The sequence below is a fragment of the Myotis nattereri genome (assembly GCF_964212035.1).
Source record: "Myotis nattereri genome assembly, chromosome: 7".
Classification (NCBI taxonomy): domain Eukaryota; kingdom Metazoa; phylum Chordata; class Mammalia; order Chiroptera; family Vespertilionidae; genus Myotis; species Myotis nattereri.
This window is the reverse complement of record NC_138082.1, coordinates 94,575,283-94,647,371: the sequence shown is the minus strand read 5'-3', so window position 1 is coordinate 94,647,371 and position 72,089 is coordinate 94,575,283.

Sequence of the window (72,089 nt, the reverse complement as noted above, 5' to 3'; positions counted from 1 at the left end):
GAATTCCTAATATTTGAAAGCAAATTCAAGTGAAAACGCTCGCTAAAGTGCCCGGAGTTGTAAATGTTACCAGTTTGCTGGTCATTTCACGGCTTTCCACTGGTAATGTCTGTGATTACAAACGGCAGGAAATGTAGGAAGAATCTATTTACTTTAATTTCAAGGGGTTCTTCCAACTTTTCAATCATTTCTGGAAACTCTAATTGCGTATTTTAAGAGTTTTACCACAACTAGAGAGTTTTCTTACAAATATGTACTGGAACTGTCAGGATTTTAACAGAGTCATACAAAAGTCGCCAGAGTAATGCGGCCTCAATTGTAAACATAAGCAGTACAGTCCTCACTTACAGGCTTTCTACACAAATTTTGAGCTGTATAAACAAGAATTCCTAATATTTGAAAGCAAATTCAAGTGAAAACGCTCCCTAAAGTGCCTGGAGTTGTAAATGTTATCAGTTTGCTGGTCATTTCATGGTTTTCCACTGGTAATGTCTGTGATTACAAACGGCAGGAAATGTAGGAAGAATCTATTTACTTTAATTTCAAGGGGTTCTTCCAAGTTTTTAATCATTTCTGGAAACTCTAATTACGTATTTTAAGAGTTTTACCACAACTAGAGAGTTTTCTTACAAAAATGTACTGGAACCGTCAGGATTTTAACAGAGTCATACAAAAGTCGCCAGAGTAATACGGCCTACATTGTAAACATAAGCAGTACAGTCCTCACTTACAGGCTTTCTACACAAATTTTGAGATGTATAAACAAGAATTCCTAATATTTGAAAGCAAATTCAAGTGAAAACGCTCCCTAAAGTGCCCCGAGTTGTAAATATTATCAGTTTGCTGGTCATTTCACGGCTTTCCACTGGTAATGTCTGTGATTACAAACGGCAGGAAATGTAGGAAGAATCTATTTACTTTAATTTCAAGGGGTTCTTCCAAGTTTTTAATCATTTCTGGAAACTCTAATTGCGTATTTTAAGAGTTTCACCACAACTAGAGAGTTTTCTTACAAATATGTACTGGAACCGTCAGGATTTTAACAGAGTCATACAAAAGTCGCCAGAGTAATGCGGCCTCAATTGTAAACATAAGCAGTACAGTCCTCACTTACAGGCTTTCTACACAAATTTTGAGCTGTATAAACAAGAATTCCTAATATTTGAAAGCAAATTCAAGTGAAAACGCTCGCTAAAGTGCCCGGAGTTGTAAATGTTATCAGTTTGCTGGTCATTTCACGGCTTTCCACTGGTAATGTCTGTGATTACAAACGGCAGGAAATGTAGGAAGAATCAATTTACTTTAATTTCAAGGGGTTCTTCCAAGTTTTTAATCATTTCTGGAAACTCTAATTGCGTATTTTAAGAGTTTTACCACAACTAGAGAGTTTTCTTACAAAAATGTACTGGAACCGTCAGGATTTTAACAGAGTCATACAAAAGTCGCGAGAGTAATGCGGCCTCAATTGTAAACATAAGCAGTACAGTCCTCACTTACAGGCTTTCTACACAAATTTTGAGCTGTATAAACAAGAATTCCTAATATTTGAAAGCAAATTCAAGTGAAAACGCTCGCTAAAGTGCCCGGAGTTGTAAATGTTATCAGTTTGCTGGTCATTTCAGGGCTTTCCACTGGTAATGTCTGTGATTACAAACGGCAGGAAATGTAGGAAGAATCAATTTACTTTAATTTCAAGGGGTTCTTCCAAGTTTTTAATCATTTCTGGGAACTCTAATTGCGTATTTTAAGAGTTTTACCACAACTAGATAGTTTTCTTACAAATATGTACTGGAACCGTCACGGTTTTAACAGAGTCATACAAAAGTCGCCAGAGTAATGCGGCCTCAATTGTAAACATAAGCAGTACAGTCCTCACTTACAGGCTTTCTACACAAATTTTGAGATGTATAAACAAGAATTCCTAATATTTGAAAGCAAATTCAAGTGAAAACGCTCCCTAAAGTGCCCGGAGTTGTAAATATTATCAGTTTGCTGGTCATTTCACGGCTTTCCACTGGTAATGTCTGTGATTACAAACGGCAGGAAATGTAGGAAGAATCAATTTACTTTAATTTCAAGGGGTTCTTCCAAGTTTTTAATCATTTCTGGAAACTCTAATTGCGTATTTTAAGAGTTTTACCACAACCAGAGAGTTTTCTTACAAATATGTACTGGAACCGTCAGGATTTTAACAGAGTCATACAAAAGTCGCCAGAGTAATGCGGCCTCAATTGTAAACATAAGCAGTACAGTCCTCACTTACAGGCTTTCTACACAAATTTTGAGCTGTATAAACAAGAATTCCTAATATTTGAAAGCAAATTCAAGTGAAAACGCTCCCTAAAGTGCCCCGAGTTGTAAATATTATCAGTTTGCTGGTCATTTCACGGCTTTCCACTGGTAATGTCTGTGATTACAAACGGCAGGAAATGTAGGAAGAATCAATTTACTTTAATTTCAAGGGGTTCTTCCAAGTTTTTAATCATTTCTGGAAACTCTAATTGCGTATTTTAAGAGTTTTACCACAACCAGAGAGTATTCTTACAAATATGTACCTGAACCGTCAGGATTTTAACAGAGTCATACAAAAGTCGCCAGAGTAATGCGGCCTCAATTGTAAACATAAGCAGTACAGTCCTCACTTACAGGCTTTCTACACAAATTTTGAGCTGTATAAACAAGAATTCCTAATATTTGAAAGCAAATTCAAGTGAAAACGCTCGCTAAAGTGCCCGGAGTTGTAATTGTTATCAGTTTGCTGGTCATTTCACGGCTTTCCACTGGTAATGTCTGTGATTACAAACGGCAGGAAATGTAGGAAGAATCTATTTACTTTAATTTCAAGGGGTTCTTCCAACTTTTCAATCATTTCTGGAAACTCTAATTGCGTATTTTAAGAGTTTTACCACAACTAGAGAGTTTTCTTACAAATATGTACTGGAACTGTCAGGATTTTAACAGAGTCATACAAAAGTCGCCAGAGTAATGCGGCCTCAATTGTAAACATAAGCAGTACAGTCCTCACTTACAGGCTTTCTACACAAATTTTGAGCTGTATAAACAAGAATTCCTAATATTTGAAAGCAAATTCAAGTGAAAACGCTCCCTAAAGTGCCCGGAGTTGTAAATGTTATCAGTTTGCTGGTCATTTCACGGCTTTTCACTGGTAATGTCTGTGATTACAAACGGCAGGAAATGTACGAAGAATCTATTTACTTTAATTTCAAGGGGTTCTTCCAAGTGTTTAATCATTTCTGGAAACTCTAATTGCGTATTTTAAGAGTTTCACCACAACTAGAGAGTTTTCTTACAAATATGTACTGGAACCGTCAGGATTTTAACAGAGTCATACAAAAGTCGCCAGAGTAATGCGGCCTCAATTGTAAACATAAGCAGTACAGTCCTCACTTACAGGCTTTCTACACAAATTTTGAGCTGTATAAACAAGAATTCCTAATATTTGAAAGCAAATTCAAGTGAAAACGCTCGCTAAAGTGCCCGGAGTTGTAAATGTTATCAGTTTGCTGGTCATTTCACGGCTTTCCACTGGTAATGTCTGTGATTACAAACGGCAGGAAATGTAGGAAGAATCAATTTACTTTAATTTCAAGGGGTTCTTCCAAGTTTTTAATCATTTCTGGAAACTCTAATTGCGTATTTTAAGAGTTTTACCACAACTAGAGAGTTTTCTTACAAAAATGTACTGGAACCGTCAGGATTTTAACAGAGTCATACAAAAGTCGCGAGAGTAATGCGGCCTCAATTGTAAACATAAGCAGTACAGTCCTCACTTACAGGCTTTCTACACAAATTTTGAGCTGTATAAACAAGAATTCCTAATATTTGAAAGCAAATTCAAGTGAAAACGCTCGCTAAAGTGCCCGGAGTTGTAAATGTTATCAGTTTGCTGGTCATTTCACGGCTTTCCACTGGTAATGTCTGTGATTACAAACGGCAGGAAATGTAGGAAGAATCAATTTACTTTAATTTCAAGGGGTTCTTCCAAGTTTTTAATCATTTCTGGGAACTCTAATTGCGTATTTTAAGAGTTTTACCACAACTAGATAGTTTTCTTACAAATATGTACTGGAACCGTCACGGTTTTAACAGAGTCATACAAAAGTCGCCAGAGTAATGCGGCCTCAATTGTAAACATAAGCAGTACAGTCCTCACTTACAGGCTTTCTACACAAATTTTGAGATGTATAAACAAGAATTCCTAATATTTGAAAGCAAATTCAAGTGAAAACGCTCCCTAGGGTGCCCGGAGTTGTAAATATTATCAGTTTGCTGGTCATTTCACGGCTTTCCACTGGTAATGTCTGTGATTACAAACGGCAGGAAATGTAGGAAGAATCAATTTACTTTAATTTCAAAGGGTTCTTCCAAGTTTTTAATCATTTCTGGAAACTCTAATTGCGTATTTTAAGAGTTTTACCACAACCAGAGAGTTTTCTTACAAATATGTACTGGAACCGTCAGGATTTAACAGAGTCATACAAAAGTCGCCAGAGTAATGCGGCCTCAATTGTAAACATAAGCAGTACAGTCCTCACTTACAGGCTTTCTACACAAATTTTGAGATGTATAAACAAGAATTCCTAATATTTGAAAGCAAATTCAAGTGAAAACGCTCCCTAAAGTGCCCCGAGTTGTAAATATTATCAGTTTGCTGGTCATTTCACGGCTTTCCACTGGTAATGTCTGTGATTACAAACGGCAGGAAATGTAGGAAGAATCAATTTACTTTAATTTCAAGGGGTTCTTCCAAGTTTTTAATCATTTCTGGAAACTCTAATTGCGTATTTTAAGAGTTTTACCACAACCAGAGAGTATTCTTACAAATATGTACCTGAACCGTCAGGATTTTAACAGAGTCATACAAAAGTCGCCAGAGTAATGCGGCCTCAATTGTAAACATAAGCAGTACAGTCCTCACTTACAGGCTTTCTACACAAATTTTGAGCTGTATAAACAAGAATTCCTAATATTTGAAAGCAAATTCAAGTGAAAACGCTCGCTAAAGTGCCCGGAGTTGTAAATGTTATCAGTTTGCTGGTCATTTCACGGCTTTCCACTGGTAATGTCTGTGATTACAAACGGCAGGAAATGTACGAAGAATCTATTTACTTTAATTTCAAGGGGTTCTTCCAAGTTTTTAATCATTTCTGGAAACTCTAATTACGTATTTTAAGAGTTTTACCACAACTAGAGAGTTTTCTTACAAAAATGTACTGGAACCGTCAGGATTTTAACAGAGTCATACAAAAGTCGCCAGAGTAATACGGCCTCAATTGTAAACATAAGCAGTACAGTCCTCACTTACAGGCTTTCTACACAAATTTTGAGATGTATAAACAAGAATTCCTAATATTTGAAAGCAAATTCAAGTGAAAACGCTCCCTAAAGTGCCCCGAGTTGTAAATATTATCAGTTTGCTGGTCATTTCACGGCTTTCCACTGGTAATGTCTGTGATTACAAACGGCAGGAAATGTAGGAAGAATCAATTTACTTTAATTTCAAGGGGTTCTTCCAAGTGTTTAATCATTTCTGGAAACTCTAATTGCGTATTTTAAGAGTTTCACCACAACTAGAGAGTTTTCTTACAAATATGTACTGGAACCGTCAGGATTTTAACAGAGTCATACAAAAGTCGCCAGAGTAATGCGGCCTCAATTGTAAACATAAGCAGTACAGTCCTCACTTACAGGCTTTCTACACAAATTTTGAGATGTATAAACAAGAATTCCTAATATTTGAAAGCAAATTCAAGTGAAAACGCTCCCTAAAGTGCCCGGAGTTGTAAATGTTATCAGTTTGCTGGTCATTTCACGGCTTTCCACTGGTAATGTCTGTGATTACAAACGGCAGGAAATGTAGGAAGAATCAATTTACTTTAATTTCAAGGGGTTCTTCCAAGTTTTTAATCATTTCTGGAAACTCTAATTGCGTATTTTAAGAGTTTTACCACAACTAGAGAGTTTTCTTACAAAAATGTACTGGAACCGTCAGGATTTTAACAGAGTCATACAAAAGTCGCGAGAGTAATGCGGCCTCAATTGTAAACATAAGCAGTACAGTCCTCACTTACAGGCTTTCTACACAAATTTTGAGCTGTATAAACAAGAATTCCTAATATTTGAAAGCAAATTCAAGTGAAAACGCTCGCTAAAGTGCCCGGAGTTGTAAATGTTATCAGTTTGCTGGTCATTTCACGGCTTTCCACTGGTAATGTCTGTGATTACAAACGGCAGGAAATGTAGGAAGAATCAATTTACTTTAATTTCAAGGGGTTCTTCCAAGTTTTTAATCATTTCTGGGAACTCTAATTGCGTATTTTAAGAGTTTTACCACAACTAGATAGTTTTCTTACAAATATGTACTGGAACCGTCACGGTTTTAACAGAGTCATACAAAAGTCGCCAGAGTAATGCGGCCTCAATTGTAAACATAAGCAGTACAGTCCTCACTTACAGGCTTTCTACACAAATTTTGAGATGTATAAACAAGAATTCCTAATATTTGAAAGCAAATTCAAGTGAAAACGCTCCCTAAAGTGCCCCGAGTTGTAAATGTTATCAGTTTGCTGGTCATTTCAGGGCTTTCCACTGGTAATGTCTGTGATTACAAACGGCAGGAAATGTAGGAAGAATCAATTTACTTTAATTTCAAGGGGTTCTTCCAAGTGTTTAATCATTTCTGGAAACTCTAATTGCGTATTTTAAGAGTTTCACCACAACTAGAGAGTTTTCTTACAAATATGTACTGGAACCGTCAGGATTTTAACAGAGTCATACAAAAGTCGCCAGAGTAATGCGGCCTCAATTGTAAACATAAGCAGTACAGTCCTCACTTACAGGCTTTCTACACAAATTTTGAGCTGTATAAACAAGAATTTCTAATATTTGAAAGCAAATTCAAGTGAAAACGCGCGCTAAAGTGCCCGGAGTTGTAAATGTTATCAGTTTGCTGGTCATTTCACGGCTTTCCACTGGTAATGTCTGTGATTACAAACGGCAGGAAATGTAGGACGAATCAATTTACTTTAATTTCAAGGGGTTCTTCCAAGTCTTTAATCATTTCTGGAAACTCTAATTGCGTATTTTAAGAGTTTTACCACAACCAGAGAGTATTCTTACAAATATGTACTGGAACCGTCAGGATTTTAACAGAGTCATACAAAAGTCGCCAGAGTAATGCGGCCTCAATTGTAAACATAAGCAGTACAGTCCTCACTTACAGGCTTTCTACACAAATTTTGAGCTGTATAAACAAGAATTCCTAATATTTGAAAGCAAATTCAAGTGAAAACGCTCGCTAAAGTGCCCGGAGTTGTAAATGTTATCAGTTTGCTGGTCATTTCACGGCTTTCCACTGGTAATGTCTGTGATTACAAACGGCAGGAAATGTAGGAAGAATCTATTTACTTTAATTTCAAGGGGTTCTTCCAAGTTTTTAATCATTTCTGGAAACTCTAATTGCGTATTTTAAGAGTTTTACCACAACTAGAGAGTTTTCTTACAAAAATGTACTGGAACCGTCAGGATTTTAACAGAGTCATACAAAAGTCGCCAGAGTAATACGGCCTTAATTGTAAACATAAGCAGTACAGTCCTCACTTACAGGCTTTCTACACAAATTTTGAGCTGTATAAACAAGAATTCCTAATATGTGAAAGCAAATTCAAGTGAAAACGCTCGCTAAAGTGCCCGGAGTTGTAAATGTTATCAGTTTGCTGGTCATTTCACGGCTTTCCACTGGTAATGTCTGTGATTACAAACGGCAGGAAATGTAGGAAGAATCAATTTACTTTAATTTCAAGGGGTTCTTCCAAGTTTTTAATCATTTCTGGAAACTCTAATTGCGTATTTTAAGAGTTTTACCACAACTAGAGAGTTTTCTTACTAATATGTACTGGAACCGTCAGGATTTTAACAGAGTCATACAAAAGTCGCCAGAGTAATACGGCCTCAATTGTAAACATAAGCAGTACAGTCCTCACTTACAGGCTTTCTACACAAATTTTGAGCTGTATAAACAAGAATTCCTAATATTTGAAAGCAAATTCAAGTGAAAACGCTCGCTAAAGTGCCCGGAGTTGTAAATGTTATCAGTTTGCTGGTCATTTCACGGCTTTCCACTGGTAATGTCTGTGATTACAAACGGCAGGAAATGTAGGAAGAATCAATTTACTTTAATTTCAAGGGGTTCTTCCAAGTTTTTAATCATTTCTGGAAACTCTAATTGCGTATTTTAAGAGTTTTACCACAACTAGAGAGTTTTCTTACAAAAATGTACTGGAACCGTCAGGATTTTAACAGAGTCATACAAAAGTCGCCAGAGTAATACGGCCTCAATTGTAAACATAAGCAGTACAGTCCTCACTTACAGGCTTTCTACACAAATTTTGAGCTGTATAAACAAGAATTCCTAATATTTGAAAGCAAATTCAAGTGAAAACGCTCGCTAAAGTGCCCGGAGTTGTAAATGTTATCAGTTTGCTGGTCATTTCACGGCTTTCCACTGGTAATGTCTGTGATTACAAACGGCAGGAAATGTAGGAAGAATCAATTTACTTTAATTTCAAGGGGTTCTTCCAACTTTTTAATCATTTCTGGGAACTCTAATTGCGTATTTTAAGAGTTTTACCACAACTAGAGAGTTTTCTTACAAATATGTACTGGAACCGTCAGGATTTTAACAGAGTCATACAAAAGTCGCCAGAGTAATGCGGCCTCAATTGTAAACATAAGCAGTACAGTCCTCACTTACATGCTTTCTACACAAATTTTGAGCTGTATAAACAAGAATTCCTAATATTTGAAAGCAAATTCAAGTGAAAACGCTCCCTAAAGTGCCCGGAGTTGTAAATGTTATCAGTTTGCTGGTCATTTCACGGCTTTCCACTGGTAATGTCTGTGATTACAAACGGCAGGAAATGTAGGAAGAATCAATTTACTTTAATTTCAAGGGGTTCTTCCAACTTTTTAATCATTTCTGGAAACTCTAATTGCGTATTTTAAGAGTTTTACCACAACTAGAGAGTTTTGTTACAAATATGTACTGGAACCGTCAGGATTTTAACAGAGTCATACAAAAGTCGCCAGAGTAATGCGGCCTCAATTGTAAACATAAGGAGTACAGTCCTCACTTACAGGCTTTCTACACAAATTTTGAGCTTTATAAACAAGAATTCCTAATATTTGAAAGCAAATTCAAGTGAAAACGCTCGCTAAAGTGCCCGGAGTTGTAAATGTTATCAGTTTGCTGGTCATTTCACGGCTTTCCACTGGTAATGTCTGTGATTACAAACGGCAGGAAATGTAGGAAGAATCTATTTACTTTAATTTCAAGGGGTTCTTCCAAGTTTTTAATCATTTCTGGGAACTCTAATTGCGTATTTTAAGAGTTTTACCACAACTAGATAGTTTTCTTACAAATATGTACTGGAACCGTCACGGTTTTAACAGAGTCATACAAAAGTCGCCAGAGTAATGCGGCCTCAATTGTAAACATAAGCAGTACAGTCCTCACTTACAGGCTTTCTACACAAATTTTGAGCTGTATAAACAAGAATTCCTAATATTTGAAAGCAAATTCAAGTGAAAACGCTCCCTAAAGTGCCCGGAGTTGTAAATGTTATCAGTTTGCTGGTCATTTCACGGCTTTCCACTGGTAATGTCTGTGATTACAAACGGCAGGAAATGTAGGAAGAATCAATTTACTTTAATTTCAAGGGGTTCTTCCAAGTTTTTAATCATTTCTGGAAACTCTAATTGCGTATTTTAAGAGTTTTACCACAACCAGAGAGTTTTCTTACAAATATGTACTGGAACCGTCAGGATTTTAACAGAGTCATACAAAAGTCGCCAGAGTAATGCGGCCTCAATTGTAAACATAAGCAGTACAGTCCTCACTTACAGGCTTTCTACACAAATTTTGAGCTGTATAAACAAGAATTCCTAATATTTGAAAGCAAATTCAAGTGAAAACGCTCCCTAAAGTGCCCGGAGTTGTAAATGTTATCAGTTTGCTGGTCATTTCACGGCTTTCCACTGGTAATGTCTGTGATTACAAACGGCAGGAAATGTAGGAAGAATCTATTTACTTTAATTTCAAGGGGTTCTTCCAACTTTTCAATCATTTCTGGAAACTCTAATTGCGTATTTTAAGAGTTTTACCACAACTAGAGAGTTTTCTTACAAATATGTACTGGAACTGTCAGGATTTTAACAGAGTCATACAAAAGTCGCCAGAGTAATACGGCCTCAATTGTAAACATAAGCAGTACAGTCCTCACTTACAGGCTTTCTACACAAATTTTGAGCTGTATAAACAAGAATTCCTAATATTTGAAAGCAAATTCAAGTGAAAACGCTCCCTAAAGTGCCCGGAGTTTTAAATGTTATCAGTTTGCTGGTCATTTCACGGTTTTCCACTGGTAATGTCTGTGATTACAAACAGCAGGAAATGTAGGAAGAATCTATTTACTTTAATTTCAAGGGGTTCTTCCAAGTTTTTAATCATTTCTGGAAACTCTGATTACGTATTTTAAGAGTTTTACCACAACTAGAGAGTTTTCTTACAAAAATGTACTGGAACCGTCAGGATTTTAACAGAGTCATACAAAAGTCGCCAGAGTAATGCGGCCTCAATTGTAAACATAAGCAGTACAGTCCTCACTTACAGGCTTTCTACACAAATTTTGAGCTGTATAAACAAGAATTCCTAATATTTGAAAGCAAATTCAAGTGAAAACGCTCGCAAAAGTGCCCGGAGTTGTAAATGTTATCAGTTTGCTGGTCATTTCACGACTTTCCACTGGTAATGTCTGTGATTACAAACGGCAGGAAATGTAGGAAGAATCAATTTACTTTAATTTCAAGGGGTTCTTCCTACTTTTTAATCATTTCTGGAAACTCTAATTAAGTATTTTAAGAGTTTTACCACAACTAGAGAGTTTTCTTACAAAAATGTACTGGAACCGTCAGGATTTTAACAGAGTCATACAAAAGTCGCCAGAGTAATACGGCCTCAATTGTAAACATAAGCAGTACAGTCCTCACTTACAGGCTTTCTACACAAATTTTGAGCTGTATAAACAAGAATTCCTAATATTTGAAAGCAAATTCAAGTGAAAACGCTCCCTAAAGTGCCCGGAGTTGTATATATTATCAGTTTGCTGGTCATTTCACGGCTTTCCACTGGTAATGTCTGTGATTACAAACGGCAGGAAATGTAGGAAGAATCAATTTACTTTAATTTCAAGGGGTTCTTCCAACTTTTTAATCATTTCTGGAAACTCTAATTGCGTATTTTAAGAGTTTTACCACAACTAGAGAGTTTTGTTACAAATATGTACTGGAACCGTCAGGATTTTAACAGAGTCATACAAAAGTCGCCAGAGTAATGCGGCCTCAATTGTAAACATAAGCAGTACAGTCCTCACTTACAGGCTTTCTACACAAATTTTGAGCTGTATAAACAAGAATTACTAATATTTGAAAGCAAATTCAAGTGAAAACGCTTGCTAAAGTACCCGGAGTTGTAAATGTTATCAGTTTGCTGGTCATTTCACGGCTTTCCACTGGTAATGTCTGTGATTACAAACGGCAGGAAATGTAGGAAGAATCAATTTACTTTAATTTCAAGGGGTTCTTCCAAGTTTATAATCATTTCTGGGAACTCTAATTGCGTATTTTAAGAGTTTTACCACAACTAGAGAGTTTTCTTACAAAAATGTACTGGAACCGTCAGGATTTTAACAGAGTCATACAAAAGTCGCCAGAGTAATACGGCCTCAATTGTAAACATAAGCAGTACAGTCCTCACTTACAGGCTTTCTACACAAATTTTGAGATGTATAAACAAGAATTCCTAATATTTGAAAGCAAATTCAAGTGAAAACGCTCCCTAAAGTGCCCCGAGTTGTAAATATTATCAGTTTGCTGGTCATTTCACGGCTTTCCACTGGTAATGTCTGTGATTACAAACGGCAGGAAATGTAGGAAGAATCAATTTACTTTAATTTCAAGGGGTTCTTCCAAGTGTTTAATCATTTCTGGAAACTCTAATTGCGTATTTTAAGAGTTTCACCACAACTAGAGAGTTTTCTTACAAATATGTACTGGAACCGTCAGGATTTTAACAGAGTCATACAAAAGTCGCCAGAGTAATGCGGCCTCAATTGTAAACATAAGCAGTACAGTCCTCACTTACAGGCTTTCTACACAAATTTTGAGCTGTATAAACAAGAATTCCTAATATTTGAAAGCAAATTCAAGTGAAAACGCTCCCTAAAGTGCCCCGAGTTGTAAATATTATCAGTTTGCTGGTCATTTCACGGCTTTCCACTGGTAATGTGTGTGATTACAAACGGCAGGAAATGTAGGAAGAATCTATTTACTTTTATTTCAAGGGGTTCTTCCAAGTTTTTAATCATTTCTGGGAACTCTAATTGCGTATTTTAAGAGTTTTACCACAACTAGAGAGCTTTCTTACAAATATGTACTGGAACCGTCAGGGTTTTAACAGAGTCATACAAAAGTCGCCAGAGTAATGCGGCCTCAATTGTAAACATAAGCAGTTCAGTCCTCACTTACAGGCTTTCTACACAAATTTTGAGCTGTATAAACAAGAATTCCTAATATTTGAAAGCAAATTCAAGTGAAAACGCTCCCTAACGTGCCCGGAGTTGTAAATATTATCAGTTTGCTGGTCATTTCACGGCTTTCCACTGGTAATGTCTGTGATTACAAACGGCAGGAAATGTAGGAAGAATCAATTTACTTTAATTTCAAGGGGTTCTTCCAACTTTTTAATCATTTCTGGAAACTCTAATTACGTATTTTAAGAGTTTTACCACAACTAGAGAATTTTCTTACAAAAATGTACTGGAACCGTAAGGATTTTAACAGAGTCATACAAAAGTCGCCAGAGTAATACGGTCTCAATTGTAAACATAAGCAGTACTTCTCACTTACAGGCTTTCTACACAAATTTTGAGCTGTATAAACAAGAATTCCTAATATTTGAAAGCAAATTCAAGTGAAAACGCTCCCTAAAGTGCCCCGAGTTGTAAATATTATCAGTTTGCTGGTCATTTCACGGCTTTCCACTGGTAATGTCTATGATTACAAACGGCAGGAAATGTAGGAAGAATCAATTTACTTTAATTTCAAGGGGTTCTTCCAAGTTTTTAATCATTTCTGGAAACTCTAATTGCGTATTTTAAGAGTTTTACCACAACTAGAGAGTTTTCTTACAGATATGTACTGGAACCGTCAGGATTTTAACAGAGTCATACAAAAGTCGCCAGAGTAATAAGGCCTCAATTGTAAACATAAGCAGTACAGTCCTCACTTACAGGCTTTCTACACAAATTTTGAGCTGTATAAACAAGAATTCCTAATATTTGAAAGCAAATTCAAGTGAAAACGCTCGCTAAAGTGCCCGGAGTTGTAAATGTTATCAGTTTGCTGGTCATTTCACGGCTTTCCACTGGTAATGTCTGTGATTACAAACGGCAGGAAATGTAGGAAGAATGAATTTACTTTAATTTCAAGGGGTTCTTCCAACTTTTTAATCATTTCTGGAAACTCTAATTGCATATTTTAAGAGTTTTACCACAACTAGAGAGTTTTCTTACAAATATGTACTGGAACCGTCAGGATTTTAACAGAGTCATACAAAAGTCGCCAGAGTAATGCGGCCTCAATTGTAAACATAAGCAGTACAGTCCTCACTTACAGGCTTTCTACACAAATTTTGAGCTGTATAAACAAGAATTCCTAATATTTGAAAGCAAATTCAAGTGAAAACGCTCGCTAAAGTGCCCGGAGTTGTAAATATTATCAGTTTGCTGGTCATTTCACGGCTTTCCACTGGTAATGTCTGTGATTACAAACGGCAGGAAATGTAGGAAGAATCAATTTACTTTAATTTCAAGGGGTTCTTCCAAGTTTTTAATCATTTCTGGAAACTCTAATTGCGTATTTTAAGAGTTTTACCACAACTAGAGAGTTTTCTTACAAAAATGTACTGGAACCGTCAGGATTTTAACAGAGTCATACAAAAGTCGCCAGAGTAATGCGGCCTCAATTGTAAACATAAGCAGTACAGTCCTCACTTACAGGCTTTCTACACAAATTTTGAGCTGTATAAACAAGAATTCCTAATATTTGAAAGCAAATTCAAGTGAAAACGCTCCCTAAAGTGCCCGGAGTTGTAAATGTTACAGTTTGCTGGTCATTTCACGGCTTTCCACTGGTAATGTCTGTGATTACAAACGGCAGGAAATGTAGGAAGAATCAATTTACTTTAATTTCAAGGGGTTCTTCCAACTTTTTAATCATTTCTGGAAACTCTAATTACGTATTTTAAGAGTTTTACCACAACTAGAGAGTTTTCTTACAAAAATGTACTGGAACCGTCAGGATTTTAGCAGAGTCATACAAAAGTCGAAAGAGTAATGCGTCCTCAATTGTAAACATAAGCAGTACAGTCCTCACTTACAGGCTTTCTACACAAATTTTGAGCTGTATAAACAAGAATTCCTAATATTTGAAAGCAAATTCAAGTGAAAACGCTCCCTAAAGTGCCCCGAGTTGTAAATATTATCAGTTTGCTGGTCATTTCACGGCTTTCCACTGGTAATGTCTGTGATTACAAACGGCAGGTAATGTAGGAAGAATCAATTTACTTTAATTTCAAGGAGTTCTTCCAAGTTTTTAATCAGTTCTGGAAACTCTAATTGCGTATTTTAAGAGTTTTACCTCAACTAGAGAGTTTTCTTACAAAAATGTACTGGAACCGTCAGGATTTTAACAGAGTCATACAAAAGTCGCCAGAGTAATGCGGCCTCAATTGTAAACATAAGCAGTACAGTCCTCACTTACAGGCTTTCTACACAAATTATGAGCTGTATAAACAAGAATTCGTAATCATAAGCAGTACAGTCCTCACTTACAGGCTTTCTACACAAATTTTGAGCTGTATAAACAAGAATTCCTAATATTTGTAAGCAAATTCAAGTGAAAACGCTCCCTCAAGTGCCCGAAGTTGTAAATATTATCAGTTTGCTGGTCATTTCATGGCTTTCCACTGGAAATGTCTGTGATTACAAACGGCAGGTAATGTAGGAAGAATCTATTTACTTTGATTTCAAGTGGATCTTCCAAGTTTTTAATCATTTCGGGAAACTCTAATAGCCTATTTTAAGAGTTTTACCACAACTAGAGAGTTTTCTTACAACTATGTAGTGGAACCGGAAGGATTTTAACACAGTCATACAAAAGTCGCCAGAGTAACTGTGCGTCAATTGTAAACATAAGCAGTACTGTCCTCACTTACAGGCTTTCTACACAAATTTTGAGCTGTATAAACAAGAATTCCTAATATTTGAAAGCAAATTCGAGTGAAAACGCTCCCTAAAGTGCCCGGAGTTGTAAATATTATCAGTTTGCTGGTCATTTCACGGCTTTCCACTGGTAATGTCTGTGATTACAAAGGGCAGGAAATGGAGGAAGAATGTATTGACTTTTATTTCAAGTGTTTCTTCAAAGTTTTTAATCATCTCTGGAAACTCTAATTGCGTATTTTAAGAGTTTTACCACAATTAGAGATTTTTCTTACAAGTATGGACTGGAACCTTAAGGATTTTAACTGAGTCATACAAAAGACGCCAGAGTAATTCGGACTCAATTGTAAACATAAGAAGTATAGTTCTCTCTTACAGCCTTTCTACATAAATTTTGAGCTGTATAAACAAGAATTCCTAATATTTGAAAGCAAATTCAAGTGAAAACGCTCCCTCAAGTGCCCGAAGTTGTAAATATTATCAGTTTGCTGGTCATTTCACGGCTCTCCTCCGGTAATGTCTGTGATTACAAATGGCAGTAAATGTAGGAAGAATCTATTTACTTTCATTTCAAGTGGTTCTTCCAAGTGTTTAATCATTTCTGGAAATTGTAATTGCCTATTTTAAGAGTTTTACCACAACTAGAGATTTTTCTTACAACTATGTCCTGGAACCGTAAGGATGTTAACAGAGTCATACAAAAGACGGGAGAGTAATGCGGCCTCAAATGTAAACATATGCAGTTTAGACCTCACTTACAGCCTTTCTACACAAATTTTGAGCTGTATAAACAAGAATTCCTAATATTTGAAAGCAAATTCAAGTGAAAACGCTCCCTTAGGTGCCCGGAGTTGTAAATATTATCAGTTTTCTGGTCATTTCACGGCTCTCCTCTGGTAATGTCTGTGATTACAAATGGCAGGAAATGTAGGAAGAATCTATTTACTTTTATTTCAAGTGGTTCTTCCAAGTGTTTAATCATTTCGGGAAACTCGAATTGCGTATTTTAAGAGTTTTACCACAACTAGAGAGTTTTCTTACAAATATGTACTGGAACCGTAAGGATTTTAACAGAGTCATAACAAAGTCGCCAGAGTAATTCGGCCTCAAATGTAAACATACGCAGTATAGACCTCACTTACAGCCTTTCTACACAAATTTTGAGCTGTATAAACAAGAATTCCTAATATTTGAAAGCAAATTCAAGTGAAAACGAGCCCTAAAGTGCCCGGAGTTGTAAATATTATCAATTTGCTGGTCATTTCACGGCTTTCCACTGGTAATGTCTGTGATTACAAACGGCAGGAAATGTAGGAAGAATCTATTTACTTTTATTTCAAGTGGTTCTTCCAAATTTTTAATCATTTCTGGAAACTCTAATTGCCTATTTTAAGAGTTTTACCACAACTAGAGAGTTTTCTTACAACTATGTAGTGGAACCGGAAGGATTTTAACACAGTCATACAAAAGTCGCCAGAGTAACTGTGCGTCAATTGTAAACATAAGCAGTACTGTCCTCACTTACAGGCTTTCTACACAAATTTTGAGCTGTATAAACAAGAATTCCTAATATTTGAAAGCAAATTCGAGTGAAAACGCTCCCTAAAGTGCCCGGAGTTGTAAATATTATCAGTTTGCTGGTCATTTCACGGCTTTCCACTGGTAATGTCTGTGATTACAAAGGGCAGGAAATGGAGGAAGAATCTATTGACTTTTATTTCAAGTGTTTCTTCCAAGTTTTTAATCATCTCTGGAAACTCTAATTGCGTATTTTAAGAGTTTTACCACAATTAGAGATTTTTCTTACAAGTATGGACTGGAACCGTAAGGATTTTAACAGAGTCATACAAAAGACGCCAGAATATTTCGGACTCAATTGTAAACATAAGAAGTATAGTCCTCTCTTACAGCCTTTCTACATAAATTTTGAGCTGTATAAACAAGAATTCCTAATATTTGAAAGCAAATTCAAGTGAAAACGCTCCCTCAAGTGCCCGAAGTTGTAAATATTATCAGTTTTCTGGTCATTTCACGGCTCTCCTCCGGTAATGTCTGTGATTACAAATAGCAGTAAATGTAGGAAGAATCTATTTACTTTCATTTCAAGTGGTTCTTCCAAGTGTTTAATCATTTCTGGAAACTCGAATTGCGTATTTTAAGAGTTTTTCCACAACTAGAGACTTTTCTTACAAATATGTACTGGAACCGTAAGGATTTTAACAGAGTCATACAAAAGTCGCCAGGGTAATTGGGCCTCAATTGTAAACATAAGCAGTACAGTCCTCACTTACAGGCTTTCTACACAAATTTTGAGCTGTATAAACAAGAATTCCTAATATTTGTAAGCAAATTCAAGTGAAAACGCTCCCTCAAGTGCCCGAAGTTGTAAATATTATCAGTTTGCTGGTCATTTCACGGCTTTCCACTGGAAATGTCTGTGATTACAAACGGCAGGTAATGTAGGAAGAATCTATTTACTTTGATTTCAAGTGGATCTTCCAAGTTTTTAATCATTTCGGGAAACTCTAATAGCCTATTTTAAGAGTTTTACCACAACTAGAGAGTTTTCTTACAAGTATGCACTGGAACCGTAAGGATTTTAACAGAGTCATACAAAAGTCGCCAGAGTAATTCGGCCTCAATTGTAAACAAAGCAGTACAGTCCTCACTTACAGGCTTTCTACACAAATTTTGAGCTGTATAAACAAGAATTCCTAACATTTGAAAGCAAATTCAAGTGAAAACCCTCCCTAAAGTGCCCGGAGTTGTAAATATTATCAGTTTGCTGGTCATTTCACGGCTTTCCACTAGTAATGTCTGTGATTACAAATGGCAGGAAATGTAAGAAGAATCTATTGACTTTTATTTCAAGTGGTTCTTCCAAGTTTTTAATCATTTCTGGAAATTGTAATTGCCTATTTTAAGAGTTTTACCACAACTAGAGATTTTTCTTACAACTATGTACTGGAACCGTAAGGATGTTAACAGAGTCATACAAAAGACGGGAGAGTAATGCGGCCTCAAATGTAAACATATGCAGTATAGACATCACTTACAGCCTTTCTACACAAATTTTGAGCTGTATAAACAAGAATTCCTAATATTTGAAAGCAAATTCAAGTGAAAACGCTCCCTTAGGTGCCCGGAGTTGTGAATATTATCAGTTTTCTGGTCATTTCACGGCTCTCCTCTGGTAATGTCTGTGATTACAAATGTCAGGAAATGTAGGAAGAATCTATTTACTTTTATTTCAACTGGTTCTTCCAAGTGTTTAATCATTTCTGGAAACTCGAATTGCGTATTTTAAGAGTTTTACCACAACTAGAGAGTTTTCTTACAAATATGTACTGGAACCGTAAGGATTTTAACAGAGTCATAACAAAGTCGCCAGAGTAATTCGGCCTCAAATGTAAACATACGCAGTATAGACCTCACTTACAGCCTTTCTACACAAATTTTGAGCTGTATAAACAAGAATTCCTAATATTTGAAAGCAAATTCAAGTGAAAACGAGCCCTAAAGTGCCCGGAGTTGTAAATATTATCAATTTGCTGGTCATTTCACGGCTTTCCACTGGTAATGTCTGTGATTACAAACGGCAGGAAATGTAGGAAGAATCTATTTACTTTTATTTCAAGTGGTTCTTCCAAATTTTTAATCATTTCTGGAAACTCTAATTGCCTATTTTAAGAGTTTTACCACAACTAGAGAGTTTTCTTACAACTATGTAGTGGAACCGGAAGGATTTTAACACAGTCATACAAAAGTCGCCAGAGTAACTGTGCGTCAATTGTAAACATAAGCAGTACTGTCCTCACTTACAGGCTTTCTACACAAATTTTGAGCTGTATAAACAAGAATTCCTAATATTTGAAAGCAAATTCGAGTGAAAACGCTCCCTAAAGTGCCCGGAGTTGTAAATATTATCAGTTTGCTGGTCATTTCACGGCTTTCCACTGGTAATGTCTGTGATTACAAAGGGCAGGAAATGGAGGAAGAATCTATTGACTTTTATTTCAAGTGTTTCTTCCAAGTTTTTAATCATCTCTGGAAACTCTAATTGCGTATTTTAAGAGTTTTACCACAATTAGAGATTTTTCTTACAAGTATGGACTGGAACCGTAAGGATTTTAACAGAGTCATACAAAAGACGCCAGAATATTTCGGACTCAATTGTAAACATAAGAAGTATAGTCCTCTCTTACAGCCTTTCTACATAAATTTTGAGCTGTATAAACAAGAATTCCTAATATTTGAAAGCAAATTCAAGTGAAAACGCTCCCTCAAGTGCCCGAAGTTGTAAATATTATCAGTTTTCTGGTCATTTCACGGCTCTCCTCCGGTAATGTCTGTGATTACAAATAGCAGTAAATGTAGGAAGAATCTATTTACTTTCATTTCAAGTGGTTCTTCCAAGTGTTTAATCATTTCTGGAAACTCGAATTGCGTATTTTAAGAGTTTTTCCACAACTAGAGACTTTTCTTACAAATATGTACTGGAACCGTAAGGATTTTAACAGAGTCATACAAAAGTCGCCAGGGTAATTGGGCCTCAATTGTAAACATAAGCAGTACAGTCCTCACTTACAGGCTTTCTACACAAATTTTGAGCTGTATAAACAAGAATTCCTAATATTTGTAAGCAAATTCAAGTGAAAACGCTCCCTCAAGTGCCCGAAGTTGTAAATATTATCAGTTTGCTGGTCATTTCACGGCTTTCCACTGGAAATGTCTGTGATTACAAACGGCAGGTAATGTAGGAAGAATCTATTTACTTTGATTTCAAGTGGATCTTCCAAGTTTTTAATCATTTCGGGAAACTCTAATAGCCTATTTTAAGAGTTTTACCACAACTAGAGAGTTTTCTTACAAGTATGCACTGGAACCGTAAGGATTTTAACAGAGTCATACAAAAGTCGCCAGAGTAATTCGGCCTCAATTGTAAACAAAGCAGTACAGTCCTCACTTACAGGCTTTCTACACAAATTTTGAGCTGTATAAACAAGAATTCCTAACATTTGAAAGCAAATTCAAGTGAAAACCCTCCCTAAAGTGCCCGGAGTTGTAAATATTATCAGTTTGCTGGTCATTTCACGGCTTTCCACTAGTAATGTCTGTGATTACAAATGGCAGGAAATGTAAGAAGAATCTATTGACTTTTATTTCAAGTGGTTCTTCCAAGTTTTTAATCATTTCTGGAAATTGTAATTGCCTATTTTAAGAGTTTTACCACAACTAGAGATTTTTCTTACAACTATGTACTGGAACCGTAAGGATGTTAACAGAGTCATACAAAAGACGGGAGAGTAATGCGGCCTCAAATGTAAACATATGCAGTATAGACATCACTTACAGCCTTTCTACACAAATTTTGAGCTGTATAAACAAGAATTCCTAATATTTGAAAGCAAATTCAAGTGAAAACGCTCCCTTAGGTGCCCGGAGTTGTGAATATTATCAGTTTTCTGGTCATTTCACGGCTCTCCTCTGGTAATGTCTGTGATTACAAATGTCAGGAAATGTAGGAAGAATCTATTTACTTTTATTTCAACTGGTTCTTCCAAGTGTTTAATCATTTCTGGAAACTCGAATTGCGTATTTTAAGAGTTTTACCACAACTAGAGAGTTTTCTTACAAATATGTACTGGAACCGTAAGGATTTTAACAGAGTCATAACAAAGTCGCCAGAGTAATTCGGCCTCAATTGTAAACATACGCAGTATAGACCTCACTTACTGCCTTTCTACACAAATTTTGAGCTGTATAAACAAGAATTCCTAATATTTGAAAGCAAATTCAAGTGAAAACGCTTCCTAAAGTGCCCGGAGTTGTAAATATTATCAATTTGCTGGTCATTTCACGGCTTTCCACTGGTAATGACTGTGATTATAAACGGCATGTAATGTAGGAAGAATCTATTTACTTTTATTTCAAGTGTTTCTTCCAAGTTTTTAATCATTTCTGGAAACTCTAAATACGTATTTTAAGAGTTTTACCACAACTAGAGAGTTTTCTTACAAATATGTACTGGAACCGTCAGGATTTTAACAGAGTCATACAAAAGAAGCCAGAGTAATGCGACCTCAATTGTAAACATAGGCAGTAGAGACCTCACTTACAGGCTTTCTACACAAATTTAGAGCTGTATAAACAAGAATTCCTAATATTTGAAAGCAAATTCAAGTGAAAACGCTCCCTAAAGTGCCCGGAGTTGTAAATATTATCAATTTGCTGGTCATTTCATGGCTTTCCACTGGTAATGTCTGTGATTACAAACGGCAGGAAATGTAGGAAGAATGTATTTACTTTTATTTCAAGTGGTTCTTCCAAATTTTTAATCATTTCTGGAAACTCTAATTGCCTATTTTAAGAGTTTTACCACAACTAGAGAGTTTTCTTACAACTATGTAGTGGAACCATAAGAATTTTAACAGAGTCATACAAAAGTCGCCAGAGTAATTGGGCCTCAATTGGAAACATAAGCAGTACAGTCCTCACTTACAGGCTTTCTACACAAATTTTGAGCTGTATAAACAAGAATTCCTAATATTTGAAAGCAAATTCAAGTGAAAACGCTCCCTCAAGTGCCCGATGTTGTAAATATTATCAGTTTGCTGGTCATTTCACGGCTTTCCACTGGTAATGTCTGTGATTACAAAGGGCAGGAAATGGAGGAAGAATCTATTGACTTTTATTTCAAGTGTTTCTTCCAAGTTTTTAATCATCTCTGGAAACTCTAATTGCGTATTTTAAGAGTTTTACCACAATTTGAGATTTTTCTTACAAGTATGGACTGGAACCGTAAGGATTTTAACTGAGTCATACAAAAGACGCCAGAGTAATTCGGACTCAATTGTAAACATACGCAGTATAGACCTCACTTACAGCCTTTCTACACAAATTTTGAGCTGTATAAACAAGAATTCCTAACATTTGAAAGCAAATTCAGGTGAAAACCCTCCCTAAAGTGCCCGGAGTTTTAAATATTATCAGTTTGCTGGTCATTTCACGGCTTTCCACTAGTAATGTCTGTGATTACAAATGGCAGGAAATGTAAGAAGAATCTATTGACTTTTATTTCAAGTGGTTCTTCCAAGTTTTTAATCATTTCTGGAAATTGTAATTGCCTATTTTAAGAGTTTTACCACAACTAGAGAGTTTTCTTACAAGTTTGCACTGGAACCGTACGGATTTTAACAGAGTCATACAAAAATCGCCAGAGTAATTCGGACTCAATTGTAAACATAAGCAGTACAGTCCTCACTTACAGCCTTTCTACACAAATTTTGAGCTGTATTAACAAGAATTCCTAATATTTGAAAGCAAATTCAAGTGAAAACGCTCCCTAAAGTGCCCGGAGTTGTAAATATTATCAATTTGCTGGTCATTTCACGGCTTTCCACTGGTAATGTCTGTGATTACAAACGGCAGGAAATGTAGGAAGAATCTATTTACTTTTATTTCAAGTGGATCTTCAAAGTTTTTAATCATTTCGGGAAACTCTAACAGCCTATTCTAAGAGTTTTACCACAACTAGAGAGTTTTCTTACAAACATGTACTGGAACCGAAAGGATTTTAACAGAGTCATACAAAAGTCGCCAGAGTAATTCGGCATCAATTGTAAACATAAGCAGTACAGTCCTCACTTACAGGCTTTCTACACAAATTTTTAGCTGTATAATCAAGAATTCCTAATATATGAAAGCAAATTCAAGTCAAAACGCTCCCTAAAGTGCCCAGAGTTGTAAATATCATCATGTTTCTGGTCATTTCACGGCTTTCCTCTGGTAATGTCCGTGATTACAAACGGCAGAAAATGTAGGAAGAATCTATTTACTTTTATGTCAAGTGGATCTCCCAATGTTTAATCATTTCTGGAAACTCTAATTGCCTATTTTAAGAGTTTTACCACAATTAGAGATTTTTCTTACAAGTATGGACTGGAACCGTAAGGATTTTAACTGAGTCATACAAAAGACGCCAGAGTAATGTGGCCTCAATTGTAAACATAGGCAATACAGACCTCACTTACAGCCTTTCTACACAAATTTTGAGCTGTATAAACAAGAATTCCTAATATTTGAAAGCAAATTCAAGTGAAAACGCTCCCTAAAGTGCCCGGAGTTGTAAATATTGTCAATATGCTGGTCAATTCACGGCTTTCCACTGGTAATGTCTGTGATTACAAACGGCAGGAAATGTAGGAAGAATGTATTTACTTTTATTTCAAGTGGTTCTTCCAAATTTTTAATCATTTCTGGAAACTCTAATTGCCTATTTTAAGAGTTTTACCACAACTAGAGAGTTTTCTTACAACTATGTAGTGGAACCATAAGAATTTTAACAGAGTCATACAAAAGTCGCCAGAGTAATTGGGCCTCAATTGGAAACATAAGCAGTACAGTCCTCACTTACAGGCTTTCTACACAAATTTTGAGCTGTATAAACAAGAATTCCTAATATTTGAAAGCAAATTCAAGTGAAAACGCTCCCTCAAGTGCCCGATGTTGTAAATATTATCAGTTTGCTGGTCATTTCACGGCTTTCCACTGGTAATGTCTGTGATTACAAAGGGCAGGAAATGGAGGAAGAATCTATTGACTTTTATTTCAAGTGTTTCTTCCAAGTTTTTAATCATCTCTGGAAACTCTAATTGCGTATTTTAAGAGTTTTACCACAATTTGAGATTTTTCTTACAAGTATGGACTGGAACCGTAAGGATTTTAACTGAGTCATACAAAAGACGCCAGAGTAATTCGGACTCAATTGTAAACATACGCAGTATAGACCTCACTTACAGCCTTTCTACACAAATTTTGAGCTGTATAAACAAGAATTCCTAACATTTGAAAGCAAATTCAGGTGAAAACCCTCCCTAAAGTGCCCGGAGTTTTAAATATTATCAGTTTGCTGGTCATTTCACGGCTTTCCACTAGTAATGTCTGTGATTACAAATGGCAGGAAATGTAAGAAGAATCTATTGACTTTTATTTCAAGTGGTTCTTCCAAGTTTTTAATCATTTCTGGAAATTGTAATTGCCTATTTTAAGAGTTTTACCACAACTAGAGAGTTTTCTTACAAGTTTGCACTGGAACCGTACGGATTTTAACAGAGTCATACAAAAGTCGCCAGAGTAATTCGGACTCAATTGTAAACATAAGCAGTACAGTCCTCACTTACAAGCTTTCTACACAAATTTTGAGCTGTATTAACAAGAATTCCTAATATTTGAAAGCAAATTCAAGTGAAAACGCTCCCTAAAGTGCCCGGAGTTGTAAATATTATCAATTTGCTGGTCATTTCACGGCTTTCCACTGGTAATGTCTGTGATTACAAACGGCAGGAAATGTAGGAAGAATCTATTTACTTTTATTTCAAGTGGATCTTCCAAGTTTTTAATCATTTCGGGAAACTCTAACAGCCTATTCTAAGAGTTTTACCACAACTAGAGAGTTTTCTTACAAATATGTACTGGAACCGTAAGGATTTTATCAGAGTCATACAAAAGTCGCCAGAGTAATTCGGCATCAATTGTAAACATAAGCAGTACAGTCCTCACTTACAGGCTTTCTACACAAATTTTTAGCTGTATAATCAAGAATTCCTAATATATGAAAGCAAATTCAAGTCAAAACGCTCCCTAAAGTGCCCAGAGTTGTAAATATCATCATGTTTCTGGTCATTTCACGGCTTTCCTCTGGTAATGTCCGTGATTACAAACGGCAGAAAATGTAGGAAGAATCTATTTACTTTTATGTCAAGTGGATCTCCCAATGTTTAATCATTTCTGGAAACTCTAATTGCCTATTTTAAGAGTTTTACCACAATTAGAGATTTTTCTTACAAGTATGGACTGGAACCGTAATGATTTTAACTGAGTCATACAAAAGACGCCAGAGTAATGCGGCCTCAATTGTAAACATAGGCAATACAGACCTCACTTACAGCCTTTCTACACAAATTTTGAGCTGTATAAACAAGAATTCCTAATATTTGAAAGCAAATTCAAGTGAAAACGCTCCCTAAAGTGCCCGGAGTTGTAAATATTGTCAATTTGCTGGTCATTTCACGGCTTTCCACTGGTAATGTCTGTGATTACAAACGGCAGGAAATGTAGGAAGAATCTATTTACTTTTATTTCAAGTGGTTCTTCCAAATTTTTAATCATTTCTGGAAACTCTAATTGCCTATTTTAAGAGTTTTACGACAACTAGAGAGTTTTCTTACAAATATGTACTGGAACCGTAAGGATTTTAACAGAGTCATACAAAAGTCGCCAGAGTAATTGGGCCTCAATTGTAAACATAAGCAGTACAGTCCGCACTTACAGGCTTTCTACACAAATTTTGAGCTGTATAAACAAGATATCCTAATATTTGTAAGCAAATTCAAGTGAAAACGCTCCCTCAAGTGCCCGAAGTTGTAAATATTATCAGTTTGCTGGTCATTTCACGGCTTTCCACTGGAAATGTCTGTGATTACAAACGGCAGGTAATGTAGGAAGAATCTATTTACTTTGATTCAAGTGGATCTTCCAAGTTTTTAATCATTTAGGGAAAATCTAATAGCCTATTTTAAGAGTTTTACCACAACTAGAGAGTTTTCTTACAAGTATGCACTGGAACCGTAAGGATTTTAACAGAGTCATACAAAAGTCGCCAGAGTAATTCGGCCTCAATTGTAAACAAAGCAGTACAGTCCTCACTTACAGGCTTTCTACACAAATTTTGAGCTGTATAAACAAGAATTCCTAACATTTGAAAGCAAATTCAAGTGAAAACCCTCCCTAAAGTGCCCGGAGTTGTAAATATTATCAGTTTGCTGGTCATTTCACGGCTTTCCACTAGTAATGTCTGTGATTACAAATGGCAGGAAATGTAAGAAGAATCTATTGACTTTTATTTCAAGTGGTTCTTCCAAGTTTTTAATCATTTCTGGAAATTGTAATTGCCTATTTTAAGAGTTTTACCACAACTAGAGATTTTTCTTACAACTATGTACTGGAACCGTAAGGATGTTAACAGAGTCATACAAAAGACGGGAGAGTAATGCGGCCTCAAATGTAAACATATGCAGTATAGACATCACTTACAGCCTTTCTACACAAATTTTGAGCTGTATAAACAAGAATTCCTAATATTTGAAAGCAAATTCAAGTGAAAACGCTCCCTAAAGTGCCCGGAGTTGTAAATATTGTCAATTTGCTGGTCATTTCACGACTTTCCACTGGTAATGTCTGTGATTACAAACGGCAGGAAATGTAGGAAGAATCTATTTACTTTTATTTCAAGTGGTTCTTCCAAATTTTTAATCATTTCGGGAAACTCGAATTGCGTATTTTAAGAGTTTTACCACAACTAGAGAGTTTTCTTACAAATATGTACTGGAACCGTAAGGATTTTAACAGAGTCATACAAAAGTCGCCAGAGTAATTTGGCCTCAATTGTAAACATATCAGTACAGTCCGCACTTACAGGCTTTCTACACAAATTTTGAGCTGTATAAACAAGAATTCCTAACATTTGCAAGCAAATTCAAGTGAAAACGCTCCCTTAGGTGCCCCGAGTTGTGAATATTATCAGTTTTCTGGTCATTTCACGGCTCTCCTCTGGTAATGTCTGTGATTACAAATGGCAGGAAATGTAGGAAGAATCTATTTACTTTTATTTCAAGTGGTTCTTCCAAGTGTTTAATCATTTCGGGAAACTCGAATTGCGTATTTTAAGAGTTTTACCACAACTAGAGAGTTTTCTTACAAATATGTACTGGAACCGTTAGGATTTTAACAGAGTCATAACAAAGTCGCCAGAGTAATTCGGCCTCAATTGTAAACATACGCAGTATAGACCTCACTTACAGCCTTTCTACACAAATTTTGAGCTGTATAAACAAGAATTTCTAATATTTGAAAGCAAATTCAAGTGAAAACGCTCCCTAAAGTGCCCGGAGTTTTAAATATTATCAATTTGCTGGTCATTTCATGGCTTTCCACTGGTAATGTCTGTGATTACAAACGGCAGGAAATGTAGGAAGAATGTATTTACTTTTATTTCAAGTGGTTCTTCCAAATTTTTAATCATTTCTGGAAACTCTAATTGCCTATTTTAAGAGTTTTACCACAACTAGAGAGTTTTCTTACAAATATGTACTGGAACCGTAAGGATTTTAACAGAGTCATACAAAAGTCGCCAGAGTAATTTGGCCTCAATTGGAAACATAAGCAGTACAGTCCTCACTTACAGGCTTTCTACACAAATTTTGAGCTGTATAAACAAGAATTCCTAATATTTGAAAGCAAATTCAAGTGAAAACGCTCCCTCAAGTGCCCGAAGTTGTAAATATTATCAGTTTGCTGGTCATTTCACGGCTTTCCACTGGTAATGTCTGTGATTACAAAGGGCAGGAAATGGAGGAAGAATCTATTGACTTTGATTTCAAGTGTTTCTTCCAAGTTTTTAATCATCTCTGGAAACTCTAATTGCGTATTTTAAGAGTTTTACCACAATTAGAGATTTTTCTTACAAGTATGGACTGGAACCGTAAGGATTTTAACTGAGTCATACAAAAGACGCCAGAGTAATTCGGACTCAATTGTAAACATAAGAAGTATAGTCCCTCTTACAGCCTTTCTACACAAATTTTGAGCTGTATAAACAAGAATTCCTAATATTTGAAAGCAAATTCAAGTGAAAACGCTCCCTCAAGTGCCTGAAGTTGTAAATATTATCAGTTTTCTGGTCATTTCACGGCTCTCCTCCTGTAATGTCTGTGATTACAAACGGCAGGAAATGTAGGAAGAATGTATTTACTTTTATTTCAAGTGGTTCTTCCAAGTGTTTAATCATTTCTGGAAACTCGAATTGCGTATTTTAAGAGTTTTACCACAACTAGAGAGTTTTCTTACAAATATGTACTGGAACCGTAAGGATTTTAACAGAGTCATAACAAAGTCGCCAGAGTAATTCGGCCTCAAATGTAAACATACGCAGTATAGACCTCACTTACAGCCTTTCTACACAAATTTTGAGCTGTATAAACAAGAATTCCTAACATTTGAAAGCAAATTCAAGTGAAAACCCTCCCTAAAGTGCCCGGAGTTTTACATATTATCAGTTTGCTGGTCATTTCATGGCTTTCCACTAGTAATGTCTGTGATTACAAATGGCAGGAAATGTAAGAAGAATCTATTGACTTTTATTTCAAGTGGTTCTTCCAAGATTTTATTCATTTCTGGAAATTGTAATTGCCTATTTTAAGAGTTTTACCACAACTAGAGAGTTTTCTTACAAGTATGCACTGGAACCGTACGGATTTTAACAGAGTCATACAAAAGTCGCCAGAGTAATTTGGACTCAATTGTAAACATAAGCAGTACAGTCCTCTCTTACAGCCTTTCTACACAAATTTTGAGCTGTATTAACAAGAATTCCTAATATTTGAAAGCAAATTCAAGTGAAAACGCTCCCTAAAGTGCCCGGAGTTGTAAATATTATCAATTTGCTGGTCATTTCACGGCTTTCCACTGGTAATGTCTGTGATTACAAACGGCAGGAAATGTAGGAAGAATCTATTTACTTTTATTTCAAGTGGATCTTCCAAGTTTTTAATCATTTCGGGAAACTCTAACAGCCTATTCTAAGAGTTTCACCACAACTAGAGAGTTTTCTTACAAACATGTACTGGAACCGTAAGGATTTTAACAGAGTCATACAAAAGTCGCCAGAGTACTTCGGCCTCAATTGTAAACATAAGCAGTACAGTCCTCACTTACAGGCTTTCTACACAAATTTTTAGCTGTATAATCAAGAATTCCTAATATATGAAAGCAAATTCAAGTCAAAACGCTCCCTAAAGTGCCCGGAGTTGTAAATATCATCATGTTTCTGGTCATTTCACGGCTTTCCTCTGGTAATGTCCGTGATTACAAACGGCAGAAAATGTAGGAAGAATCTATTTACTTTTATGTCAAGTGGATCTCCCAATGTTTAATCATTTCTGGAAACTCTAATTGCCTATTTTAAGAGTTTTACCACAATTAGAGATTTTTCTTACAAGTATGGACTGGAACCGTAAGGATTTCAACTGAGTCATACAAAAGAGGCCAGAGTAATGCGGCCTCAATTGTAAACATAGGCAATACAGACCTCACTTACAGCCCTTCTACACAAATTTTGAGCTGTATAAACAAGAATTCCTAATATTTGAAAGCAAATTCAAGTGAAAACGCTCCCTAAAGTGCCCGGAGTTGTAAATATTGTCAATTTTCTGGTCATTTCACGGCTTTCCACTGGTAATGTCTGTGATTACAAACGGCAGGAAATGTAGGAAGAATCTATTTACTTTTATTACAAGTGGTTCTTCCAAATTTTTAATCATTTCTGGAAACTCTAATTGCCTATTTTAAGAGTTTTACCACAACTAGAGAGTTTTCTTACAAATATGTACTGGAACCGTAAGGATTTTAACAGAGTCATACAAAAGTCGCCAGAGTAATTGGGCCTCAATTGTAAACATAAGCAGTACAGTCCTCTTACAGGCTTTCTACACAAATTTTGAGCTGTATAAACAAGAATGCCTAATATTTGTAAGCAAATTCAAGTGAAAACGCTCACTCTAGTGCCCGAAGTTGTAAATATTATCAGTTTGCTGGTCATTTCACGGCTTTCCACTGGAAATGTCTGTGATTACAAACGGCAGGTAATGTAGGAAGAATCTATTTACTTTGATTTCAAGTGGATCTTCCAAGTTTTTAATCATTTCGGGAAACTCTAATAGCCTATTTTAAGAGTTTTACCACAACTAGAGAGTTTTCTTACAAGTATGCACTGGAACCATAAGGATTTTAACAGAGTCATACAAAAGTCGCCAGAGTAATTCGGCCTCAATCGTAAACATAAGCAGTACAGTCCTCACTTACAGGCTTTCTACACAAATTTTGACCTGTATAAACAAGATTTCCTAACATTTGAAAGCAAATTCAAGTGAAAACCCTCCCTAAAGTGCCCGGAGTTGTAAATATTATCAGTTTGCTGGTCATTTCACGGCTTTCCACTGGTAATGTCTGTGATTACAAATGGCAGGAAATGTAAGAAGAATCTATTGACTTTTATTTCAAGTGGTTCTTCCAAGTTTTTAATCATTTCTGGAAATTGTAATTGCCTATTTTAAGAGTTTTACCACAACTAGAGAGTTTTCTTACAACTATGTACTGGAACCATAAGGATGTTAACAGAGTCATACAAAAGACGCGAGAGTAATGCGGCCGCAAATGTATACATATGCAGTATAGACCTCACTTACACCCTTTCTACACAAATTTTGAGCTGTATAAACAAGAATTCCTAATATTTGAAAGCAAATTCAAGTGAAAACGCTCCCTAAGGTGCCCGGAGTTGTAAATATTATCAGTTTTCTGGTCATTTCACGGCTCTCCTCCGGTAATGTCTGTGATTACAAATGGCAGTAAATGTAGGAAGAATCTATTTACTTTCATTTCAAGTGGTTCTTCCAAGTGTTTAATCATTTCTGGAAACTCGAATTGCGTATTTTAAGAGTTTTACCACAACTAGAGAGTTTTCTTACAAATATGTACTGGAACCGTAAGGATTTTAACAGAGTCATACAAATATCGCCAGAGTAATTGGGCCTCAATTGTAAACATAAGCAGTACAGTCCTCTTACAGGCTTTCTACACAAATTTTGAGCTGTGTAAACAAGAATTCCTAATATTTGTAAGCAAATTCAAGTGAAAACGCTCCTTCAAGTGCCCGAAGTTGTAAATATTATCAGTTTGCTGGTCATTTCACGGCTTTCCACTGGAAATGTCTGTGATTACAAACGGCAGGTAATGTAGGAAGAATCTATTTACTGTTATTTCAAGTGGATCTTCCAAGTTTTTAATCATTTCGGGAAACTCTAATAGCCTATTTTAAGAGTTTTACCACAACTAGAGAGTTTTCTTACAAGTATGCACTGGAACCATAAGGATTTTAACAGAGTCATACAAAAGTCGCCAGAGTAATTCGGCCTCAATTGTAAACATAAGCAGTACAGTCCTCACTTACAGGCTTTCTACACAAATTTTGAGCTGTATAAACAAGAATTCCTAACATTTGAAAGCAAATTCAAGTGAAAACCCTCCCTAAAGTGCCCGGAGTTGTAAATATTATCAGTTTGCTGGTCATTTCACGGCTTTCCACTGGTAATGTCTGTGATTACAAACGGCAGGAAATGTAAGAAGAATCTATTGACTTTTATTTCAAGTGTTTCTTCCAAGTTTTTAATCATCTCTGGAAACTCTAATTGAGTATTTTAAGAGTTTTACCACAATTAGAGATTTTTCTTACAAGTATGGACTGGAACCTTAAGGATTTTAACTGAGTCATACAAAAGACGCCAGAGTAATTCAGACTCAATTGTAAACTTAAGAAGTATAGTCCTCTCTTACAGCCTTTCTACACAAATTTTGAGCTGTATAAACAAGATATCCTAATATTTGTAAGCAAATTCAAGTGAAAACGCTCCCTCAAGTGCCCGAAGTTGTAAATATTATCAGTTTGCTGGTCATTTCACGGCTTTCCACTGGAAATGTCTGTGATTACAAACGGCAGGTAATGTAGGAAGAATCTATTTACTTTGATTCAAGTGGATCTTCCAAGTTTTTAATCATTTAGGGAAAATCTAATAGCCTATTTTAAGAGTTTTACCACAACTAGAGAGTTTTCTTACAAGTATGCACTGGAACCGTAAGGATTTTAACAGAGTCATACAAAAGTCGCCAGAGTAATTCGGCCTCAATTGTAAACAAAGCAGTACAGTCCTCACTTACAGGCTTTCTACACAAATTTTGAGCTGTATAAACAAGAATTCCTAACATTTGAAAGCAAATTCAAGTGAAAACCCTCCCTAAAGTGCCCGGAGTTGTAAATATTATCAGTTTGCTGGTCATTTCACGGCTTTCCACTAGTAATGTCTGTGATTACAAATGGCAGGAAATGTAAGAAGAATCTATTGACTTTTATTTCAAGTGGTTCTTCCAAGTTTTTAATCATTTCTGGAAATTGTAATTGCCTATTTTAAGAGTTTTACCACAACTAGAGATTTTTCTTACAACTATGTACTGGAACCGTAAGGATGTTAACAGAGTCATACAAAAGACGGGAGAGTAATGCGGCCTCAAATGTAAACATATGCAGTATAGACATCACTTACAGCCTTTCTACACAAATTTTGAGCTGTATAAACAAGAATTCCTAATATTTGAAAGCAAATTCAAGTGAAAACGCTCCCTAAAGTGCCCGGAGTTGTAAATATTGTCAATTTGCTGGTCATTTCACGACTTTCCACTGGTAATGTCTGTGATTACAAACGGCAGGAAATGTAGGAAGAATCTATTTACTTTTATTTCAAGTGGTTCTTCCAAATTTTTAATCATTTCGGGAAACTCGAATTGCGTATTTTAAGAGTTTTACCACAACTAGAGAGTTTTCTTACAAATATGTACTGGAACCGTAAGGATTTTAACAGAGTCATACAAAAGTCGCCAGAGTAATTTGGCCTCAATTGTAAACATATCAGTACAGTCCGCACTTACAGGCTTTCTACACAAATTTTGAGCTGTATAAACAAGAATTCCTAACATTTGCAAGCAAATTCAAGTGAAAACGCTCCCTTAGGTGCCCCGAGTTGTGAATATTATCAGTTTTCTGGTCATTTCACGGCTCTCCTCTGGTAATGTCTGTGATTACAAATGGCAGGAAATGTAGGAAGAATCTATTTACTTTTATTTCAAGTGGTTCTTCCAAGTGTTTAATCATTTCGGGAAACTCGAATTGCGTATTTTAAGAGTTTTACCACAACTAGAGAGTTTTCTTACAAATATGTACTGGAACCGTTAGGATTTTAACAGAGTCATAACAAAGTCGCCAGAGTAATTCGGCCTCAATTGTAAACATACGCAGTATAGACCTCACTTACAGCCTTTCTACACAAATTTTGAGCTGTATAAACAAGAATTTCTAATATTTGAAAGCAAATTCAAGTGAAAACGCTCCCTAAAGTGCCCGGAGTTTTAAATATTATCAATTTGCTGGTCATTTCATGGCTTTCCACTGGTAATGTCTGTGATTACAAACGGCAGGAAATGTAGGAAGAATGTATTTACTTTTATTTCAAGTGGTTCTTCCAAATTTTTAATCATTTCTGGAAACTCTAATTGCCTATTTTAAGAGTTTTACCACAACTAGAGAGTTTTCTTACAAATATGTACTGGAACCGTAAGGATTTTAACAGAGTCATACAAAAGTCGCCAGAGTAATTTGGCCTCAATTGGAAACATAAGCAGTACAGTCCTCACTTACAGGCTTTCTACACAAATTTTGAGCTGTATAAACAAGAATTCCTAATATTTGAAAGCAAATTCAAGTGAAAACGCTCCCTCAAGTGCCCGAAGTTGTAAATATTATCAGTTTGCTGGTCATTTCACGGCTTTCCACTGGTAATGTCTGTGATTACAAAGGGCAGGAAATGGAGGAAGAATCTATTGACTTTGATTTCAAGTGTTTCTTCCAAGTTTTTAATCATCTCTGGAAACTCTAATTGCGTATTTTAAGAGTTTTACCACAATTAGAGATTTTTCTTACAAGTATGGACTGGAACCGTAAGGATTTTAACTGAGTCATACAAAAGACGCCAGAGTAATTCGGACTCAATTGTAAACATAAGAAGTATAGTCCCTCTTACAGCCTTTCTACACAAATTTTGAGCTGTATAAACAAGAATTCCTAATATTTGAAAGCAAATTCAAGTGAAAACGCTCCCTCAAGTGCCTGAAGTTGTAAATATTATCAGTTTTCTGGTCATTTCACGGCTCTCCTCCTGTAATGTCTGTGATTACAAACGGCAGGAAATGTAGGAAGAATGTATTTACTTTTATTTCAAGTGGTTCTTCCAAGTGTTTAATCATTTCTGGAAACTCGAATTGCGTATTTTAAGAGTTTTACCACAACTAGAGAGTTTTCTTACAAATATGTACTGGAACCGTAAGGATTTTAACAGAGTCATAACAAAGTCGCCAGAGTAATTCGGCCTCAAATGTAAACATACGCAGTATAGACCTCACTTACAGCCTTTCTACACAAATTTTGAGCTGTATAAACAAGAATTCCTAACATTTGAAAGCAAATTCAAGTGAAAACCCTCCCTAAAGTGCCCGGAGTTTTACATATTATCAGTTTGCTGGTCATTTCATGGCTTTCCACTAGTAATGTCTGTGATTACAAATGGCAGGAAATGTAAGAAGAATCTATTGACTTTTATTTCAAGTGGTTCTTCCAAGATTTTATTCATTTCTGGAAATTGTAATTGCCTATTTTAAGAGTTTTACCACAACTAGAGAGTTTTCTTACAAGTATGCACTGGAACCGTACGGATTTTAACAGAGTCATACAAAAGTCGCCAGAGTAATTTGGACTCAATTGTAAACATAAGCAGTACAGTCCTCTCTTACAGCCTTTCTACACAAATTTTGAGCTGTATTAACAAGAATTCCTAATATTTGAAAGCAAATTCAAGTGAAAACGCTCCCTAAAGTGCCCGGAGTTGTAAATATTATCAATTTGCTGGTCATTTCACGGCTTTCCACTGGTAATGTCTGTGATTACAAACGGCAGGAAATGTAGGAAGAATCTATTTACTTTTATTTCAAGTGGATCTTCCAAGTTTTTAATCATTTCGGGAAACTCTAACAGCCTATTCTAAGAGTTTCACCACAACTAGAGAGTTTTCTTACAAACATGTACTGGAACCGTAAGGATTTTAACAGAGTCATACAAAAGTCGCCAGAGTACTTCGGCCTCAATTGTAAACATAAGCAGTACAGTCCTCACTTACAGGCTTTCTACACAAATTTTTAGCTGTATAATCAAGAATTCCTAATATATGAAAGCAAATTCAAGTCAAAACGCTCCCTAAAGTGCCCGGAGTTGTAAATATCATCATGTTTCTGGTCATTTCACGGCTTTCCTCTGGTAATGTCCGTGATTACAAACGGCAGAAAATGTAGGAAGAATCTATTTACTTTTATGTCAAGTGGATCTCCCAATGTTTAATCATTTCTGGAAACTCTAATTGCCTATTTTAAGAGTTTTACCACAATTAGAGATTTTTCTTACAAGTATGGACTGGAACCGTAAGGATTTCAACTGAGTCATACAAAAGAGGCCAGAGTAATGCGGCCTCAATTGTAAACATAGGCAATACAGACCTCACTTACAGCCCTTCTACACAAATTTTGAGCTGTATAAACAAGAATTCCTAATATTTGAAAGCAAATTCAAGTGAAAACGCTCCCTAAAGTGCCCGGAGTTGTAAATATTGTCAATTTTCTGGTCATTTCACGGCTTTCCACTGGTAATGTCTGTGATTACAAACGGCAGGAAATGTAGGAAGAATCTATTTACTTTTATTACAAGTGGTTCTTCCAAATTTTTAATCATTTCTGGAAACTCTAATTGCCTATTTTAAGAGTTTTACCACAACTAGAGAGTTTTCTTACAAATATGTACTGGAACCGTAAGGATTTTAACAGAGTCATACAAAAGTCGCCAGAGTAATTGGGCCTCAATTGTAAACATAAGCAGTACAGTCCTCTTACAGGCTTTCTACACAAATTTTGAGCTGTATAAACAAGAATGCCTAATATTTGTAAGCAAATTCAAGTGAAAACGCTCACTCTAGTGCCCGAAGTTGTAAATATTATCAGTTTGCTGGTCATTTCACGGCTTTCCACTGGAAATGTCTGTGATTACAAACGGCAGGTAATGTAGGAAGAATCTATTTACTTTGATTTCAAGTGGATCTTCCAAGTTTTTAATCATTTCGGGAAACTCTAATAGCCTATTTTAAGAGTTTTACCACAACTAGAGAGTTTTCTTACAAGTATGCACTGGAACCATAAGGATTTTAACAGAGTCATACAAAAGTCGCCAGAGTAATTCGGCCTCAATCGTAAACATAAGCAGTACAGTCCTCACTTACAGGCTTTCTACACAAATTTTGACCTGTATAAACAAGATTTCCTAACATTTGAAAGCAAATTCAAGTGAAAACCCTCCCTAAAGTGCCCGGAGTTGTAAATATTATCAGTTTGCTGGTCATTTCACGGCTTTCCACTGGTAATGTCTGTGATTACAAATGGCAGGAAATGTAAGAAGAATCTATTGACTTTTATTTCAAGTGGTTCTTCCAAGTTTTTAATCATTTCTGGAAATTGTAATTGCCTATTTTAAGAGTTTTACCACAACTAGAGAGTTTTCTTACAACTATGTACTGGAACCATAAGGATGTTAACAGAGTCATACAAAAGACGCGAGAGTAATGCGGCCGCAAATGTATACATATGCAGTATAGACCTCACTTACACCCTTTCTACACAAATTTTGAGCTGTATAAACAAGAATTCCTAATATTTGAAAGCAAATTCAAGTGAAAACGCTCCCTAAGGTGCCCGGAGTTGTAAATATTATCAGTTTTCTGGTCATTTCACGGCTCTCCTCCGGTAATGTCTGTGATTACAAATGGCAGTAAATGTAGGAAGAATCTATTTACTTTCATTTCAAGTGGTTCTTCCAAGTGTTTAATCATTTCTGGAAACTCGAATTGCGTATTTTAAGAGTTTTACCACAACTAGAGAGTTTTCTTACAAATATGTACTGGAACCGTAAGGATTTTAACAGAGTCATACAAATATCGCCAGAGTAATTGGGCCTCAATTGTAAACATAAGCAGTACAGTCCTCTTACAGGCTTTCTACACAAATTTTGAGCTGTGTAAACAAGAATTCCTAATATTTGTAAGCAAATTCAAGTGAAAACGCTCCTTCAAGTGCCCGAAGTTGTAAATATTATCAGTTTGCTGGTCATTTCACGGCTTTCCACTGGAAATGTCTGTGATTACAAACGGCAGGTAATGTAGGAAGAATCTATTTACTGTTATTTCAAGTGGATCTTCCAAGTTTTTAATCATTTCGGGAAACTCTAATAGCCTATTTTAAGAGTTTTACCACAACTAGAGAGTTTTCTTACAAGTATGCACTGGAACCATAAGGATTTTAACAGAGTCATACAAAAGTCGCCAGAGTAATTCGGCCTCAATTGTAAACATAAGCAGTACAGTCCTCACTTACAGGCTTTCTACACAAATTTTGAGCTGTATAAACAAGAATTCCTAACATTTGAAAGCAAATTCAAGTGAAAACCCTCCCTAAAGTGCCCGGAGTTGTAAATATTATCAGTTTGCTGGTCATTTCACGGCTTTCCACTGGTAATGTCTGTGATTACAAACGGCAGGAAATGTAAGAAGAATCTATTGACTTTTATTTCAAGTGTTTCTTCCAAGTTTTTAATCATCTCTGGAAACTCTAATTGAGTATTTTAAGAGTTTTACCACAATTAGAGATTTTTCTTACAAGTATGGACTGGAACCTTAAGGATTTTAACTGAGTCATACAAAAGACGCCAGAGTAATTCAGACTCAATTGTAAACTTAAGAAGTATAGTCCTCTCTTACAGCCTTTCTACACAAATTTTGAGCTGTATAAACAAGAATTCCTAATATTTGAAAGCAAATTCAAGTGAAAACGCTCCCTCAAGTGCCCGAAGTTGTAAATATTATCAGTTTTCTGGTCATTTCACGGCTCTCCTCCGGTAATGTCTGTGATTACAAATGGCAGCAAATGTAGGAAGAATCTATTTACTTTCATTTCAAGTGGTTCTTCCAAGTGTTTAATCATTTCTGGAAACTCGAATTGCGTATTTTAAGAGTTTTTCCACAACTAGAGAGTTTTCTTACAAGTATGCACTGGAATCGTAAGGATTTTAACAGAGTCATACAAAAGTCGCCAGAGTAACTGGGCGTCAATTGTAAACATAAGCAGTACAGTCCTCACTTTCAGGCTTTCTACACAAATTTTGAGCTGTATAAACAAGAATTCATAACATTTGAAAGCAAATTCAAGTGAAAACCCTACCTAAAGTGCCCGGAGTTGTAAATATTATCAGTTTGCTGGTCATTTCACGGCTTTCCACTAGTAATGTCTGTGATTACAAATGGCAGGAAATGTAAGAAGAATCTATTGAATTTTATTTCAAGTGGTCCTTCCAAGTTTTTAATCATTTCTGGAAATTGTAATTGCCTATTTTAAGAGTCTTACCACAACTAGAGAGTTTTCTTACAACTGTATATGGAACCATAAGGATGTTAACAGAGTCATACAAAAGACACGAGAGTAATGCGGCCGCAAATGTAAACATATGCAGTATAGACCTCACTTACACCCTTTCTACACAAATTTTGAGCTGTATAAACAAGAATTCCTAATATTTGAAAGCAAATTCAAGTGAAAACGCTCCCTAAGGTGCCCGGAGTTGTAAATATTTTCAGTTTTCTGGTCATTTCACGGCTCTCCTCTGGTAATGTCTGTGATTACAAATGGCAGGAAATGTAGGAAGAATCTATTTACTTTTATTTCAAGTGGTTCTTCCAAGTGTTTAATCATTTCTGGAAACTCGAATTGCGTATTTTAAGAGTTTTACCACAACTAGAGAGTTTTCTTACAAATATGTACTGGAACCGTAAGGATTTTAACAGAGTCATACAAAAGTCGCCAGAGTAATTGGGCCTCAATTGTAAACATAAGCAGTACAGTCCTCTTACAGGCTTTCTACACAAATTTTGAGCTGTATAAACAAGAATTCCTAATATTTGAAAGCAAATTCAAGTGAAAACGCTCCCTAAAGTGCCCGGAGTTGTAAATAATATCAATATGCTGGTCAATTCACGGCTTTCCACTGGTAATGTCTGTGATTACAAACGGCAGGAAATGTAGGAAGAATCTATTTACTTTTATTTCAAGTGGTTCTTCCAAATTTTTAATCATTTCTGGAAACTCTAATTGCCTATTTTAAGAGTTTTACCACAACTAGAGAGTTTTCTTACAACTATGTAGTGGAACCGTAAGGATTTTAACAGAGTCATACAAAAGTCGCCAGAGTAACTGGGCGTCAATTGTAAACATAAGCAGTACAGTCCTCACTTACAGGCTTTCTACACAAATTTTGAGCTGTATAAACAAGAATTCCTAACATTTGAAAGCAAATTCAAGTGAAAACCCTCCCTAAAGTGCCCGGAGTTGTAAATATTATCAGTTTGCTGGTCATTTCACGGCTTTCCACTAGTAATGTCTGTGATTACAAATGCCAGGAAATGTAAGAAGAATCTATTGACTTTTATTTCAAGTGGTTCTTCCAAGTTTTTAATCATTTCTGGAAATTGTAATTGCCTATTTTAAGAGTTTTACCACAACTAGAGATTTTTCTTACAACTATGTACTGGAACCGTAAGGATGTTAACAGAGTCATACAAAAGACGGGAGAGTAATGCGGCCTCAAATGTAAACATATGCAGTATAGACCTCACTTACAGCCTTTCTACACAAATTTTGAGCTGTATAAACAAGAATTCCTAATATTTGAAAGCAAATTCAAGTGAAAACGCTCCCTTAGGTGCCCGGAGTTGTAAATATTATCAGTTTTCTGGTCATTTCACGGCTCTCCTCTGGTAATGTCTGTGATTACAAACGGCAGGAAATGTAGGAAGAATCTATTTACTTTTATTTCAAGTGGTTCTTCCAAGTGTTTAATCATTTCTGGAAACTCGAATTGCGTATTTTAAGAGTTTTACCACAACTAGAGAGTTTTCTTACAAATATGTACTGGAATCGTAAGGATTTTAACAGAGTCATAACAAAGTCGCCAGAGTAATTCGGCCTCAAATGTAAACATACGCAGTATAGACCTCACTTACAGCCTTTCTACACAAATTTTGAGCTGTATAAACAAGAATTCCTAATATTTGAAAGCAAATTCAAGTGAAAACGCTCCCTAAAGTGCCCGGAGTTGTAAATATTATCAATTTGCTGGTCATTTCACGGCTTTCCACTGGTAATGTCTGTGATTATAAACGGCAGGTAATGTAGGAAGAATCTATTTACTTTTATTTCAAGTGTTTCTTCCAAGTTTTTAATCATTTCGGGAAACTCCAATAGCCCATTTTAAGAGTTTTACCACAACTAGTGAGTTTTCTTACAAATATGTACTGGAACCGTCAGGATTTTAACAGAGTCATACAAAAGTCGCCAGAGTAACTGGGCGTCAATTGTAAACATAAGCAGTACAGTCCTCACTTACAGGCTTTCTACACAAATTTTGAGCTGTATAAACAAGAATTCCTAATATTTGTAAGCAAATTCAAGTGAAAACGCTCCCTCAAGTGGCCGGAGTTGTAAATGTTATCAGTTTGCTGGTCATTTCACGGCTTTCCACTGGAAATGTCTGTGATTACAAACGGCAGGTAATGTAGGAAGAATCTATTTACTTTTATTTCAAGTGGTTCTTCCAAGTTTTTAATCATTTCTGGAAATTGTAATTGCCTATTTTAAGAGTTTTACCACAACTAGAGAGTTTTCTTACAACTATGTACTGGAACCATAAGGATGTTAACAGAGTCATACAAAAGTCGCCAGAGTAATTCGGCCTCAATTGTAAACATATGCAGTATAGACCTCACTTACAGCCTTTCTACACAAATTTTGAGCTGTATAAACAAGAATTCCTAATATTTGAAAGCAAATTCAAGTGAAAACGCTCCCTAAAGTGCCCGGAGTTGTAAATATTATCAGTTTCCTGGTCATTCCACGGCTCTCCTCTGGTAATGTCTGCGATTACAAACGGCAGGAAATGTAGGAAGAATCTATTTACTTTTATTTCAAGTGGTTCTTCCAAGTGTTTAATCATTTCTGGAAACTCGAATTGCGTATTTTAAGAGTTTTACCACAACTAGAGAGTTTTCTTACAAATATGTACTGGAACCATAAGGATGTTAACAGAGTCATAACAAAGTCGCCAGAGTAATTCGGCCTCAAATGTAAACATAAGCAGTACAGTCCTCACTTACAGCCTTCCTACACATATTTTGAGCTGTATAAACAAGAATTCCTAACATTTGAAAGCAAATTCAAGTGAAAACGCTCCCTAAAGTGCCCGGAGCTGTAAATATTATCAATTTGCTGGTCATTTCACGGCTTTCCACTGGTAATGTCTGTGATTATAAACGGCAGGTAATGTAGGAAGAATCTATTTACTTTTATTTCAAGTGTTTCTTCCAAGTTTTTAATCATTTCGGGAAACTCCAATAGCCTATTTTAAGAGTTTTACCACAACTAGAGAGTTTTCTTACAAATATCTACTGGAACCGTAAGGATTTTAACAGAGTCATACAAAAGACGCCAGAGTAATGCGGCCTCAATTGTAAACATAGGCAGTACAGACCTCACTTACAGCCTTTCTACACAAATTTTGAGCTGTATAAACAAGAATTCCTAATATTTGAAAGCAAATTCAAGTGAAAACGCTCCCTAAAGTGCCCGGAGTTGTAAATATTATCAATTTGCTGGTCATTTCACGGCTTTCCACTGGTAATGTCTGTGATTACAAACGGCAGGAAATGTAGGAAGAATCTTCTTACTTTTATTTCAAGTGGTTCTTCCAAATTTTTAATCATTTCTGGAAACTCTAATTGCCTATTTTAGGAGTTTTACCACAACTAGAGAGTTTTCTTACAAATATGTACTGGAACCGTAAGGATTTTAACACAGTCATACAAAAGTCGCCAGAGTAATTGGGCCTCAATTGTAAACATAAGCAGTACAGTCCTCACTTACAGGCTTTCTGCACAAATTTTGAGCTGTATAAACAAGAATTCCTAATATTTGAAAGCAAATTCAAGTGAAAACCCTCCCTCAAGTGACCGAAGTTGTAAATATTATCAGTTTGCTGGTCATTTCACGGATTTCCACTGGAAATGTCTGTGATTACAAACGGCAGGTAATGTAGGAAGAATCTATTTACTGTTATTTCAAGTGGATCTTCCAAGTTTTTAATCATTTCGGGTAACTCTAACAGCCTATTCCAAGAGTTTTACCACAACTAGAGAGTTTTCTTAAAAACATGTACTGGAACCGTCAGGATTTTAACAGAGTCATACAAAAGTCGCCAGAGTAATTCGGCCTCAATTGTAAACATAAGCAGTACAGTCCTCACTTACAGGCTTTCTAGACAAATTTTGAGCTGTATAAACAAGAATTCCTAATATTTGAAAGCAAATTCAAGTGAAAACGCTCCCTTAGGTGCCCGGAGTTGTAAATATTATCAGTTTTCTGGTCATTTCACGGCTATCCTCTGGTAATGTCTGTGATTACAAATGGCAGGAAATGTAGGAAGAATCTATTTACTTTTATTTCAAGTGTTTCTTCCAAGTTTTTAATCATTTCGGGAAACTCCAATAGCCTATTTTAAGAGTTTTACCACAACTAGTGAGTTTTCTTACAAATATGTACTGGAACCGTCAGGATTTTAACAGAGTCATACAAAAGTCGCCAGAGTAACTGGGCGTCAATTGTAAACATAAGCAGTACAGTCCTCACTTACAGGCTTTCTACACAAATTTTGAGCTGTATAAACAAGAATTCCTAATATTTGAAAGCAAATTCAAGTGAAAACGCTCCCTAAAGTGCCCGGAGTTGTAAATATTATCAGTTTCCTGGTCATTCCACGGCTCTCCTCTGGTAATGTCTGCGATTACAAATGGCAGGAAATGTAGGAAGAATCTATTTACTTTTATTTCAAGTGGTTCTTCCAAGTGTTTAATCATTTCTGGAAACTCGAATTGCGTATTTTAAGAGTTTTACCACAACTAGAGGGTTTTCTTACAAATATGTACTGGAACCATAAGGATGTTAACAGAGTCATAACAAAGTCGCCAGAGTAATTCGGCCTCAAATGTAAACATAAGCAGTACAGTCCTCACTTACAGCCTTCCTACACATATTTTGAGCTGTATAAACAAGAATTCCTAATATTTGAAAGCAAATTCAAGTGAAAACGCTCCATAAGTGCCCGGAGTTGTAAATATTATCAATTTGCTGGTCATTTCACGGCTTTCCACTGGTAATGTCTGTGATTATAAACGGCAGGTAATGTAGGAAGAATCTATTTACTTTTATTTCAAGTGTTTCTTCCAAGTTTTTAATCATTTCGGGAAACTCCAATAGCCTATTTTAAGAGTTTTACCACAACTAGAGAGTTTTCTTACAAGTATGCACTGGAACCGTACGGATTTTAACAGAGTCATACAAAAGTCACCAGAGTAATTGGGCCTCAATTGTAAACATAAGCAGTACAGTCCTCTCTTACAGCCTTTCTACACAAATTTTGAGCTGTATAAACAAGAATTCCTAATATTTGAAAGCAAATTCAAGTGAAAACGCTCCCTTAGGTGCCCGGAGTTGTAAATATTATCAGTTTTCTGGTCATTTCACGGCTCTCCTCTGGTAATGTCTGTGATTACAAACGGCAGGAAATGTAGGAAGAATCTATTTACTTTTATTTCAAGTGGATCTTCCAAGTTTTTAATCATTTCGGGAAACTCTAACAGCCTATTCTAAGAGTTTTACCACAACTAGAGAGTTTTCTTACAAACATGTACTGGAACCGTAAGGATTTTAACAGAGTCATACAAAAGTCGCCAGAGTAATTCGGCCTCAGTTGTAAACATAAGCAGTACAGTCCTCACTTACAGGCTTTCTACACAAATTTTTAGCTGTATAATCAAGAATTCCTAATATATGAAAGCAAATTCAAGTCAAAACGTTCCCTAAAGTGCCCAGAGTTGTAAATATCATCATGTTTCTGGTCATTTCACGGCTTTCCTCTGGTAATGTCCGTGATTACAAACGGCAGAAAATGTAGGAAGAATCTATTTACTTTTATTTCAAGTGGTTCTTCCAAATTTTTAATCATTTCTGGAAACTCTAATTGCCTATTTTAAGAGTTTTACAACAACTAGAGAGTTTTCTTACAAATATGTACTGGAACCGTAAGGATTTTAACAGAGTCATACAAAAGTCGCCAGAGTAATTGGGCCTCAATTGTAAACATAAGCAGTACAGTCCGCACTTACAGGCTTTCTACACAAATTTTGAGCTGTATAAACAAGAATTCCTAATATTTGTAAGCAAATTCAAGTGAAAACACTCCCTCAAGTGGCCGGAGTTGTAAATGTTATCAGTTTGCTGGTCATTTCACGGCTTTCCACTGGAAATGTCTGTGATTACAAACAGCAGGTAATGTAGGAAGAATCTATTTACTTTTATTTCAAGTGGATCTTCCAAGTTTTTAATCATTTCGGGAAACTCTAATAGCCTATTTTAAGAGTTTTACCACAACTAGAGAATATTCTTACAACTATGTACTGGAACCGTAAGGATTTTAACAGAGTCATACAAAAGTCGCCAGAGTAATTCGGCCTCAATTGTTAACATAAGCAGTACAGTCCTCACTTACAGGCTTTCTACACAAATTTTGAGCTGTTTAAAGAAGAATTCCTAATATTTGAAAGCAAATTCAAGTCAAAACGCTCCCTAAAGTGCCCGGAGTTGTAAATATCATCAGGTTTCTGGTCATTTCACGGCTTTCCTCTGGTAATGTCCGTGATTACAAACGGCAGGAAATGTAGGAAGAATCTATTTACTTTTATTTCAAGTGGTTCTCCCAAGGTTTAATCATTTCTGGAAACTCTAATAGCCTATTTTAAGAGTTTTACCACAACTAGAGAGTTTTCTTACAAGTATGTACTGGAACCATAAGGATTTTAACAGAGTCATACAAAAGTCGCCAGAGTATATCGGACTCAATTGTAAACATAAGCAGTACAGTCCTCACTTACAGGCTTTCTACACAAATTTTGAGCTGTATGAACAATAATTCCTAACATTTGAAAGCAAATTCAAGTGAAAACCCTCCATAAAGTGCCCGGAGTTGTAAATATTATCAGTTTGCTGGTCATTTCCCGGCTTTCCACTAGTAATGTCTGTGATTACAAATGGCAGGAAATGTAAGAAGAATCTATTGACTTTTATTTCAAGTGGTTCTTCCAAGTTTTTAATCATTTCTGGAAATTGTAATTGCCTATTTTAAGAGTTTTACCACAACTAGAGAGTTTTCTTACAACTATGTACTGGAACCATAAGGATGTTAACAGAGTCATACAAAAGACGCCAGAGTAATGCGGCCTCAAATGTAAACATATGCAGTATAGACCTCACTTACAGCCTTTCTACACAAATTTTGAGCTGTATAAACAAGAATTCCTAATATTTGAAAGCAAATTCAAGTGAAAACGCTCCATAAGTGCCCGGAGTTGTAAATATTATCAATTTGCTGGTCATTTCACGGCTTTCCACTGGTAATGTCTGTGATTATAAACGGCAGGTAATGTAGGAAGAATCTATTTACTTTTATTTCAAGTGTTTCTTCCAAGTTTTTAATCATTTCGGGAAACTCCAATAGCCTATTTTAAGAGTTTTACCACAACTAGAGAGTTTTCTTACAAATATGTACTGGAACCGTAAGGATTTTAACAGAGTCATAACAAAGTCGCCAGAGTAATTCGGCCTCAAATGTAAACATACGCAGTATAGACCTCACTTACAGCCTTTCTACACAAATTTTGAGCTGTATAAACAAGAATTCCTAACATTTGAAAGCAAATTCAAGTGAAAACCCTCCCTAAAGTGCCCGGAGTTTTAAATATTATCAGTTTGCTGGTCATTTCATGGCTTTCCACTAGTAATGTCTGTGATTACAAATGGCAGGAAATGTAAGAAGAATCTATTGACTTTTATTTCAAGTGGTTCTTCCAAGTTTTTAATCATTTCTGGAAATTGTAATTGCCTATTTTAAGAGTTTTACCACAACTAGAGAGTTTTCTTACAAGTATGCACTGGAACCGTACGGATTTTAACAGAGTCATACAAAAGTCACCAGAGTAATTGGGCCTCAATTGTAAACATAAGCAGTACAGTCCTCTCTTACAGCCTTTCTACACAAATTTTGAGCTGTATTAACAAGAATTCCTAATATTTGAAAGCAAATTCAAGTGAAAACGCTCCCTAAAGTGCCCGGAGTTGTAAATATTATCAATTTGCTGGTCATTTCACGGCTTTCCACTGGTAATGTCTGTGATTACAAACGGCAGGAAATGTAGGAAGAATCTATTTACTTTTATTTCAAGTGGATCTTCCAAGTTTTTAATCATTTCGGGAAACTCTAACAGCCTATTCTAAGAGTTTTACCACAACTAGAGAGTTTTCTTACAAACATGTACTGGAACCGTAAGGATTTTAACAGAGTCATACAAAAGTCGCCAGAGTAATTCGGCCTCAGTTGTAAACATAAGCAGTACAGTCCTCACTTACAGGCTTTCTACACAAATTTTTAGCTGTATAATCAAGAATTCCTAATATATGAAAGCAAATTCAAGTCAAAACGTTCCCTAAAGTGCCCAGAGTTGTAAATATCATCATGTTTCTGGTCATTTCACGGCTTTCCTCTGGTAATGTCCGTGATTACAAACGGCAGAAAATGTAGGAAGAATCTATTTACTTTTATGTCAAGTGGATCTCCCAATGTTTAATCATTTCTGGAAACTCTAATTGCCTATTTTAAGAGTTTTACCACAATTAGAGATTTTTCTTACAAGTATGGACTGGAACCGTAAGGATTTTAACTGAGTCATACAAAAGACGCCAGAGTAATGCGGCCTCAATTGTAAACATAGGCAATACAGACCTCACTTACAGCCTTTCTACACAAATTTTGAGCTGTATAAACAAGAATTCCTAATATTTGAAAGCAAATTCAAGTGAAAACGCTCCCTAAAGTGCCCGGAGTTGTAAATATTGTCAATTTGCTGGTCATTTCACGGCTTTCCACTGGTAATGTCTGTGATTACAAACGGCAGGAAATGTAGGAAGAATCTATTTACTTTTATTTCAAGTGGTTCTTCCAAATTTTTAATCATTTCTGGAAACTCTAATTGCCTATTTTAAGAGTTTTACAACAACTAGAGAGTTTTCTTACAAATATGTACTGGAACCGTAAGGATTTTAACAGAGTCATACAAAAGTCGCCAGAGTAATTGGGCCTCAATTGTAAACATAAGCAGTACAGTCCGCACTTACAGGCTTTCTACACAAATTTTGAGCTGTATAAACAAGAATTCCTAATATTTGAAAGCAAATTCAAGTGAAAACGCTCCCTCAAGTGCCCGAACTTGTAAATATTATCAGTTTGCTGGTCATTTCACGGCTTTCCACTGGAAATGTGTGTGATTACAAACGGCAGGTAATGTAGGAAGAATCTATTTACTGTTATTTCAAGTGGATCTTCCAAGTTTTTAATCATTTCGGGAAACTCTAACAGCCTATTCTAAGAGTTTTACCACAACTAGAGAGTTTTCTTACAAACATGTACTGGAACCTTAAGGATTTTAACAGAGTCATACAAAAGTCGCCAGAGTAATTCGCCCTCAATTGTAAACATAAGCAGTACAGTCCTCACTTACAGGCTTTCTACACAAATTTTGAGCTGTATAAACAAGAATTCCTAACATTTGAAAGCAAATTCAAGTGAAAACCCTCCCTAAAGTGCCCGGAGTTGTAAATATTATCAGTTTGCTGGTCATTTCATGGCTTTCCACTAGTAATGTCTGTGATTACAAATGCCAGGAAATGTAAGAAGAATCTATTGACTTTTATTTCAAGTGGTTCTTCCAAGTTTTTAATCATTTCTGGAAATTGTAATTGCCTATTTTAAGAGTTTTACCACAACTAGAGATTTTTCTTACAACTATGTACTGGAACCGTAAGGATGTTAACAGAGTCATACAAAAGACGGGAGAGTAATGCGGCCTCAAATGTAAACATATGCAGTATAGACCTCACTTACAGCCTTTCTACACAAATTTTGAGCTGTATAAACAAGAATTCCTAATATTTGAAAGCAAATTCAAGTGAAAACGCTCCCTTAGGTGCCCGGAGTTGTAAATATTATCAGTTTTCTGGTCATTTCACGGCTCTCCTCTGGTAATGTCTGTGATTACAAACGGCAGGAAATGTAGGAAGAATCTATTTACTTTTATTTCAAGTGGTTCTTCCAAGTGTTTAATCATTTCTGGAAACTCGAATTGCGTATTTTAAGAGTTTTACCACAACTAGAGAGTTTTCTTACAAATATGTACTGGAACCGTAAGGATTTTAACAGAGTCATAACAAAGTCGCCAGAGTAATTCGGCCTCAAATGTAAACATACGCAGTATAGACCTCACTTACAGCCTTTCTACACAAATTTTGAGCTGTATAAACAAGAATTCCTAATATTTGAAAGCAAATTCAAGTGAAAACGCTCCCTAAAGTGCCCGGAGTTGTAAATATTATCAATTTGCTGGTCATTTCACGGCTTTCCACTGGTAATGTCTGTGATTATAAACGGCAGGTAATGTAGGAAGAATCTATTTACTTTCATTTCAAGTGTTTCTTCCAAGTTTTTAATCATTTCGGGAAACTCCAATAGCCTATTTTAAGAGTTTTACCACAACTAGAGAGTTTTCTTACAAATATGTACTGGAACCGTAAGGATTTTAACAGAGTCATACAAAAGACGCCAGAGTAATGCGGCCTCAATTGTAAACATAGGCAGTACAGACCTCACTTACAGCCTTTCTACACAAATTTTGAGCTGTATAAACAAGAATTCCTAATATTTGAAAGCAAATTCAAGTGAAAACGCTCCCTAAAGTGCCCGGAGTTGTAAATATTATCAGTTTGCTGGTCATTTCACGGCTTTCCACTGGTAATGTCTGTGATTACAAACGGCAGGAAATGTAGGAAGAATCTTCTTACTTTTATTTCAAGTGGTTCTTCCAAATTTTTAATCATTTCTGGAAACTCTAATTGCCTATTTTAAGAGTTTTACCACAACTAGAGAGTTTTCTTACAAATATGTACTGGAACCGTAAGGATTTTAACAGAGTCATACAAAAGTCGCCAGAGTAATTGGGCCTCAATTGTAAACATAAGCAGTACAGTCCTCACTTGCAGGCTTTCTACACAAATTTTGAGCTGTATAAACAAGAATTCCTAATATTTGAAAGCAAATTCAAGTGAAAACGCTCCCTCAAGTGGCCGGAGTTGTAAATGTTATCAGTTTGCTGGTCATTTCACGGCTTTCCACTGGAAATGTCTGTGATTACAAACGGCAGGTAATGTAGGAAGAATCTATTGACTTTTATTTCAAGTGGTTCTTCCAAGTTTTTAATCATTTCTGGAAATTGTAATTGCCTATTTTAAGAGTTTTACCACAACTAGAGAGTTTTCTTACAACTATGTACTGGAACCATAAGGATTTTAACACAGTCATACAAAAGTCGCCAGAGTAATTCGGCCTCAATTGTAAACATATGCAGTATAGACCTCACTTACAGGCTTTCTACACAAATTTTGAGCTGTATAAACAAGAATTCCTAATATTTGAAAGCAAATTCAAGTGAAAACGCTCCCTAAAGTGCCCGGAGTTGTAAATATTATCAGTTTCCTGGTCATTCCACGGCTCTCCTCTGGTAATGTCTGCGATTACAAACGGCAGGAAATGTAGGAAGAATCTATTTACTTTTATTTCAAGTGGTTCTTCCAAGTGTTTAATCATTTCTGGAAACTCGAATTGCGTATTTTAAGAGTTTTACCACAACTAGAGAGTTTTCTTACAAATATGTACTGGAACCATAAGGATGTTAACAGAGTCATAACAAAGTCGCCAGAGTAATTCGGCCTCAAATGTAAACATAAGCAGTACAGTCCTCACTTACAGCCTTCCTACACATATTTTGAGCTGTATAAACAAGAATTCCTAATATTTGAAAGCAAATTCAAGTGAAAACGCTCCCTAAAGTGCCCGGAGTTGTAAATATTATCAATTTGCTGGTCATTTCACGGCTTTCCACTGGTAATGTCTGTGATTATAAACGGCAGGTAATGTAGGAAGAATCTATTTACTTTTATTTCAAGTGTTTCTTCCAAGTTTTTAATCATTTCGGGAAACTCCAATAGCCTATTTTAAGAGTTTTACCACAACTAGAGAGTTTTCTTACAAATATCTACTGGAACCGTAAGGATTTTAACGGAGTCATACAAAAGACGCCAGAGTAATGCGGCCTCAATTGTAAACATAGGCAGTACAGACCTCACTTACAGCCTTTCTACACAAATTTTGAGCTGTATAAACAAGAATTCCTAATATTTGAAAGCAAATTCAAGTGAAAACGCTCCCTAAAGTGCCCGGAGTTGTAAATATTATCAATTTGCTGGTCATTTCACGGCTTTCCACTGGTAATGTCTGTGATTACAAACGGCAGGAAATGTAGGAAGAATCTTCTTACTTTTATTTCAAGTGGTTCTTCCAAATTTTTAATCATTTCTGGAAACTCTAATTGCCTATTTTAGGAGTTTTACCACAACTAGAGAGTTTTCTTACAAATATGTACTGGAACCGTAAGGATTTTAACAGAGTCATACAAAAGTCGCCAGAGTAATTGGGCCTCAATTGTAAACATAAGCAGTACAGTCCTCACTTACAGGCTTTCTACACAAATTTTGAGCTGTATAAACAAGAATTCCTAATATTTGAAAGCAAATTCAAGTGAAAACCCTCCCTCAAGTGCCCGAAGTTGTAAATATTATCAGTTTGCTGGTCATTTCACGGATTTCCACTGGAAATGTCTGTGATTACAAACGGCAGGTAATGTAGGAAGAATCTATTTACTGTTATTTCAAGTGGATCTTCCAAGTTTTTAATCATTTCGGGTAACTCTAACAGCCTATTCCAAGAGTTTTACCACAACTAGAGAGTTTTCTTACAAACATGTACTGGAACCGTAAGGATTTTAACAGAGTCATACAAGTCGCCAGAGTAATTCGGCCTCAATTGTAAACATAAGCAGTACAGTCCTCACTTACAGGCTTTCTAGACAAATTTGGAGCTGTATAAACAAGAATTCCTAATATTTGAAAGCAAATTCAAGTGAAAACGCTCCCTTAGGTGCCCGGAGTTGTAAATATTATCAGTTTTCTGGTCATTTCACGGCTCTCCTCTGGTAATGTCTGTGATTACAAATGGCAGGAAATGTAGGAAGAATCTATTTACTTTAATTTCAAGGGGTTCTTCCAAGTGTTTAATCATTTCTGGAAACTCGAATTGCGTATTTTAAGAGTTTTACCACAACTAGAGCGTTTTCTTACAAATATGTACTGGAACCGTCAGGATTTTAACAGAGTCATACAAAAGTCGCCAGAGTAACTGGGCGTCAATTGTAAACATAAGCAGTACAGTCCTCACTTACAGGCTTTCTACACAAATTTTGAGCTGTATAAACAAGAATTCCTAATATTTGTAAGCAAATTCAAGTGAAAACGCTCCCTCAAGTGGCCGGAGTTGTAAATGTTATCAGTTTGCTGGTCATTTCACGGCTTTCCATTGGAAATGTCTGTGATTACAAACGGCAGGTAATGTAGGAAGAATCTATTTACTTTTATTTCAAGTGGATCTTCCAAGTTTTTAATCATTTCGCGAAACTCTAATAGCCTATTTTAAGAGTTTTACCACAACTAGAGAGTTTTCTTACAAGTATGTACTGGAACCCTAAGGATTTTAACAGAGTCATACAAAAGTCGCCAGAGTATATCGGCCTCAATTGTAAACATAAGCAGTACAGTCCTCACTTACAGGCTTTCTACACAAATTTTGAGCTGTTTAAAGAAGAATTCCTAATATTTGAAAGCAAATTCAAGTCAAAACGCTCCCTAAAGTGCCCGGAGTTGTAAATATCATCAGGTTTCTGGTCATTTCACGGCTTTCCTCTGGTAATGTCCGTGATTACAAACGGCAGGAAAAGTAGGAAGAATCTATTTACTTTTATTTCAAGTGGTTCTCCCAATGTTTAATCATTTCTGGAAACTCTAATAGCCTATTTTAAGAGTTTTACCACAACTAGAGAGTTTTCTTACAAGTATGTACTGGAACCGTAAGGATTTTAACAGAGTCATACAAAAGTCGCCAGAGTATATCGGCCTCAATTGTAAACATAAGCAGTACAGTCCTCACTTACAGGCTTTCTACACAAATTTTGAGCTGTATGAACAATAATTCCTAACATTTGAAAGCAAATTCAAGTGAAAACCCTCCATAAAGTGCCCGGAGTTGTAAATATTATCAGTTTGCTGGTCATTTCCCGGCTTTCCACTAGTAATGTCTGTGATTACAAATGGCAGGAAATGTAAGAAGAATCTATTGACTTTTATTTCAAGTGGTTCTTCCAAGTTTTTAATCATTTCTGGAAATTGTAATTGCCTATTTTAAGAGTTTTACCACAACTAGAGAGTTTTCTTACAACTATGTACTGGAACCATAAGGATGTTAACAGAGTCATACAAAAGACGCCAGAGTAATGCGGCCTCAAATGTAAACATATGCAGTATAGACCTCACTTACAGCCTTTCTACACAAATTTTGAGCTGTATAAACAAGAATTCCTAATCTTTGAAAGCAAATTCAAGTGAAAACGCTCCCTACAGTGCCCGGAGTTGTAAATATTATCAGTTTCCTGGTCATTCCACGGCTCTCCTCTTGTAATGTCTGCGATTACAAATGGCAGGAAATGTAGGAAGAATCTATTTACTTTTATTTCAAGTGGTTCTTCCAAGTGTTTAATCATTTCTGGAAACTCGAATTGCGTATTTTAAGAGTTTTACCACAACTAGAGAGTTTTCTTACAAATATGTACTGGAACCATAAGGATGTTAACAGAGTCATAACAAAGTCGCCAGAGTAATTCGGCCTCAAATGTAAACATAAGCAGTACAGTCCTCACTTACAGCCTTCCTACACATATTTTGAGCTGTATAAACAAGAATTCCTAATATTTGAAAGCAAATTCAAGTGAAAACGCTCCCTAAAGTGCCCGGAGTTGTAAATATTATCAATTTGCTGGTCATTTCACGGCTTTCCACTGGTAATGTCTGTGATTATAAACGGCAGGTAATGTAGGAAGAATCTATTTACTTTTATTTCAAGTGTTTCTTCCAAGTTTTTAATCATTTCGGGAAACTCCAATAGCCTATTTTAAGAGTTTTAAAACAACTAGAGAGTTTTCTTACAAATATCTACTGGAACCGTAAGGATTTTAACAGAGTCATACAAAAGACGCCAGAGTAATGCGGCCTCAATTGTAAACATAGGCAGTACAGACCTCACTTACAGCCTTTCTACACAAATTTTGAGCTGTATAAACAAGAATTCCTAATATTTGAAAGCAAATTCAAGTGAAAACGCTCCCTAAAGTGCCCGGAGTTGTAAATATTATCAATTTGCTGTTCATTTCACGGCTTTCCACTGGTAATGTCTGTGATTACAAACGGCAGGAAATGTAGGAAGAATCTTCTTACTTTGATTTCAAGTGGTTCTTCCAAATTTTTAATCATTTCTGGAAACTCTAATTGCCTATTTTAAGAGTTTTACCACAACTAGAGAGTTTTCTTACAAATATGTACTGGAACCGTAAGAATTTTAACAGAGTCATACAAAAGTCGCCAGAGTAATTGGGCCTCAATAGTAAACATAAGCAGTACAGTCCTCACTTACAGGCTTTCTACACAAATTTTGAGCTGTATAAACAAGAATTCCTAATATTTGAAAGCAAATTCAAGTGAAAACGCTCCCTTAGGTGCCCGGAGTTGTAAATATTATCAGTTTTCTGGTCATTTCACGGCTCTCCTCTGGTAATGTCTGTGATTACAAATGGCAGGAAATGTAGGAAGAATCTATTTACTTTAATTTCAAGGGGTTCTTCCAAGTGTTTAATCATTTCTGGAAACTCGAATTGCGTATTTTAAGAGTTTTACCACAACTAGAGAGTTTTCTTACAAATATGTACTGGAACCGTCAGGATTTTAACAGAGTCATAACAAAGTCGCCAGAGTAATTCAGCCTCAAATGTAAACATACGCAGTATAGACCTCACTTACAGCCTTTCTACACAAATTTTGAGCTGTATAAACAAGAATTCCTAATATTTGAAAGCAAATTCAAGTGAAAACGCTCCCTAAAGTGCCCGGAGTTGTAAATATTATCAGTTTGCTGGTCATTTCACGGCTCTCCTCTGGTAATGTCTGTGATTACAAATGGCAGGAAATGTAGGAAGAATCTATTTACTTTTATTTCAAGTGTTTCATCCAAGTTTTTAATCATTTCGGGAAACTCCAATAGCCTATTTTAAGAGTTTTACCACAACTAGTGAGTTTTCTTACAAATATGTACTGGAACCGTCAGGATTTTAACAGAGTCATACAAAAGTCGCCAGAGTAACTGGGCGTCAATTGTAAACATAAGCAGTACAGTCCTCACTTACAGGCTTTCTACACAAATTTTGAGCTGTATAAACAAGAATTCCTAATATTTGTAAGCAAATTCAAGTGAAAACGCTCCCTCAAGTGGCCGGAGTTGTAAATGTTATCAGTTTGCTGGTCATTTCACGGCTTTCCATTGGAAATGTCTGTGATTACAAACGGCAGGTAATGTAGGAAGAATCTATTTACTTTTATTTCAAGTGGATCTTCCAAGTTTTTAATCATTTCGGGAAACTCTAATAGCCTATTTTAAGAGTTTTACCACAACTAGAGAGTATTCTTACAACTATGTACTGGAACCGTAAGGATTTTAACAGAGTCATACAAAAGTCGCCAGAGTAATTCGGCCTCAATTGTAAACATAAGCAGTACAGTCCTCACTTACAGGCTTTCTACACAAATTTTGAGCTGTTTAAAGAAGAATTCCTAATATTTGAAAGCAAATTCAAGTCAAAACGCTCCCTAAAGTGCCCGGAGTTGTAAATATCATCAGGTTTCTGGTCATTTCACGGCTTTCCTCTGGTAATGTCCGTGATTACAAACGACAGGAAATGTAGGAAGAATCTATTTACTTTTATTTCAAGAGGTTCTCCCAATGTTTAATCATTTCTGGAAACTCTAATAGCCTATTTTAAGAGTTTTACCACAACTAGAGAGTTTTCTTACAAGTATGTACTGGAACCGTAAGGATTTTAACAGAGTCATACAAAAGTCGCCAGAGTAAATCGGCCTCAATTGTAAACATAAGCAGTACAGTCCTCACTTACAGGCTTTCTACACAAATTTTGAGCTGTATGAACAAGAATTCCTAACATTTGAAAGCAAATTCAAGTGAAAACCCTCCATAAAGTGCCCGGAGTTGTAAATATTATCAGTTTGCTTGTCATTTCCCGGCTTTCCACTAGTAATGTCTGTGATTACAAATGGCAGGAAATGTAAGAAGAATCTATTGACTTTTATTTCAGGTGGTTCTTCCAAGTTTTTAATCATTTCTGGAAATTGTAATTGCCTATTTTAAGAGTTTTACCACAACTAGAGAGTTTTCTTACAACTATGTACTGGAACCATAAGGATGTTAACAGAGTCATACAAAAGACGCCAGAGTAATGCGGCCTCAAATGTAAACATATGCAGTATAGACCTCACTTACAGCCTTTCTACACAAATTTTGAGCTGTATAAACAAGAATTCCTAATCTTTGAAAGCAAATTCAAGTGAAAACGCTCCGTAAAGTGCCCGGAGTTGTAAATATTATCAGTTTCCTGGTCATTCCACGGCTCTCCTCTGGTAATGTCTGCGATTACAAATGGCAGGAAATGTAGGAAGAATCTATTTACTTTTATTTCAAGTGGTTCTTCCAAGTGTTTAATCATTTCTGGAAACTCGAATTGCGTATTTTAAGAGTTTTACCACAACTAGAGAGTTTTCTTACAAGTATGTACTGGAACCATAAGGATGTTAACAGAGTCATAACAAAGTCGCCAGAGTAATTCGGCCTCAAATGTAAACATAAGCAGTACAGTCCTCACTTACAGCCTTCCTACACATATTTTGAGCTGTATAAACAAGAATTCCTAATATTTGAAAGCAAATTCAAGTGAAAACGCTCCCTAAAGTGCCCGGAGTTGTAAATATTATCAATTTGCTGGTCATTTCACGGCTTTCCACTGGTAATGTCTGTGATTATAAACGGCAGGTAATGTAGGAAGAATCTATTTACTTTTATTTCAAGTGTTTCTTCCAAGTTTTTAATCATTTCGGGAAACTCCAATAGCCTATTTTAAGAGTTTTACCACAACTAGAGAGTTTTCTTACAAATATCTACTGGAACCGTCAGGATTTTAACAGAGTCATAACAAAGTCGCCAGAGTAATTCAGCCTCAAATGTAAACATACGCAGTATAGACCTCACTTACAGCCTTTCTACACAAATTTTGAGCTGTATAAACAAGAATTCCTAATATTTGAAAGCAAATTCAAGTGAAAACGCTCCCTAAAGTGCCCGGAGTTGTAAATATTATCAATTTGCTGGTCATTTCACGGCTTTCCACTGGTAATGTATGTGATTATAAACGGCAGGTAATGTAGGAAGAATCTATTTACTATTATTTCAAGTGTTTCTTCCAAGTTTTTAATCATTTCGGGAAACTCCAATAGCCTATTTTAAGAGTTTTACCACAACTAGAGAGTTTTCTTACAAATATCTACTGGAACCGTAAGGATTTTAACAGAGTCATACAAAAGACGCCAGAGTAATGCGGCCTCAATTGTAAACATAGGCAGTACAGACCTCACTTACCGCCTTTCTACACAAATTTTGAGCTGTATAAACAAGAATTCCTAATATTTGTAAGCAAATTCAAGTGAAAACGCTCCCTCAAGTACCCGGAGTTGTAAATGTTATCAGTTTGCTGGTCATTTCACGGCTTTCCACTGGAAATGTCTGTGATTACAAACGGCAGGTAATGTAGGAAGAATCTATTTACTTTTATTTCAAGTGGATCTTCCAAGTTTTTAATCATTTCGGGAAACTCTAATAGCCTATTTTAAGAGTTTTACCACAACTAGAGAGTATTCTTACAACTATGTACTGGAACCGTAAGGATTTTAACAGAGTCATACAAAAGTCGCCAGAGTAATTCGGCCTCAATTGTAAACATAAGCAGTACAGTCCTCACTTACAGGCTTTCTACACAAATTTTGAGCTGTTTAAAGAAGAATTCCTAATATTTGAAAGCAAATTCAAGGCAAAACGCTCCCTAAAGTGCCCGGAGTTGTAAATATCATCAGGTTTCTGGTCATTTCACGGCTTTCCTCTGGTAATGTCCGTGATTACAAACGGCAGGAAATGTAGGAAGAATCTATTTACTTTTATTTCAAGTGGTTCTCCCAATGTTTAATCATTTCTGGAAACTCTAATAGCCTATTTTAAGAGTTTTACCACAACTAGAGAGTTTTCTTACAAGTATGTACTGGAACCGTAAGGATTTTAACAGAGTCATACAAAAGTCGCCAGAGTATATCGGCCTCAATTGTAAACATAAGCAGTACAGTCCTCACTTACAGGCTTTCTACACAAATTTTGAGCTGTATGAACAAGAATTCCTAACATTTGAAAGCAAATTCAAGTGAAAACCCTCCATAAAGTGCCCGGAGTTGTAAATATTATCAGTTTGCTGGTCATTTCCCGGCTTTCCACTAGTAATGTCTGTGATTACAAATGGCAGGAAATGTAAGAAGAATCTATTGACTTTTATTTCAAGTGGTTCTTCCAAGTTTTTAATCATTTCTGGAAATTGTAATTGCCTATTTTAAGAGTTTTACCACAACTAGAGAGTTTTCTTCCAACTATGTACTGGAACCATAAGGATGTTAACAGAGTCATACAAAAGACGCCAGAGTAATGCGGCCTCAATTGTAAACATAGGCAGTAGAGACCTCACTTACAGCCTTTCTACACAAATTTTGAGCTGTATAAACAAGAATTCCTAATATTTGAAAGCAAATTCAAGTGAAAACGCTCCCTAAAGTGCCCGGAGTTGTAAATATTATCAGTTTGCTGGTCATTTCACGGCTTTCCACTGGTAATGTCTGTGATTACAAACGGCAGGAAAATTAGGAAGAATCTATTTACTTTTATTTCAAGTGGTTCTTCCAAATTTTTAATCATTTCTGGAAACTCTAATTGCCTATTTTAAGAGTTTTACCACAACTAGAGAGTTTTCTTACAAATATCTACTGGAACCGTCAGGATTTTAACAGAGTCATAACAAAGTCGCCAGAGTAATTCAGCCTCAAATGTAAACATACGCAGTATAGACCTCACTTACAGCCTTTCTACACAAATTTTGAGCTGTATAAACAAGAATTCCTAATATTTGAAAGCAAATTCAAGAGAAAACGCTCCCTAAAGTGCCCGGAGTTGTAAATATTATCAATTTGCTGGTCATTTCACGGCTTTCCACTGGTAATGTATGTGATTATAAACGGCAGGTAAGGTAGGAAGAATCTATTTACTATTATTTCAAGTGTTTCTTCCAAGTTTTTAATCATTTCGGGAAACTCCAATAGCCTATTTTAAGAGTTTTACCACAACTAGAGAGTTTTCTTACAAATATCTACTGGAACCGTAAGGATTTTAACAGAGTCATACAAAAGACGCCAGAGTAATGCGGCCTCAATTGTAAACATAGGCAGTACAGACCTCACTTACCGCCTTTCTACACAAATTTTGAGCTGTATAAACAAGAATTCCTAATATTTGTAAGCAAATTCAAGTGAAAACGCTCCCTCAAGTACCCGGAGTTGTAAATGTTATCAGTTTGCTGGTCATTTCACGGCTTTCCACTGGAAATGTCTGTGATTACAAACGGCAGGTAATGTAGGAAGAATCTATTTACTTTTATTTCAAGTGGATCTTCCAAGTTTTTAATCATTTCGGGAAACTCTAATAGCCTATTTTAAGAGTTTTACCACAACTAGAGAGTATTCTTACAACTATGTACTGGAACCGTAAGGATTTTAACAGAGTCATACAAAAGTCGCCAGAGTAATTCGGCCTCAATTGTAAACATAAGCAGTACAGTCCTCACTTACAGGCTTTCTACACAAATTTTGAGCTGTTTAAAGAAGAATTCCTAATATTTGAAAGCAAATTCAAGGCAAAACGCTCCCTAAAGTGCCCGGAGTTGTAAATATCATCAGGTTTCTGGTCATTTCACGGCTTTCCTCTGGTAATGTCCGTGATTACAAACGGCAGGAAATGTAGGAAGAATCTATTTACTTTTATTTCAAGTGGTTCTCCCAATGTTTAATCATTTCTGGAAACTCTAATAGCCTATTTTAAGAGTTTTACCACAACTAGAGAGTTTTCTTACAAGTATGTACTGGAACCGTAAGGATTTTAACAGAGTCATACAAAAGTCGCCAGAGTATATCGGCCTCAATTGTAAACATAAGCAGTATAGTCCTCACTTACAGGCTTTCTACACAAATTTTGAGCTGTATGAACAAGAATTCCTAACATTTGAAAGCAAATTCAAGTGAAAACCCTCCATAAAGTGCCCGGAGTTGTAAATATTATCAGTTTGCTGGTCATTTCTCGGCTTTCCACTAGTAATGTCTGTGATTACAAATGGCAGGAAATGTAAGAAGAATCTATTGACTTTTATTTCAAGTGGTTCTTCCAAGTTTTTAATCATTTCTGGAAATTGTAATTGCCTATTTTAAGAGTTTTACCACAACTAGAGAGTTTTCTTACAACTATGTACTGGAACCATAAGGATGTTAACAGAGTCATACAAAAGACGCCAGAGTAATGCGGCCTCAATTGTAAACATAGGCAGTAGAGACCTCACTTACAGCCTTTCTACACAAATTTTGAGCTGTATAAACAAGAATTCCTAATATTTGAAAGCAAATTCAAGTGAAAACGCTCCCTAAAGTGCCCGGAGTTGTAAATATTATCAGTTTGCTGGTCATTTCACGGCTTTCCACTGGTAATGTCTGTGATTACAAACGGCAGGAAAATTAGGAAGAATCTATTTACTTTTATTTCAAGTGGTTCTTCCAAATTTTTAATCATTTCTGGAAACTCTAATTGCCTATTTTAAGAGTTTTACCACAACTAGAGAGTTTTCTTACAACTATGTAGTGGAACCGTAAGGATTTTAACAGGGTCATACAAAAGTCGCCAGAGTAACTGGGCGTCAATTGTAAACATAAGCAGTACAGTCCTCACTTACAGGCTTTCTACACAAATTTTGAGCTGTATAAACAAGAATTCCTAACATTTGAAAGCAAATTCAAGTGAAAACCCTCCCTAAAGTGCCCGGAGTTGTAAATATTATCAGTTTGCTGGTCATTTCACGGCTTTCCACTAGTAATGTCTGTGATTACAAATGGCAGGAAATGTAAGAAGAATCTATTGACTTTTATTTCAAGTGGTTCTTCCAAGTTTTTAATTATTTCTGGAAATTGTAATTGCCTATTTTAAGAGTTTTACCACAACTAGAGAGTTTTCTTACAACCATGTACTGGAACCATAAGGATGTTAACAGAGTCATACAAAAGACGCGAGAGTAATGCGGCCTCAAATGTAAACATATGCAGTATAGACCTCACTTCCAGCCTTTCTACACAAATTTTGAGCTGTATAAACAAGAATTCCTTATATTTGAAAGCAAATTCAAGTGAAAACGCTCCCTAAAGTGCCCGGAGTTGTAAATATTATCAATTTGCTGGTCATTTCACGGCTTTCCACTGGTAATGTCTGTGATTACAAACGGCAGGAAATGTAGGAAGAATCTATTTACTTTTATTTCAAGTGGTTCTTCCAAATTTTTAATCATTTCTGGAAACTCTAATTGCCTATTTTAAGAGTTTTACCACAACTAGAGAGTTTTCTTACAACTATGTAGTGGAACCGTAAGGATTTTAATAGAGTCATACAAAAGTCGCAAGAGTTACTGGGCGTCAATTCTAAACAAAAGCAGTACAGTCCTCACTTACAGGCTTTCTACACAAATTTTGAGCTGTATAAACAAGAATTCCTAATATTTGTAAGCAAATTCAAGTGAAAACGCTCCCTAAAGTGCCCGGAGTTGTAAATATTATCAGTTTGCTGGTCATTTCACGGCTCTCCTCTGGTAATGTCTGTGATTACAAATGGCAGTTACTGTAGGAAGAATCTATTTCCTTTTATTTCAAGTGTTTCTTCCAAGTGTTTAATCATTTCTGGAAACTTGAATTGCGTATTTTATGAGTTTTACCACAACTAGAGAGTTTTCTTACAAATATGTATTGGAACCGTAAGGATTTTAACAGAGTCATACAGAAGTCGCCAGAGTAATTGGGCCTCAATTGTAAACATAAGCAGTACAGTCCTCACTTACAGGCTTTCTACACAAATTTTGAGCTGTATAAACAAGAATTCCTAATATTTGTAAGCAAATTCAAGTGAAAACGCTCCCTAAAGTTGCCGGAGTTGTAAATATTATCAGTTTTCTGGTCATTTCACGGCTTTCCACTGGTAATGTCTGTGATTACAAACGGCAGGAAATGTAGGAAGAATCTATTTACTTTTATTTCAAGTGCTTCTTCCGAGTTTTTAATCATTTCTGGAAACTCGAATTGCGTATTTTAAGAGTTTTACCACAACTAGAGAGTTTTCTTACAAATATGTACTGGAACCGTAAGGATTTTAACAGAGTCATACAAAAGTCGCCAGAGTAATTCGGCCTCAAATGTAAACATACGCAGTATAGTCCTCACTTACTGCCTTTCTATACAAATTTTGAGCTGTATAAACAAGAATTCCTAATATTTGAAAGCAAATTCAAGTGAAAACGCTCCCTAAAGTGCCCGGAGTTGTAAATATTATCAGTTTTCTGGTCATTTCACGGCTTTCCACTGGTAATGTCTGTGATTACAAACGGCAGGAAATGTAGGAAGAATCTACTTTTATTTCAAGTGCTTCTTCCAAGTGTTTAATCATTTCCGGAAACTCGAATTGCGTATTTTAAGAGTTTTACCACAACTAGAGAGTTTTCTTACAAATATGTACTGGAACCGTAAGGATTTTAACAGAGTCACACAAAAGTCGCCAGAGTAATTCGGCCTCAAATGTAAACATACGCAGTATAGACCTCACTTACAGCCTTTCTAGACAAATTTTGAGCTGTATAAACAAGAATTCCTAATATTTGAAAGCAAATTCAAGTGAAAACGCTCCCTAAAGTGCCCGGAGTTGTAAATGTTATCAGTTTTCTGGTCATTTCACGGCTTTCCATTGGTAATGTCTGTGATTACAAACGGCAGGTAATGTAGGAAGAATCTATTTACTTTTATTTCAAGTGCTTCTTAAAAGTGTTTAATCATTTCTGGAAACTCGAATTGCGTATTTTAAGAGTTTTACCACAACTAGAGAGTTTTCTTACAAATATGTACTGGAACCGTAAGGATTTTAACAGAGTCATACAAAAGTCGCCAGAGTAATTCGGCCTCAAATGTAAACATACGCCTTATAGTCCTCACTTAAAGCCTTTCTACACAAATTTTGAGCTGTATAAACAAGAATTCCTTAATTTGAAAGCAAAGTCAAGTGAAAACGCTCCCTAACGTGCCCGGAGTTGTAAATATTATCAGTTTTCTGGTCATTTCACGGCTTTCCACTGGTAATGTCTGTGATTACAAACGGCAGGAAATGTAGGAAGAATCTATTTACTTTTATTTCAAGTGGTTCTTCCAAGTTTTTAATCTTTTCTGGAAACTCTATTTGCGTATTTTAAGAGTTTTACCACAACTAGAGAGTTTTCTTACAAATATGTACTGGAACCGTCCGGATTTTAACAGAGTCACACAAAAGTCGCCAGAGTAATTCGGCCTCAAATGTAAACATACGCAGTATAGACCTCACTTACAGCCTTTCTACACAAATTTTGAGCTGTATAAACAAGAATTCCTAATATTTGAAAGCAAATTCAAGTGAAAACGCTCCCTAAAGTGCCCGGAGTTGTAAATGTTATCAGTTTTCTGGTCATTTCACGGCTTTCCACTGGTAATGTCTGTGATTACAAACGGCAGGAATTGTAGGAAGAATCTATTTACTTTTATTTCAAGTGCTTCTTCCAAGTTTTTAATCATTTCTGGAAACTCGAATTGCGTATTTTAAGAGTTTTACCACAACTAGAGAGTTTTCTTACAAATATGTACTGGAACCGTAAGGATTTTAACAGAGTCCTACAAAAGTTGCCAGAGTAATTCGGCCTCAAATGTAAACATACGCAGTATAGTCCTCACGTACAGCCTTTCTACACAAATTTTGAGCTGTATAAACAAGAATTCCTAATATTTGAAAGCAAATTCAAGTGAAAACGCTCCCTAAAGTGCCCAGAGTTGTAAATATTATCAGTTTTCTGGTCATTTCACGGCTTTCCACTGGTAATGTCTGTGATTACAAAAGGCAGGAAATGTAGGAAGAATCTATTTACTTTTATTTCAAGTGGTTCTTCCAAGTTTTTAATCTTTTCTGGAAACTCTATTTGCGTATTTTAAGAGTTTTACCACAACTAGAGAGTTTTCTTACAAATATCTACTGGAACCGTAAGGATTTTAACAGAGTCACACAAAAGTCGCCAGAGTAATTCGGCCTCAAATATAAACATACGCAGTATAGACCTCACTTACAGCCTTTCTACACAAATTTTGAGCTGTATAAACAAGAATTCCTAATATTTGTAAGCAAATTCAAGTGAAAACGCTCCCTAAAGTGCCCGGAGTTGTAAATATTATCAGTTTTCTGGTCATTTCACGGCTTTCCACTGGTAATGTCTGTGATTACAAACGGCAGGAAATGTAGGAAGAATCTACTTTTATTTCAAGTGCTTCTTCCAAGTGTTTAATCATTTCCGGAAACTCGAATTGCGTATTTTAAGAGTTTTACCACAACTAGAGAGTTTTCTTACAAATATGTAGTGGAACCGTAAGGATTTTAACAGGGTCATACAAAAGTCGCCAGAGTAACTGGGCGTCAATTGTAAACATAAGCAGTACAGTCCTCACTTACAGGCTTTCTACACAAATTTTGAGCTGTATAAACAAGAATTCCTAACATTTGAAAGCAAATTCAAGTGAAAACCCTCCCTAAAGTGCCCGGAGTTGTAAATATTATCAGTTTGCTGGTCATTTCACGGCTTTCCACTAGTAATGTCTGTGATTACAAATGGCAGGAAATGTAAGAAGAATCTATTGACTTTTATTTCAAGTGGTTCTTCCAAGTTTTTAATTATTTCTGGAAATTGTAATTGCCTATTTTAAGAGTTTTACCACAACTAGAGAGTTTTCTTACAACCATGTACTGGAACCATAAGGATGTTAACAGAGTCATACAAAAGACGCGAGAGTAATGCGGCCTCAAATGTAAACATATGCAGTATAGACCTCACTTCCAGCCTTTCTACACAAATTTTGAGCTGTATAAACAAGAATTCCTTATATTTGAAAGCAAATTCAAGTGAAAACGCTCCCTAAAGTGCCCGGAGTTGTAAATATTATCAATTTGCTGGTCATTTCACGGCTTTCCACTGGTAATGTCTGTGATTACAAACGGCAGGAAATGTAGGAAGAATCTATTTACTTTTATTTCAAGTGGTTCTTCCAAATTTTTAATCATTTCTGGAAACTCTAATTGCCTATTTTAAGAGTTTTACCACAACTAGAGAGTTTTCTTACAACTATGTAGTGGAACCGTAAGGATTTTAATAGAGTCATACAAAAGTCGCAAGAGTAACTGGGCGTCAATTGTAAACAAAAGCAGTACAGTCCTCACTTACAGGCTTTCTACACAAATTTTGAGCTGTATAAACAAGAATTCCTAATATTTGTAAGCAAATTCAAGTGAAAACGCTCCCTCAAGTGGCCGGAGTTTTAAATATTATCAGTTTGCTGGTCATTTCACGGCTCTCCTCTGGTAATGTCTGTGATTACAAATGGCAGTAAATGTAGGAAGAATGTATTTACTTTTATTTCAAGTGTTTCTTCCAAGTGTTTAATCATTTCTGGAAACTCGAATTGCGTATTTTATGAGTTTTACCACAACTGGAGAGTTTTCTTACAAATATGTATTGGAACCGTAAGGATTTTAACAGAGTCATACAGAAGTCGCCAGAGTAATTGGGCCTCAATTGTAAACATAAGCAGTACAGTCCTCACTTACAGGCTTTCTACACAAATTTTGAGCTGTATAAACAAGAATTCCTAATATTTGTAAGCAAATTCAAGTGAAAACGCTCCCGAAAGTGCCCGGAGTTGTAAATATTATCAATTTGCTGGTCATTTCACGGCTTTCCACTGGTAATGTCTGTGATTACAAACGGCAGGAAAATTAGGAAGAATCTATTTACTTTTATTTCAAGTGGTTCTTCCAAATTTTTAATCATTTCTGGAAACTCTAATTGCCTATTTTAAGAGTTTTACCACAACTAGAGAGTTATCTTACAACTATGTAGTGGAAACGTAAGGATTTTAACAGAGTCATACAAAAGTCGCCAGAGTAACTGGGCGTCAATTGTAAACATAAGCAGTACAGTCCTCACTTACAGGCTTTCTACACAAATTTTGAGCTGTATAAACAAGAATTCCTAATATTTGAAAGCAAATTCAAGTGAAAACCCTCCCTAAAGTGCCCGGAGTTGTAAATATTATCAGTTTGCTGGTCATTTCACGGCTTTCCACTAGTAATGTCTGTGATTACAAATGGCAGGAAATGTAAGAAGAATCTATTGACTTTTATTTCAAGTGGTTCTTCCAAGTTTTTAATTATTTCTGGAAATTGTAATTGCCTATTTTAAGAGTTTTACCACAACTAGAGAGTTTTCTTACAACTATGTACTGGAACCATAAGGATGTTAACAGAGTCATACAAAAGACGCGAGAGTAATGCGGCCTCAAATGTAAACATATGCAGTATAGACCTCACTTCCAGCCTTTCTACACAAATTTTGAGCTGTATAAACAAGAATTCCTTATATTTGAAAGCAAATTGAAGTGAAAACGCTCCCTAAAGTGCCCGGAGTTGTAAATATTATCAATTTGCTGGTCATTTCACGGCTTTCCACTGGTAATGTCTGTGATTACAAATGGCAGGAAATGTAGGAAGAATCTATTTACTTTTATTTCAAGTGGTTCTTCCAAATTTTTAATCATTTCTGGAAACTCTAATTGCCTATTTTAAGAGTTTTACCACAACTAGAGAGTTTTCTTACAACTATGTAGTGGAACCGTAAGGATTTTAATAGAGTCATACAAAAGTCGCAAGAGTAACTGGGCGTCAATTGTAAACAAAAGCAGTACAGTCCTCACTTACAGGCTTTCTACACAAATTTTGAGCTGTATAAACAAGAATTCCTAATATTTGTAAGCAAATTCAAGTGAAAACGCTCCCTAAAGTGCCCGGAGTTGTAAATATTATCAGTTTGCTGGTCATTTCACGGCTCTCCTCTGGTAATGTCTGTGATTACAAATGGCAGTTACTGTAGGAAGAATCTATTTCCTTTTATTTCAAGTGTTTCTTCCAAGTGTTTAATCATTTCTGGAAACTTGAATTGCGTATTTTATGAGTTTTACCACAACTAGAGAGTTTTCTTACAAATATGTATTGGAACCGTAAGGATTTTAACAGAGTCATACAGAAGTCGCCAGAGTAATTGGGCCTCAATTGTAAACATAAGCAGTACAGTCCTCACTTACAGGCTTTCTACACAAATTTTGAGCTGTATAAACAAGAATTCCTAATATTTGTAAGCAAATTCAAGTGAAAACGCTCCCTAAAGTTGCCGGAGTTGTAAATATTATCAGTTTTCTGGTCATTTCACGGCTTTCCACTGGTAATGTCTGTGATTACAAACGGCAGGAAATGTAGGAAGAATCTATTTACTTTTATTTCAAGTGCTTCTTCCGAGTTTTTAATCATTTCTGGAAACTCGAATTGCGTATTTTAAGAGTTTTACCACAACTAGAGAGTTTTCTTACAAATATGTACTGGAACCGTAAGGATTTTAACAGAGTCATACAAAAGTCGCCAGAGTAATTCGGCCTCAAATGTAAACATACGCAGTATAGTCCTCACTTACTGCCTTTCTATACAAATTTTGAGCTGTATAAACAAGAATTCCTAATATTTGAAAGCAAATTCAAGTGAAAACGCTCCCTAAAGTGCCCGGAGTTGTAAATATTATCAGTTTTCTGGTCATTTCACGGCTTTCCACTGGTAATGTCTGTGATTACAAACGGCAGGAAATGTAGGAAGAATCTACTTTTATTTCAAGTGCTTCTTCCAAGTGTTTAATCATTTCCGGAAACTCGAATTGCGTATTTTAAGAGTTTTACCACAACTAGAGAGTTTTCTTACAAATATGTACTGGAACCGTAAGGATTTTAACAGAGTCAAACAAAAGTCGCCAGAGTAATTCGGCCTCAAATGTAAACATACGCAGTATAGACCTCACTTACAGCCTTTCTAGACAAATTTTGAGCTGTATAAACAAGAATTCCTAATATTTGAAAGCAAATTCAAGTGAAAACGCTCCCTAAAGTGCCCGGAGTTGTAAATGTTATCAGTTTTCTGGTCATTTCACGGCTTTCCATTGGTAATGTCTGTGATTACAAACGGCAGGTAATGTAGGAAGAATCTATTTACTTTTATTTCAAGTGCTTCTTAAAAGTGTTTAATCATTTCTGGAAACTCGAATTGCGTATTTTAAGAGTTTTACCACAACTAGAGAGTTTTCTTACAAATATGTACTGGAACCGTAAGGATTTTAACAGAGTCATACAAAAGTCGCCAGAGTAATTCGGCCTCAAATGTAAACATACGCCTTATAGTCCTCACTTAAAGCCTTTCTACACAAATTTTGAGCTGTATAAACAAGAATTCCTTAATTTGAAAGCAAATTCAAGTGAAAACGCTCCCTAACGTGCCCGGAGTTGTAAATATTATCAGTTTTCTGGTCATTTCACGGCTTTCCACTGGTAATGTCTGTGATTACAAACGGCAGGAAATGTAGGAAGAATCTATTTACTTTTATTTCAAGTGGTTCTTCCAAGTTTTTAATCTTTTCTGGAAACTCTATTTGCGTATTTTAAGAGTTTTACCACAACTAGAGAGTTTTCTTACAAATATGTACTGGAACCGTCCGGATTTTAACAGAGTCACACAAAAGTCGCCAGAGTAATTCGGCCTCAAATGTAAACATACGCAGTATAGACCTCACTTACAGCCTTTCTACACAAATTTTGAGCTGTATAAACAAGAATTCCTAATATTTGAAAGCAAATTCAAGTGAAAACGCTCCCTAAAGTGCCCGGAGTTGTAAATGTTATCAGTTTTCTGGTCATTTCACGGCTTTCCACTGGTAATGTCTGTGATTACAAACGGCAGGAATTGTAGGAAGAATCTATTTACTTTTATTTCAAGTGCTTCTTCCAAGTTTTTAATCATTTCTGGAAACTCGAATTGCGTATTTTAAGAGTTTTACCACAACTAGAGAGTTTTCTTACAAATATGTACTGGAACCGTAAGGATTTTAACAGAGTCCTACAAAAGTTGCCAGAGTAATTCGGCCTCAAATGTAAACATACGCAGTATAGTCCTCACGTACAGCCTTTCTACACAAATTTTGAGCTGTATAAACAAGAATTCCTAATATTTGAAAGCAAATTCAAGTGAAAACGCTCCCTAAAGTGCCCAGAGTTGTAAATATTATCAGTTTTCTGGTCATTTCACGGCTTTCCACTGGTAATGTCTGTGATTACAAAAGGCAGGAAATGTAGGAAGAATCTATTTACTTTTATTTCAAGTGGTTCTTCCAAGTTTTTAATCTTTTCTGGAAACTCTATTTGCGTATTTTAAGAGTTTTACCACAACTAGAGAGTTTTCTTACAAATATCTACTGGAACCGTAAGGATTTTAACAGAGTCACACAAAAGTCGCCAGAGTAATTCGGCCTCAAATATAAACATACGCAGTATAGACCTCACTTACAGCCTTTCTACACAAATTTTGAGCTGTATAAACAAGAATTCCTAATATTTGTAAGCAAATTCAAGTGAAAACGCTCCCTAAAGTGCCCGGAGTTGTAAATATTATCAGTTTTCTGGTCATTTCACGGCTTTCCACTGGTAATGTCTGTGATTACAAACGGCAGGAAATGTAGGAAGAATCTATTTACTTTTATTTCAAGTGGTTCTTCCAAATTTTTAATCATTTCTGGAAACTCTAATTGCCTATTTTAAGAGTTTTACCACAACTAGAGAGTTTTCTTACAACTATGTAGTGGAACCGTAAGGATTTAAATAGAGTCATACAAAAGTCGCAAGAGTAACTGGGCGTCAATTGTAAACAAAAGCAGTACAGTCCTCACTTACAGGCTTTCTACACAAATTTTGAGCTGTATAAACAAGAATTCCTAATATTTGTAAGCAAATTCAAGTGAAAACGCTCCCTCAAGTGGCCGGAGTTTTAAATATTATCAGTTTGCTGGTCATTTCACGGCTCTCCTCTGGTAATGTCTGTGATTACAAATGGCAGTAAATGTAGGAAGAATGTATTTACTTTTATTTCAAGTGTTTCTTCCAAGTGTTTAATCATTTCTGGAAACTCGAATTGCGTATTTTATGAGTTTTACCACAACTGGAGAGTTTTCTTACAAATATGTATTGGAACCGTAAGGATTTTAACAGAGTCATACAGAAGTCGCCAGAGTAATTGGGCCTCAATTGTAAACATAAGCAGTACAGTCCTCACTTACAGGCTTTCTACACAAATTTTGAGCTGTATAAACAAGAATTCCTAATATTTGTAAGCAAATTCAAGTGAAAACGCTCCCGAAAGTGCCCGGAGTTGTAAATATTATCAATTTGCTGGTCATTTCACGGCTTTCCACTGGTAATGTCTGTGATTACAAACGGCAGGAAAATTAGGAAGAATCTATTTACTTTTATTTCAAGTGGTTCTTCCAAATTTTTAATCATTTCTGGAAACTCTAATTGCCTATTTTAAGAGTTTTACCACAACTAGAGAGTTATCTTACAACTATGTAGTGGAAACGTAAGGATTTTAACAGAGTCATACAAAAGTCGCCAGAGTAACTGGGCGTCAATTGTAAACATAAGCAGTACAGTCCTCACTTACAGGCTTTCTACACAAATTTTGAGCTGTATAAACAAGAATTCCTAACATTTGAAAGCAAATTCAAGTGAAAACCCTCCCTAAAGTGCCCGGAGTTGTAAATATTATCAGTTTGCTGGTCATTTCACGGCTTTCCACTAGTAATGTCTGTGATTACAAATGGCAGGAAATGTAAGAAGAATCTATTGACTTTTATTTCAAGTGGTTCTTCCAAGTTTTTAATTATTTCTGGAAATTGTAATTGCCTATTTTAAGAGTTTTACCACAACTAGAGAGTTTTCTTACAACTATGTACTGGAACCATAAGGATGTTAACAGAGTCATACAAAAGACGCGAGAGTAATGCGGCCTCAAATGTAAACATATGCAGTATAGACCTCACTTCCAGCCTTTCTACACAAATTTTGAGCTGTATAAACAAGAATTCCTTATATTTGAAAGCAAATTGAAGTGAAAACGCTCCCTAAAGTGCCCGGAGTTGTAAATATTATCAATTTGCTGGTCATTTCACGGCTTTCCACTGGTAATGTCTGTGATTACAAACGGCAGGAAATGTAGGAAGAATCTATTTACTTTTATTTCAAGTGGTTCTTCCAAATTTTTAATCATTTCTGGAAACTCTAATTGCCTATTTTAAGAGTTTTACCACAACTAGAGAGTTTTCTTACAACTATGTAGTGGAACCGTAAGGATTTTAATAGAGTCATACAAAAGTCGCAAGAGTAACTGGGCGTCAATTGTAAACAAAAGCAGTACAGTCCTCACTTACAGGCTTTCTACACAAATTTTGAGCTGTATAAACAAGAATTCCTAATATTTGTAAGCAAATTCAAGTGAAAACGCTCCCTAAAGTGCCCGGAGTTGTAAATATTATCAGTTTGCTGGTCATTTCACGGCTCTCCTCTGGTAATGTCTGTGATTACAAATGGCAGTTACTGTAGGAAGAATCTATTTCCTTTTATTTCAAGTGTTTCTTCCAAGTGTTTAATCATTTCTGGAAACTTGAATTGCGTATTTTATGAGTTTTACCACAACTAGAGAGTTTTCTTACAAATATGTATTGGAACCGTAAGGATTTTAACAGAGTCATACAGAAGTCGCCAGAGTAATTGGGCCTCAATTGTAAACATAAGCAGTACAGTCCTCACTTACAGGCTTTCTACACAAATTTTGAGCTGTATAAACAAGAATTCCTAATATTTGTAAGCAAATTCAAGTGAAAACGCTCCCTAAAGTTGCCGGAGTTGTAAATATTATCAGTTTTCTGGTCATTTCACGGCTTTCCACTGGTAATGTCTGTGATTACAAACGGCAGGAAATGTAGGAAGAATCTATTTACTTTTATTTCAAGTGCTTCTTCCGAGTTTTTAATCATTTCTGGAAACTCGAATTGCGTATTTTAAGAGTTTTACCACAACTAGAGAGTTTTCTTACAAATATGTACTGGAACCGTAAGGATTTTAACAGAGTCATACAAAAGTCGCCAGAGTAATTCGGCCTCAAATGTAAACATACGCAGTATAGTCCTCACTTACTGCCTTTCTATACAAATTTTGAGCTGTATAAACAAGAATTCCTAATATTTGAAAGCAAATTCAAGTGAAAACGCTCCCTAAAGTGCCCGGAGTTGTAAATAT